This window comes from Cervus elaphus, chromosome 19, assembly GCF_910594005.1.
Source record: "Cervus elaphus chromosome 19, mCerEla1.1, whole genome shotgun sequence".
NCBI lineage: Eukaryota > Metazoa > Chordata > Mammalia > Artiodactyla > Cervidae > Cervus > Cervus elaphus.
Genome location: NC_057833.1, coordinates 39578710 through 39649967, shown reverse-complemented (window position 1 = coordinate 39649967; position 71258 = coordinate 39578710). Strand labels below are relative to the sequence as shown.

The 71258-nt window shown below is 44.5% G+C and overlaps 1 protein-coding gene and 2 long non-coding RNA genes across 7 annotated transcripts in view; 1 reads left to right on the top strand and 2 right to left on the bottom strand.

The window, feature by feature from the left end:
- The window catches only part of LOC122675967, a 20675-nt gene extending 5145 nt beyond the window's left edge, over nt 1–15530 (bottom strand). The window contains exons 1-2 of the long non-coding RNA XR_006335380.1: nt 15249–15530; nt 11577–11814 (exon numbers count right to left, since the gene is read on the bottom strand). This is a non-coding gene — a long non-coding RNA (uncharacterized LOC122675967). The remainder of the gene's footprint in view (nt 1–11576; nt 11815–15248) is intronic.
- A 20789-nt stretch (nt 15531–36319) lies between these two features.
- LOC122675354 lies at nt 36320–42314 on the bottom strand. The gene is made up of 3 exons (XR_006335236.1): nt 42054–42314; nt 37669–37842; nt 36320–36381 (listed from the first exon to the last, which is right to left on the bottom strand). It is a non-coding gene; the product is annotated as an uncharacterized LOC122675354 (long non-coding RNA).
- A 279-nt stretch (nt 42315–42593) lies between these two features.
- BCL6 (BCL6 transcription repressor) lies at nt 42594–67071 on the top strand. 5 transcript variants are annotated; one of them, XM_043873947.1, is made up of 10 exons: nt 42594–42721; nt 53041–53079; nt 53899–54070; nt 55707–55928; nt 57515–58486; nt 59034–59218; nt 60504–60671; nt 61757–61887; nt 62007–62144; nt 65851–67071. In XM_043873947.1, the coding sequence occupies exons 3-10, from the start codon at nt 53910–53912 to the stop codon at nt 65992–65994; spliced, it is 2121 nt and encodes a 706-aa protein (XP_043729882.1). In that variant the 5' UTR covers nt 42594–42721; nt 53041–53079; nt 53899–53909; the 3' UTR covers nt 65995–67071. The 5 variants fall into 5 exon arrangements, with proteins under 5 accessions (XP_043729882.1, XP_043729884.1, XP_043729886.1 ...); XM_043873949.1 differs by lacking the exon at nt 42594–42721 and adding an exon at nt 44438–50493; XM_043873951.1 differs by lacking the exon at nt 42594–42721 and adding an exon at nt 50500–50819.
- The last annotated feature ends 4187 nt before the right edge of the window (nt 67072–71258 follow it).

The window sequence follows — 71258 nt, the reverse complement described above, 5'->3', positions numbered from 1 at the left end:
GCCATGCACTTTGCTCTGTGTAGCAAATACTATGTAAATAAAACAACTCGGTGGCTTGCACTCTGGGTGAGAAGATTGACATCAACTGAGTGAGTACAGTAATAATTACAACTGTGGTAAGTGGGACAAAGGAAAGTACTGGAAGACCTCAGAATCTGAGGGGTCAAGAAGAGTATCTGAAGCAGGAACAGAGACTTGGAGATGGTGAGGGGTGGGGGAACTCCAGTCGCAATGAAATGTCCTGTATGGAAACCCTGTGATGATCATCCAGTTCCTGCCTGGACACTGGCAGTGATGGAAACCAGAGCTGCATTTTTGGACAGTACCAATAGTCAAAGATGAGTAGAATATGGTTCATGTCACCTCTGCCCAGAGACTTATACCTTGAGCTCACACAAATAAGCTTAAATATTTTTCTAGCATGCTCTCTCACAGCTGAAAAGTGGCAGCAGAAACGCACATGTGGATATATTTACAGATAGGTTTGTACTCTCAGTTAAAAACAGGTTTTCCAATTTTCCTTTTCTTTATTTCCAGATGATGACTTGTTAAAAAAGATTTCTAACTGTTTACAAATATTCATCCTTAACTTCTTCTATAGAGATACAACTCCTTGCTCCTTTATATAGAATTGTAGCTAAATACATGCTGCCCAACTAATAATTCCAAATATGGGACCAAAGAGTTGTAATAAAAGACTACATTTCCAAGCTTCTCTTGCAGCTAGGTGCACCATATTACAAGTAAATTTTAAGCAGTCAGCTCTCTTAGAAGGAAAAAAAGCCTTGCTTCATAGCGTTTGCCAATTTTCCAGGTGTTGATTCTCCTGAGACTGATTTAAAGCTGTCAGCATGACTCACTGAATGTGGAGTTGGGAGGAAATGCACACAATGGGCTTTCACTTGCCCTGGGACTGACTCCAGCACGCCACTGACTAAATGGACCAGAAGATGAAGTTACCAACAGTATGCGAGGGAAGCAATGTGTGCAACTGCCCAGACGTGCATTAAATGGAAGTGGGGTACCTCCATCTCCCCCTTTCCTCCTTCCAATGGTCTGGAATACAGACATGGTAGAGGCTCTGTTCTATACCACAGAGAAAAGGGCAGCATTCTAGAGATAGCAGAGGAACAAGATAGGAGGAAACTGGTTTCCAAATATTTTAGAGCTACCTTACTAGCCCTAATTTCCTTGTGGATAGTTTTTTTATTTGTTTGTTTGTTTGTTTTATATTATACAACAGTCTATTTTTTTTTTTTTGGACCTTTATTTTTCCCCAATTTATTAGTTGGAGGCTAATTACTTTACAATATTGTAGTGGTTTTTGCCATACATTGACATGAATCAGCCATGGATTTACATGTGTTCCCCATCCCAACCCCCCATTCCCCTCCCGCCTCCCTCTCCATCCCATCCCTCTGGGTCTTCCCAGTGCACCAGCCCTTAGCACTTGTCTCATGCATCCAACCTGGGCTGGTGATCTGTTTCACCCTTGATAGTATACTTGTTTCAATGCTGTTCTCTCAGAACATCCCACCCTCACCTTCTCCCACAGAGTCTAAAAGTCTGTTCTGTACATCTGTGTCTCTTTTTCTGTTTTGCATATACGGTTATCGTTACCATCTTTCTAAATTCCATATATATGTGTTAGTATACTGTATTGGTCTTTATCTTTCTGGCTTACTTCGCTCTGTATAATGGGCTCCAGTTTCATCCATCTCTTTAGAACTGATTCAAATGAATTATTTTTAATGGCTGAGTAATATTCCATGGTGTATATGTACCACGGCTTCCTTATCCATTCATCTGCTGATGGGCATCTAGGTTGCTTCCATGCCCTGGCTATCATAAACAGTGCTGCAATGAACAGTGGGGTACACGTGTCTCTTTCAGATCTGGTTTCCTCGGTGTGTTTGCCCAGGAGTGGGATTGCTGGGGTGGATAGTTTTTTAATTTAAAAAGAAATTTCTAACTTGTTTCTAACTTGGATCCCTCATTTGTTGTTCAGTCGCTCAGTCATGTCCAACTCTTTGCAACCCCATGGACTGCAGCATGCCAGGCTTCTCTGTCCTTCACCATCTCCTGGAGCTTGCTCAAACTTATGTCCATTGAGTCAGTGATGCCATCCAACCATTTTATCTTCTGCCACCCCCTTCTCCTCCTGCCTTCAATCTTTCTGAGCATCAGAGTCTTTTCTAATGAGTCAGCTCTTCACATCAGGTGACCAAAGTATTGAAGCTTCAGCTTCAGCATCAATCCTTCCAGTGAATATTCAGGATTGATTTCTTTTAGGATGGACTGGTTTGATCTCCCTGAAGTCCAAGGGACTTTCAAGAGCTTTCTCCAATACCACAGCTCAAAAGTATCTTTTTTTAAGCCTTCAGACCTTTATGATCCAGCTCTCACATCCAAACACGACTACTGGAAAAATCATAGCTTTGACTATATGCACATTTGTCAGCAAAGTAATGTCTCTGCTTTTTAATATGCTGTCTAGGTTTGTTATAGCTTTTCTTCCAAGGAGCAAGTGTCTTTTTATTTTGTGGCAGTCACCTTCTGCAGTGATTTTGAAGCCCAAGAAAACAAAACTTGTCACTGTTTCCTATGTTTCCCCATCTATTTGCCATAAAGTGATGGGATCAGATGCCATGATCTTTGTTTTTTGAATGTTGAGCTCATAGAACAGGTGAAATTGTTTCCCAAATGACAGAGTCATCTATTACAGAATGGCAATGAGACCACTGCTATAACATCATGTAGAATCCTACTACTTACAAGGTACAGTGAGAGCAGATGAATTAGACATGCTCCCTGCTCCAGGGAGCCCATCCCAGGATGAAAAATATCATGTTCTCAAATTGCTATGAGGCAAGGTAGAGGTCATGAGTGCTCTAAGGTAATGCAACCAGTCAACCATGAAGATTTAAAGGAGAGGATGATGGTGATGATGATGATGGTCATGGTGCTGATGAGGCAGTATGTGATTCCCACTTTCAAAGGTGGTTATAATTTTGACAAGTAGAATGGGGCAACAAAGCATTTCAGGCAGAGGGATTGTACTTTTCATTCAGATTTTAGATTCCAATCATTCTGAAAATGTGATCCTTCAGAAAATCTCTAGACTGTTTTTCCTTCCAAAATAGAACAAATTAATATTGCAAAACTATGACAAAAATGTTTCAGATATTTAAGAGAATCAATTGTTTTCTGAGTCTCTTATCCCACCATTTACAAAGAGCCCTTGATTTGTTCATTTTGAAGCATTTTGATGGATTAATTCAAGCATTCCTCTGAGTGCTTTCCTAAGCAGATCTTTCTGGCTTACTTTTAACTGTGCAAGGTGTATAAAGACACTAAAATTTCATTCCTTAAAAACATCTAGAGTGCAAACTTTTCCCTAATGCAAAAGGCCTCTCTTTCTCTTAATTTTCCTTAAGGGAAGAAATGATGCCTTATGTTCCTTTTTCATTGCTTCACAGTGCCCAGCATAGCACTGAGCACAAGAGAAGCTCTCAGTAAATACGTATTCATCTAAGTGTGAGTCACAGATTTGAGATTATGAAGGAGGATATTGGGATTGTGGGGTGAGGAAGGGACCACATAAATGGCCTGGGGATGTAAAGAAAAGCCTGGCACATATGTGGTAAAGTCTTAGGAATGAGTCTTTGAGGTCCCCCAGCAGATGCTAACAGTAAAGCCCCAATCTCCTTTTCTCTTCATTACATAGATCAGATGGTAGAGGCCCTGAAGAAAAATGGCCTTGATAAAGGTGACAAAGCCACTAAGTTCTAGAACTGGGTTTAGCTTTCTGGGGCTTTTCTAGGCTAGCCTATCTTTGTTTTCAAGATTTTTTGTTTTTGTTTTTTTCCAGATTCATATCACCATAAACATAACAAAAGGAATCCTATGCATTTTTTGACATCCAAATTCACACTGTGTTCCTTCCTCAGAAAATGAATGCATGAGTACATATAAAATAGTGGGAACAAAGCCATATATTGAAATTTCAAGGCTTGAAAATGTGACTCCTTTTGGCAAAGGAACAAAAACATTAAAATTGGGGAGTTCTCCCAACCCATCAGGTCATTCAGGTGTTATCTGCTCAGCCTCTCCCTCTCAGTGGAGTGAGAGTATACAGGTCAGGCAGGCAGATTCCTTAAAGAAAATCGAGCAGAAAACATCTAATCTCCACGGGGTTATGTGAGGATGGAGAGTGAGGCAGGGAGGGAGATGAAGGAACCAAGCTGGTGTGGTCAGGACGGCGTGGATGGAGCCAGTTCTTGTCAAGTGTCTAAGAAATGGAGAAGACTACAGTTCTTAGTAAGAGCAGCTGTAAATGATACACTTCAACCCTTCTTACATATTAGCAACAGGATATATTTATAAGGAAAACTTTTTATGGAGGAGGCATCATGCTGGAGTGAGAACTAAGTTCTGGTCCAAACTTAGTAAGTTCTCTGTAACTTGGACAGTTTATCTCCCTCCTGAGTCTCGTTTTCTTCATGGACAAACTGGGATCTCTTCCACATCTAGTGACTTGTGTCTCTTTCACATGTTAAGATACTAATACTTACATTTCTGAGAGAACTTCATCTTTTATGATTGCAATATACTCTACCATGAACTTCTGTAGAGCTCTGAGAATTATTTTCTTTTTCGTCATCACTTAACAACTGGCTAAGATATTCAGCTCATAGCCCATTTAGTGACTCAAGTCATAGAAAAACCAAGAGAAGTGATATGGAATGTTACTTTATTTTCCAAAGTTGGAAGGGGAAATTGCCTATATACTTACCAAAGATAATACTTATTTGTATTACCCTAGAGAAGTAGAATTAGTCATGTAACTTTAAATGGAGTTTAAAGTTTCCTGTACTCTCTCCCATGGTTCAAGTATTTTAAGATAATTATCCTTAAGTTTGGCCGAGATTTCTCTTTATTGGGGGCCAACAGGAAAGCCTACTGTGGTCCAAGGCACAATCATTTTAGGCTTAATCTCTTGGAATAGCCTACATATCCATCTCCCTTCTCCCCACCATACCCACCTCTCAATTCCTTTTCTATGTAGCAGCCAGGATGATCTGTTTGAAAGCCAAGTCAAATGGTGTGACACCTCTGCTTAAAGTGCTCCGGTGACTTCCAGCCTCACTCAGAGTAAGAGCCATACTTCCATTCAGACCCTGCCAGACACAACTGCCCATCAGATCTCCACTCCTACCCATTCCCCCTCACAAACTTTGCTGCAGCTACAGTGGCCTCCTTGCCATTCCTGGGACACCCAAGCAACCTCTCACCATAAGATCCTTTCTGGTGATGTCTCCTTTGAGAACACTTTTCCCCAGATAGTAACAGGATGCAATCCTTCCTTCAGACCTCGACTCAGAACTCACCTTCACATTCATGCCCTTTATCTTCCAATCCCTAATGTATTCTGCATAGCACCCCCTGTTATATTTGCTGTCTGTGTCTTTCCTATCTGTTCCTTCTCATTAGATTATAAGCTCTGTGAGTTCAGATATCTTGTCTGTTGTGTTCATTCACTCTTATATCTTTAGGGCTTAGAAGTGCGTGTGGCATATAGTCAGCATTCAATAAATACTTATTCAACGAATACTCAGAATGAGTACTTTTAAAATATATTTTATGTGTATTTTGTACATTGATTTATTTTGTTTTATTGGGAAATGTGTACAGAATAATTTGAATTAGGAAAATTTTACTTTTTTCTCAGATATATAAAAACATTGACCACAAAGAATGTCGAAAGTCCCTCTGAGATCATTGCCAAGCATGGCAAATTTCAGGGCACTATAGAAGGGCTGAGCTGGTGATCAACCAGATAAAGTTGAGGAAACTTGAAAAATGCAGAAGTTTGACTCCAACAGCCATGGTAGGGCCATTTCTACCAAGTTGTAGAGTATATGCAAATAGACAGTGCTTTCCTTTCCTCCTGGGGAACCTAATTTTACAGCAGGGGTTCTATGTAGCTATGTCACCTGATAGTAACTGTACTGATGTGGAGATCTTCCTTTAGATTGTCAGGACATCATATTATCTTGATTCTACAAGTGTTAACGTTATTGAATGGCTTGGGCTTGGGCAGGCGTGTTCCTGTCCAATTGACTAAGGCATTAAGATGTGGGAGAGGTACACACGGGGAAAGGGTGTTGAGAACAGGGCCCAGAGCCTCTGTAGGTGATTTCAAACCTGGTTTCAGCTACTCCACACTCGGTGAGCTCAAGTAAGCTATTTAAGTAACCCAGAGCGCAGTCTTCTCTTCTACAAAACATTCAGTTCAGTTCAGTTCAGTCGCTCAGTCGTGTCTGACTCTTTGCAAAACATTAGTCACAAACAATTCCTACCTTACCACCTCATGGCATGAAAGAGCCAGTGTGAGAATTTCTCAAAGTAAATAGGACTCCATGCAAACCACTCAGTAAATGACTAAATGCCATTGCTGGGGTTCTTTAGGCTGATTTCTGAAAAGATGAGTAGGTATGTCTAAGTAAACAGTCTTATCTGAGTCCTGCTTTTCACCAAGAGAATGCAACCAGGATTTTATGTCAGTTTTCTGGAACCTGAATTTAGGAGTTGTATTTGGGGATCTGTTCATTCATCTAACAACACATCTTGAGAGCATAGCCCTGATCAGGGTTTTAAGTTCATACTAAGGGCTCGTAGCTCTTCTACTGGGGAAGGTGGGTCTGTGTTACTAAATTCTTGAACACTTCTGAATCCCTTAACCAGATACTAAACAGTGAGGACTAGAGCAAGTCACTTTACTCCCCCTCAGATCAGTTAGGTAATAATGCCTCCGTTTTAAGGGTTGTGAAAATTAAGGATTAGAACAGACAATGTTTGAAAAAGCATTAGGAAGTCAATAAAGGACTATATAACTATTCTGCTTCAATAAATGACTCATGATTTTCCTAATCCAAATGTTAATGATGATACTGTTTACACTATTTTACTCTAAGCCTTCTCAAATATGTTGATTAAGTGGGTAGTCAATAGCTAATAAATGCATGAATAATTAAAATCTTTTATTAGATTTTTTTTATCTGACATTTACCAAAAAAGAGGAAACTGGCTTATAGCTTATAAATGCATATATATATATAATTGTGCCAAGATGGTCATATAGACAAAAAATATCACTGTTGTCATACTAACAAACATTTATTGAGCACATGCTATGTGACAAAGACTGAGCTAAGTACTCTATTCTCCATCATCTCATTTAATTATCAAGGAAGTGAAAGTGTTAGTCACTCAGTCATGTCCAACTCCTTGCAACCCCATGGACTGTAGCCCCCCAGGCTCCTCTCTCCATGGAATTCTCCAGGCAAGAATACTGGATTTGGTAGCCATTCCATTCTTCAGGGAATCTTCCCAACCTAGGGACTGAACCTGGGTCTCCTGCATTGCAGGTATATTTTTTACCATATGAACCATCAAGGAAGCCCCAATTACCAAAGGGACTCCTTTGGTATAGGTAATTACCTATACCAAATTACCAATAGCCCCAAATACCAAAGGTACTATTTTTATTCCCATTTTACAGAGGAAACTGAAGCCCAAAGCATCTAAGTAACTTGACTAAGGTCATACAACTATTAAATTTAAAAAGAAAACTTTTTAGATGTATACACAGTGTATTTGATATTACTTTATACTGCTGTTGTTGTTTAGTTGTTAAATTATGTCTGACTCTTCTGCAACCCCACAGACTGTTCAGTTCAGTTCAGTCGCTCAGTAGTGTCCGACTCTTTGCAACCCCATGAATCGCAGCACGCCAGGCCTCCCTGTCCATCACCAACTCCTGGAGTTTGCTCAACCTCATGTCCATCGAGTCGGTGATGCCATCCAGCCATCTCATCCTCTGTCCCGTTTTCTTCTGACCGTGGTATTTCCCAGGAAAGAATGCTAAAGTGGTTTGCCATTTCCTTCTCCAGGGGATCTTCCCAACCCAGGGATTAAACCCATATCTCCTGCACTGACAGGTGGTTTCTTTACGAGTGAGCCACCCTACTTTATACTGAATCTGTCAAAATAAAACTTTTGAAATGTCTTGAGTGACATGAAGTCAAGGTCACCAGCACAAAAGAACATGGGCAAAATGTTAATATGCAAGTAGTGAATTTGTGTGAGTATGTATGCATGTTTGTCAGAAGGGATGGGAAAAAAGCAAAGAAGCATATGAAAATTCTAGTTAAAGAAAATCACTGGAGTTGCCTACAAGTTGTTGCTCTGCACTTCTTTACATGGAGAGACACTTGCCAGCTTACTAACTGATTTGCTAATCAACAAATATACTGAGCACTTACTATGTGCAAGGACAAGTGTTCAAGTCTAGGGAACAGAGAATACTTAGTCACAGAACCTCCTCACAGGACCACACAGACTCCTGGATAAATTGTGAGATAAATGCACTGTGATTATTTCTTATGTATATGTGTACTACCTAAGTAAATTTCCTCTGGGGTAATGTTCTTAAGTTCAGAGAAGGCAATGGCACCCCACTCCAGTACTCTTGCCTGGAAAATCCCATGGATGGAGGAGCCTGGTAGGCTGCAGTCCATGGGGTCGCTAAGAGTCAGACGGGACTGAGCGACTTCACTTTCACTTTTCACTTTCACACATTGGAGAAGGAAATGGCAACCCACTCCAGTGTTCTTGCCTGGAGAATCCCAGGGACAGGGGAGCCTGGTGGGCTGCCGTCTATGGTATCACACAGAGTCGGACACAACTGAAGTGACTTAGCAGCAGCAGCAGCAATGCTCTTAAGTTAGTTCTTACCCAAACTGTCCTTTTACACAACTGCTCAAGAAAAGAAATAAGGGAGAATGTCCAACTTTGTAGAATATGAGGATAGGATTTGGAGAAGAAGGTGAGTTATTTAAATTGGTCAAGATGTTGGGACATAGGATACTTTTATATTCAGTGGTACTTCAAGCTTTTGGGGGAAAAAAAAAATCCAATGTCCTGAAAGCTAAATAAAGGAAACTGGGCCTCTGATTCCCCAAGGTTCAGATTAAGGGCCCAACTCTTCTGTGGGGTTCGGGAGGGATGAGAGACTAGATTTCCATTATAAGTAACCCTGGAGTTCAATCGATGTGTATTTCTTCTGAAGCTCTTTAAGAAACCTGGGATAAGGCCAGAGGGGATGTAGGTCGAGTCTGGAGAGCAGGGACTACCTATAGCTGATTTTGCTTTGCACAGCATTTACTGCTTCAAATCACAGCTAAAGAAAGCAGCCGGTGGTGGCAGAGGTAACCCCCTGCTGGAGGCCTGGTCATCAGACTGTCTCTTTTCCCCCATGCAGGCAACATGGGCTTGGTTTGCATGTGCAGTATATGTGTACTTCCCCACCTCAGAAAACAGAAGGTCTTGTAATTAGAGGCCATGACATTCATAGCCCAGCCCATCTAAGTACCAGTTCTTGCTACAGGCAGGTTATCTTACTCATGAGGCTGACTACACAGAGCTACCGCGTCACTCAGGTGACATGAAGGACATTCATGTACAGTCTGTCATACAAATGGAAGTAAGTCAGAAAGAGAAAAACAAATATCATATATTAACACATATATATGGAATTTAGAAAAATGACACTGGTGAGCCTATTTGCAGGCCAGGAATAGAGACGCAGACATTGAGAGCAGATTTGTGGGCACAGCAGGGGAGGGAGAGGGTGGGATGAATTGAGAGAGTAGCATTGTGTATACACTACCAACTGCAAAAACAGATAGCTAGTGAGAAGCTGCTATATTGCGCAGGGAGCTGTTTTGTGCTTTGAGATGACCTAGAGGAGTGGGATGGGGGAGGCAGGAGGGAAGCGCAAGAGTGAGGGATGTATGTACACATACAGCCGATTCACGCTGTTTTACAGCAGAAACCAACATAACTTTATAAAGCAATTATACTCCAATTTAGTAAATAAATAAGCACACTGGGAGCTGATCAAATTTCTCAAACATGAAAGTGTAAATAATTTAAAATCTAAAAAGCTTTGAATACAGATGACCATACCCATCCACCGTCAAAAACAAAAATGAAACTAATGCATGATGCACATAAAGCCATGGCCACACACCCTGTTGACATTGAACAGAACTCAAACTCACTCACTGATTTTCAAGATCCTCCCCAAGATATTTCCTTTTTGCTATCATTGCCTCTTTCCCTAGCTCCCTTTTGTCTCTTGCAGTCTTGTCAAATTAACTGCTCAGTGACTCGGAAGCCCAGAATACCGGCTTGTTATACCTCCATTTATTTGTTGGGCCATTTCCACCCCCTGGAATGCTTTCCCCTACACATCTGCATATCCAAACCTGTTTAAACACAGTCTTCTCGAGGAAGGGTACCATCTCTGATTTTTCCCTGTTTGCAAATCATCTCTACATAATCTGAGCATCCTTAGCATTTTTATTTGTACCTCATACACTAAAAACTTATATACCCATGAATATGCTGGTTCCTTGAGAAGGATTATGTCTCACTCCTCTTTGTTTCACTTACCAGGGAAATGATAATAGCTAATGGCTAAGATTTACTGAGCACTTAACATGTGTGATCTCTTTTAATCCTCACAGCTAACTGAGAATGCTAATACTGTATTTTCCTCTTTGCAAATAAGGAAACGGGTACACAGTGGTTACAAAAGTTGCCCAGGTACACAGTTATTAAGGGGTGAAATCAAGTTGAAAACCAGGAATTTCCAGTATAAATCTACGGTTTTTAACACCCATACTTCTACTTACTGCAAATTCTTAGCATAGGAAGTACTCAGTAAATGCTGTTGAGTGAATGAACACATGGATGAATGAAGAAATGTGAGTCTTTAAGCATGAATACTTCCATTCTATGTATAGGATTTCAAGTTCTATTTCAGGTCATGGACACTCAAGGAATATTTGCAGAGTTAATAATTGAAAGAATCAGTACTAAAGCAGATGTAAGGGGCTGCTTAGTCTAGAAGGTTCTCAAAGGGGAGTCATTTGTTCCTTCTTTTAACATTTACTCACCACTATTTATTCTTTCAGCATTTATCAAATAGCTGCCAAATACTAGGAAGATGACATGGTCTGCTGCCTGCTAAGTCGCCTCATTTGTGTCTGATTCTCTGCTACCCCATGGTCTGTATCACACCAGGCTCTTCTGTCCATGGGATTCTCCAGGCGAGAATATTGGAGTGGGTTGCCAGGCCCTCCCCAGGGGACCCTCCTATTCCAAGATGACACTGAATAAAGAATAAATCAGACATGAGTCCTGGTCTGTGGATGCTTATGTTTTGGTAAGTGAGAATCGACTGGTGTTTTTCAAGTCTGAAAAAGAGCAGACGTTGGCAGAGTAAAGGTAACTCAAGCCCAGGGAATGACCAACGAAACATTCAGAGGAGACCAGTAAGGTAAGCCTGGTGCTGAAGGGGCAGGGGCTTCCCCTTAAAGAGGAAATGCAGCTGAAGATCATGAAGCACCTGATGACTCACCCATCAAAATAGGAAACTCTGTCTGATAAGGAAGGTGGTGGCATCCAGGCGGCTGAAACCACGAAGATCCTACACAAGTACTCACCACAGGCGACTTCATCCTTGCTGCTTGGGCTAGTGTCTGAGGAGTGGAGGACCCATTCGCTGGCCAGGGCTGGAGGCAGGGCAGCACTGTGGTGAGAGACCCCAGGCTCTTGGAGTCACTGTCTGACTCTGAACAAAGACTCCCTCATGCAGCAGCTCTGCAGATTCGGGCATTCAGGAAAGCCGATAATCACAACACCTTTTCCACTAAGTTGTTGGGAAGATTGAAGAGCTAATACCTGAAAAGAACATAGAACGAGCCTGGCTTACAAGAAGGTTAGCTCTTTTTATTACACTTTTATCATTGATTCTAATTGTTTTTATTGAACAAACAATTCAAACAATACATTTGAATCGAAGAACCCCTAGTGAATTTTCAAAGGAAGAGAGGATGTTTATATTTTACTTGGGTATGAATCAGGAGTATAAATCACACATCCAATACCTTATAACTACTTCATTCCTAAGATGACAGTACTCTCATTGCCCCAGGGGCTGGCTTCTCTAAGCTGCCATGCAGTTTCTTATGTGACAGAACTCCAAGTAGATGTTCCATGTTTGTGAACTTTAACCCAAGACTTTAAGAGGAGCATAGGATAATTCTGCCAAAGTTACACAATTATATTTTTTTTTACTTTACCAGAACACTGCATCTATCAGAATCCACGTTCTATTTTTTGCTATTTAAATGTTACCCTAACCTAAAAAGTAGATATTTCTTTATTAAGGCAAGTGCTGATATAATCCCTATATTTGTTTTCCATTTAAAATATCAAATATATATCTTAAGACATATATATTATGGAAAATTTTTTTATTTATGTAAGGAATTTACAAACAGATGCTGGACCTAACTCTACAGAAAAAAGAATTCTGATTTTATATTTCACAGTCTTTTCATATAAATATGTTTTAGTACAAACAACAGTTTTTAAATTTATGACCAGTGAATAAATTTTTTCAGGATGTTATTGTTTCTATTTATTTATGTTTACATATCGAACATTGCAACTTACCACCAGATGCTAAGGTCTTAGTTTGCCCTGTTTTCTACAAGATTCCTTAAATAAAAGAACACACCAGTAAAAGGGGAAGAGGCTTCCCAAATTGACTGAAGGGATAACTTAGTTGAATAGTCAAGGAATTAAAAAAAAATCTCAACTTCATTCCATACTAGCACCAGTCATAGAAAATATTCAGGGCTAATTTAGTGGGTGAGGCACAGGGGAAGGTTTGAGATAATCTATAGAAGGTAGTGGCTATGGTGAAAATAGCAGACTTTGGTGCCAAGAGGACTAGGTCCCAGATCTTGACTATGCCACACTGGCTATGTGGCTTCTGAGCCTCAGTTTATTCGCATGAAAAACAATCATAATAACATCAACCTCACAAAGTTGTTGGGAGGCTTAGAGCTAATAAGTTATTTAAAGTGCTTGAAACAGAGTGTGTGTGCATGCTCAGTCTCTAAGCTGTGTCGGACTCTTTGCAACTCCATGAACTGTAGCCCATGAGGCTTCTCTGACCATGGATTTTCCAGGCAAGAATACTGGCATATGTTGCCATTTCCTCCTCCAGGGTATCTTCTATACCCAGGGATTGAACCCACATCTCCTGCCTTGGCAGGTGGATTCTTTACCACTGGGCCACCTGGGAACATAGTAGATGCACAAATAGCTAGCAGGTCTTATGATGAGGATTATTTTGATATATTTGCATGCAGATACAAGTAGATGGTGTTCACAGTGTATTTTGTTGTTGCAGTGTACTGATAATTTTCAAAGGTATGTTAGCCACTTCCATGAGATTGCCACAGTGGGATCTGAGAGAAGTTGGCTCATTCTTGTACTCCATAAAACTTTCTATAGAGCCTGACCCAAAGCACACTGGAGACAGCATCACTATTTGTACATGCTCAGCACATCACCACTGATAATGAAGATCAGAGCACTCTACTAGGAGTAGGGAGACCAGTGATTTAGTCCTGACTCCATCTCAAAAGGACTCTGTGATCTTGGGTCAAATGCCTCCTCTTTCTGGGCCTTTGCTTCTTAGTTTTAAGATGGAGAACTCAGATAAGATTTCTTCTGGGAATTTCCCAGTCCTAAAACTGGATTAGGCACCCAAATCTATAATTTTTCTTACCTAGGTATAGGTCCAAGAGGAAGAAAACCTGTGGAAATGACTAATCTGATGGGAGAGATTAAATGTCCATTGGTGTCTGAAAAATTATGATATTGACCTGAATTTCATATGTTCTCTTGAAAGTCAAAGGTGATTAGATCAAGTTCTTCTCTGTGACCAATGAAGAATTTTCACACAAGCTTTATCACAAATACCTAAGACTGTCATTTGAAAGTATATCACTATCCCTGGCACAGTGTACAACAGCCAATATTTTTCTGTTCACTCTGCTGACTGAAGGCTTACATATGGGTTGGGATGTGGGGTATAGTCTGTGATCATGGATCCTATTTGTATCCGTTATGGTCACCAACCTACACACAGCCCCAAATATCTTTGGTGAGTGCTATCTTGCTGTGATAAATCACTTCCTATAATTGACTCAATAAATAAGTCCAAATTTAACACACCTAACTTCTAAATCTGATCAACCATAGAATGGGCCACCTTGGGAGACAGAAAGTTCCCAGCCTGGAGATATCTAAGAAGGAGCATGATGGACACTTTGTTAGGGGTATCATGTAGAAGATTCAGGTATGGAGTGATCTCTGAAGTCCTTCTGAACCCAACAATTTTATGATTTTTGGGTTCTACCTAATATTATCAGGCTAATCCTGGAAGGTGGGTAATGGGTTTTATCTTTATATTTAAGAACAGAGCTGTTTAACCCTACTGAAGAAGAGAGGCCAATGCTGTACATGGGATAACTGAGTCTTTTAACACTAAAGACATCAATATTCCAGGTTTCTGAGCCATGAATTATAAAATTTGATTAAATATGAAAGGCAGCATTGTGCAAAAAAAGTTCAGTAGAGGAAACTGACATGCCCAAACCTGGACTTGGCGCACAAGAGTGGGCATGATCACCTAGCTGGTATTTGCTGTGATGCTCAACTATTACTTGCCAGCCCACTTCTCCTTGGATCTTCTGAGAATCCCAGGAGCCGGCTTGGTTTGTGCCCAGCTCAATGTCCATGCTTCAAAAAATTGCTCTCCTGTTTAATTCAGTCCTCCTTCCCTTGGCATGCTGCCTACTCCAACTAAGAAGTTAAAAGGTTGCACTTCCTTAAAATGTAGCATTTCCCAACTGAATCTGCATCAATCAACCGATTAGTATAACTACACATGCATTGCTCAAGGCACAACACTGGCTAGTGATCATTGGCTTTGCTTTCTACCAGGCTGTTCTTTCCTTGATCCAGCGGAGAACTGACCACTGGAGAAAAACGAGGCATGTGAAGATCTAAAAGGCAACTAGGAGAAGACCGTGTCGAATTGTCATAGCCATTGGAGGCAGTGTTTGCAGCATCCACCCTGAACTGGTAAGGCGGTTGAGTCTTGGTTTGCACTGCGGGGTGTGGAGAGTGACTCAGGAGTTAAAGAATGGCTTGGAAAAGGAGTCACTGAAGAGGTTTCCTGCTCTAACTCTTTTCTTGGGCTCTCTACACGGCCTGTGCACCCCCTGTAAATTTTTCTGATTCGCATGCCTTACCTTGGGTTTGCATTGATTTACTCGCTGGATGAAGGCGGTCTGCGGTCCAACACTGGCAGGCCTGGCTGCTTGGTCTGTGTGGATCAAGAGGGTTCTGAATCTTTACAGGACTCACCCTGGCCTCAGGCAGGATCCAAGACGAAGGGGAGCGGCCCATCCCTGGATGGACTGTACCTGACAGGCCAGGTCCATGCTTGTTAATGCAAGGCAGGTGTTAAGGCTTGGCTTGCTCCTCTGTTCTGTCTTAGGAATCACAAATGGGTGGTAACATCACTAGCTGGAGAGCAGTCAGGGCTCATGTTCCTGCTCCTGCCTACTCCTGTCTGGAGTTGTTCTAGCCTTCTGTGTTGGGGGGGAAAAAAAAACTGTTTGGCTCAAAATGAAAATATAGGTCTCATTAGCTACCCTCCTTCCAAAGAATACAACCCAACCTTTCTCTTTCTCCTCTCTCCTATTCCTTGTCCTCTGTCTTCCTTTCAGTTGTTTAGGTTATTATAATCATTCAAGGGGATTTAAACGTTTAACATGGTCACCAGAGAAGCCCAAACATAAAGGTTTTGAATCTGTTGGGGAGAAAGGGGAAGTGAGACTGGCTATGGGGTGAGGGTGACATCAGAGAAGCCGAGCTCTATTCCCTACAGTGTGGTTGGGATTTTTTATTCCAAGAAGAAAATTAAACAACAGAGCTTTCTAGGAAAAAAAGAAAAAGAAAAAATTGCTCCTTCTACATTCTTTTCTCAATCCCTTCAGAAGCACGCATGTACATTTGATACCTGGAGACCCATTTCGTTTTCTGCAGAGGCCTGATGCTGTTGAAAACTAGAACTAAAACTATAATTAATGAAACAATAGTCTTCAAGTAGTTTTAAACCTACTGTGTTGGTCCTCTGAACAACACACCAGAGTTTGAAGGCAGAAGTACAAATATTACCCCAGGTTTCTGGGAAAAGCAGGGCCCCAAAGTGAAATGACTTACCCGGGGTCATACACCTGACAGATAGAAACATCAAAACAGCATCACTTTGGGACTTCCCTGGTGGTCCAGTGGTTAAGACTGTGTGCTTCCAGTGTAGGGTGTGTGGGTTTGATCTCTGAATGAGGAACTAAGGTCCCACATGCTGCATCGCATAGCCAAAAAAAAAAAAAAAGAAATTACTTTTTGGACTTTAGGTTCAGTATGATTTTTTTACTATATCTCTCTGCCTCTCCCTACACAATAATCTTTTAAAATTAAGTCTTTAAACTCTAGAGCTGATTCCATGGAGTTACTAAAAAGGACTCAGAAAAAAAAAGGAGCTTTCTGAAGGTTATATTGTCATCCTTCTTTCTCTGCTCAGTGTCTGGGAATCAAGGGAAGGGATTATTTTTTAAGACTGCTTTGAAAATTTGCTGGCCCACGATTACTTGACTAATGCCAATAACAAAATCCTGTATATCAAAACCATACTCTTTTCAGTTTTTCTTGGCTCATTACTTGTCTTAGCTGAGTGGCCAGCTATGTGCAAGTTTACGGGTAGGGAGGTTTTCTGGGAGCAATGACTGGTTATGTGGTTTCTGTTGAGATTCAGGAGCAAATTTAGGCAGATCCACTTGTGTTATCAGGGAGAGGGACCTGATATGGAGCACACTTTCAGCTGGTTGACCCAGGAGCTTTGTCGAGCAGAGTCTAGACTGATCACACCTGGACCACACCTGGATCACGCCTCTCACTGGGGAGAGGAGTGCAGTTATTAATCAGAAGCTCTGATGCTGCTGTATCTGCCAGATGTGTGACCCTGGGTAAGGCATTTCACTGGAGCCCAGTGTCTGCTACTGTGGGCAGTCTGAGATCTTGAAGAAAACTAACCAATTTAGGGTGGCTAACCAAGGGAAAAAATTTCCAGTTCCTACCAAGTAAGGCTAAGATTAAACGGCTCTTGCTGTCTTCTCTCTCAGTCACGATCAGCATCATTAAATCAATCATGAGTGGGACCTTGGAAAAGTCAAGGTATGGTGGCCAGTGTACTCAGCTAGGAGCCTGTTTCTCTCCAGGCTCTGTATGGTCTTAGACAAAGTGATCTGCCTTTATGGGTTTCAGTGTCCTTGTCTTAAAGATAGGGATTGAACTACATAGCCTTTGACATTTCCAATCCTGACATTCTTCGGCTCTATCTAGAATATCAGATTCTGGCCCAGACCTGCTTCACAGAGAATGTTAAAAGATCCTCAAGCTTCTTGCCTTTGGTTTGCCTCTCTCTTCTCGGGGTTGCCAGGGTGACAGAGGACAGAAGCAGCACATTACCCCCCACAGTATTCAGAGGCCTTACTGTGATCACCCAACACTCACCTCCCAACTTCCCTAGTCCTTCCATCTGCCAGTGACCTTGTGGGTACCTGTGTATGTGCTTCATACACATGCTTCAGTCTGGTCTGACTCTTTGCAACCCCATGGACTGTAGCCTATCAGGCTCCTCTGTCCATGGGATTTGTCCAGAAAGAATACTGGAGTGGCTTGCTATGCCCTCCTCCAGGGGATCTTCCCAACCCAGGGATCAAACCTGCGTCTCCTTTGTCTCCTGAATTGCAGGTGGATTCTTTACTGCTGAGCCACTGGGGAAGCCTTCCCAGTGACCTTAGGCTTGGGCAAATAAAACACACAGACATGACAGGAATCCCTTTATGCCGAGGGCTCTCACTTTAGAGAGGAGAAAGGGAGTCACAGGGAGGGTGAGACAGTCAGTTGCTTAGGGGGACTAGGATCCAGCCCAGACACACTGACATCCCAGTTGAGAGCTTATTTCATGGCACCATCATGCTGGGTATTTTCCTCTTTAAAGCTCTCACTTGGATATGATAGTATCTTCTGTTCAAGACTTTTAGAATCCTGAGGAAATACTTCTTAACTTAAATCAAGTTCAAGTAACTATCCGCCCTGCCTTTCTATTCTATGTCCATTCTAACTCCTTCTTCTTGTCTCTTCCCCATCATTAGCGTTATAATCATATGTGATTCCAATAATTTATCTTGTGGTTTTTTTAAAGAAAAAAAAAAGTTAGGTAAGAAAGAAGTGAACAATAAATAATTAACAATTAAATAATTTCTTATCTGAATACCTGTTCGGTGTACAAAATTAGAAAGCAAGTAAATGAAAGTAAGTTAAAACCTCTCACTCTCCCATTACTCAGAAATATTCACTATGAACGGTTCGATGAGTTTCCTTCCAGTGTTTCTTCTATACATACACATGCATACTCTCTATTTTTATCTTTTCATTGGTATTTCAAAGAGGTTTTCTTTGGTTTCCTATTAGTTGTGTAAGAGCTAATTCCTATAATTCCATATTACTTTTCTTTCCTAGTTGAATCCGGATTGATACAGAGCATGGTGTTGAAACTCCTAAAACCTGTCAGGTTTGGATTTTAGTATTGACTTCCCCACCTGGACATATTTCAGAAATAAATTTTGAAGCTTCAGACAGTATGATTCAAAACAGCTCCAGGGTTTTTGTTTTTTTTTCCTAAAAGATCAGTTATTGACTAATACAGTTAACATTTATTGAACATCTGCTATACATATCGGACACTGTGCTAAATGACTTACATGTATTTTGTTGCTTAATCTTAACTCCCTGCAGGTAAATATACTATTGTTCCCATTTCACAGATGAGGAAACTGGGGCTTAGGGAAGTGCTATGGCCTAACATTGCATAGCTAGTAAGTAGCAGAGTCATGATTCAAGTCCAGGCAGTTCGGTTGCAGAATTCATACTCTGGACTCAAAGTTAAGTCCCTCTCCAACACACCAAGCTGGAGGGGAGTCACCTATAGATAGGAAGGCAGGGTCTGGAGCAGTCAGTCATACTGTCAGAATATATAACCTGTGAGACTGACTTGCCAGGAAAGGCAGCAGGTGTGCTGGGTGAGCACTGGACACCGAGTCAAACAAGCATGGCCTCCAGCCCTGCTCTTCCAACTCTCCAGTCATGTGACCCCGGACACGTCACTTTCCAGTCTGAGCATCAACTCTCACCTGTAAGAGTGGGTAACAGGATCCGTCTTAGAGGTGGCAGTAAGGATGAAGAATAATAACTTGTAAAAGCTCCTGGCATGTTTCCAGGCATATAGTAAATGCTCTTAGAGCTTAGTTGAATCTGATTCTGATCAAAAAGTTTCAAGTTGAGACCTGATTTTTAATCTTGGATCCAACACACTTGGTATGTGATTTTGAACAAGATGCTGGGAACTTTCTAGGCCCAAGGACCTCATCTTTCAAGGAGATGGTTAGACTAGATGATCTCTATGATCTTGTCTAGAATCCTGGGCCTACAACTGGTTTTAAGAGGAAGGAATATGGCAGATGGTGTCTCTCTTTCTCAAATCAATATGAAACGAGGCCAGAGTCTAACAGTATGTTTCTTCTTAGCCCCTCTAACCAGTGGATGTTCTTGACTAGATCCAAGCTTTCGGAGCTTTCTGAAGTGTCTGATGGAAATCTCAAATATTTCTTAGAAGAAAAGGGTGAGGCCTTTGGTTGCCAGAATGCTGTTTCTTTTATTAGCCCTTCTAGGAAAAGAGAGGCCACAGCTTTATAGGTTTCCCAATGATGAAAGAAAAGAACTCTCTGACTTGCTCCAAAGAATACAGTTGGGAAATCATAGAACCAGATGATTTCCTGGGTCCCTTATGCTCAGTCATTCTGTGATTCAGCTGTAAGCCAGCCAGCCAGCTGCGTTCTAACTGAAGGGCTCCTAGGGGCTGAGCACCATGGACTATGGAGAAGTGATGTGGCTTTCACTCTAAAGATGCCCTGAATCTGCCTCCACCCAGGAGCATAAAGCAAGAGTTAAAGAGGATAGACAAGTTTTTTCAGGATTCCACAGATAGGATATCAAGGTTTTCACCTATCGCCCTGGCCATTCCACATTCATCTTGGCTGGTGAACTTCTTCCAAACCTCTGACCGGAAAATGTCCTAAGGCACCTTTTCTTGTTTGTGCTCGCTTCCCTGAGGATCTTATTCAGTTTCGCAGTTTTCATAAATCTGAACAGCAACAACTCCTAAATTTCTATTTTCCACTTTGATTTCTTTCTGGGACTCCAGACTCCAAAATCCAGCTGCCTAGTCAGTCATTAACCTTTGCCTGTATATTTGGCTTCCCTGGCTGAACACCTCCAAGTTGGGGTTCCCTGTGTGCCCCTAGCTGTTTCAGATCTACTCCACCTTCAGCCCTTCTTTATTTTTTTGGTAAATAACGATTCCACTTGTTACAGTGGCTCAGGTCAAAATACCTAGAGCTGTGTTTGACTCCTATTTCTTCATGAGCTACAGACAAACTATCAGTAATACTGTTGGCTCTGCGTTAAAAAAAAAAAAATAGAATTTGAACACTTCTCACCATTTCCTTCTCCAAGCCACCATCATCTTTCTCCAGAATTATTATAATGCTTCCTAAATAGTGTCTATACTTCCACCTTGCCCATCTCAACAGAGCCTCCAGAGGGATTCTTCAATGGGTTTCCATCTCATCCAGAGTCACAGAAAGTCCTTCCAGTGCCCAGTGAGATGTGCACAAATGTACTTTACTTTCCTCTCTGTCCTCCTCTCCCACTGCTCCAGCCTCTGCTCTGCTCCTATGACACCAGCCTCCACTCTGTTCCTCCAACACCACACACACGCTGGTTCAGGGCCGAGGTCTTGCACCCTCTGCCTGCTGCTCTTACCCCATAACCAAATGGTCTGTTCCCTCATCTTTCAGCCTCTAGTAACCTGCTCAGAACATCTACTAGCAGCCTCTCTCACTTTGCATCTTTCTCCTTCACACATGCCCTATCCCTCTTCCCTGCTTTTTTCCCTTTTTAACTTTTATTATCATCCAAGCTAGTGTGCATATTCTGAAGAAGGAAATGGCAACCCTCTCCAGTGTTTTTGCCTGGAGAATCCCATGGACTGGAGAGTCTGGCGGGCTGTAGTCCCAAGGGTCACAAAGAGTCAGACACGACTGAGCGACAAAACACACAACACAGTGTACGTGTTTACCTTGAATTTATTGTCTGTTTCACCCTACTAGAAGACAGCAGAGCACAGTGTCCAGCGTTCAGTATATTTTAGATAATAGAGTGGGTGGCTGGCCAAAGACTTCGTGGAGGAGCATGGGATTAAGTGACGCTCTGAACCACAGGGAGGACCTGAGTGACCAGAGACAGAGAAAGGAGTGACTGGGAGAGAGGAACACTGGGCAAGGGCCAGATTCGGGGAGCACCAGCCTAAGGAAATTATTCTCTGTCAGTCTATTCTTTCCTGGTTTTATTTCTCCCAGAAGATCTATTGTCTGTCCTTTCATCTTTTTAATTAAAAAAAATTTTTTTGTCTGCGCTGGGTCTCCTTGTGGTACACAGGCTTTCTCTAATTGCCCCCAAAGCATGTACAATCTTAGTTTCCCAACCAGGGATCAAACCTGAGTCCCCTGCATTGGAAGGCAGGTTCTTAAACACTGGACCACCAACGAAGCCCCTACTGTCTGTCTTTTAGTATGCAGCAAAAATTCTATAACTGTTTGGTATAATAGAAAACTCACGGATGGAATTCAGAGCCATAGTAGACCTGTATCTAGAAGTGTGACCCTGGACTAGCCACTTAACCTCTTTAAGCCTTGGCTTGCTCATCTGTCAAAAAAGTATCATACCACTGGCTTGGGTTCTGATATGGCCGCTGTGAAGATCACATGAGGTGACGGATGGGAAAGTGCTTTACACTCTGAAAGCAGGATGATTGCAGGGGATTAGTGGAATGCATGAGAGCATCACTGAAATAATCACTCAGACTCACATGTAGATTAGCTACCTCAGTGGCTAGGAAAGTGGGGAAGAGCTCCACACTGGTGATGAATTCAGAAGTCCTTTATCAAGGCTTTAAGATATGGGAGGGACACAGAAAAGGGGATTGGAAGATGTACCTTCCTAAAGACAAGGACAGTGCCCAAATGAGGTGCTATTTATCCCCTGTGCTACTTGTTACCCTTGCTCAGGCCAAAAGACTTGGAATCATGCTTGGCTCCTATTAGCCCTTATATACCAGGTTCTGGAAATTACTTTTCTATTTATCTTTACATACATTTGTGAGTAGGGTACTACTCCTTCTTTTTTTAGAGCTAAGAAAACCGAGACTCAGAGAAGTTAACTTGTTCAGGGTCACACAGGTATTTGGTGTCAGAGCCAAAAGAAACTAGCTTTGTTTAAAGAGCCTGTGCTCTTTCCACGGGCTGCCTTTTCAGAGATCTAGATGCAGCTAATTCAGCAACCAGCAGCGCTGCCTTAGTCTCCTGAATTTGGTCAAGTGAATAATATATGAGTTTAACATCAGAGGTCCAGGCAGATAATAGACTAAGCTGTTAAACATAATTCAGAAAGTGAAAAAGAAGGTCCCTGAGCCACCTGTGAATCTAAACCCTTCTCTAGGCCACTTCCTTGTGCTATGAACGTGCTATGTGTGGCAGCAGTACATGGTAACAATTAAGAAGAGACCAGGATTTTGAGCTAATTTTTCAGTAGAGCATAAGAATAATATAGCCCATAGCAATGTCTTCTGGTCTAAGTATCAGAATTTTTATTTTCCATTTATTTTTGTTAGTTGGAGGCTAATTACTTTACAATATTGTAGTGGTTTTTGTCATACATTGACATGAATCAGCCATGGATTTACATGTATTCCCCATCCTAATCCCCCCCCCACCTCCCTCTCCACCCGATTCCTCTGGGTCTTCCCAGTGCACCAGGCCCGAGCACTTGTCTCATGCATCCAACCTGGGCTGGTGATCTGTTTCACCCTAGATAATATACATGTTTCGATGCTGTTCTCTCGAAACATCCCAGAATTTTTTTTTAAGTGACAGTATAAGAAAAGACTTTTGAGATAGTTAACAAGCCAGTCTAGATTTAACCCACGACACTTCAAGCTAGGTAACATATGGGATTTAATCAATGCCCACTGAATATATGCAGGCATCTCCATGCACATTTATGCCATGTATATAGTAGGTGTGATTTTGGTAATTACCTATGTAAATTCATGTGGATGGATAATGGACATACAGATGGATGGATACTGGGGCCTCAGGTCAGAGAAACACAAAGAAATGAAAAGAAAAAAAAATCTGTTATGGTATATAGGATGCTGTTAGAATTAATGTTTGCTTTACCAATGTATGCATCCGAAAGTATATTAAGCACCTACTGGGTGCTGGTGGAAGGAAGTAAGAGGCATGTCTCCTTGCTGGCCTCAGGTAACAAAGATGAACATATGGAGATGATTTTAAAGAAGTTATTTTTATAGATAAGAACTACTTGAATTTGGAGGCTAAGGAGGACCATTTTCTGATTGGTGTGAAGCACCAATTAAAGTGTTAGGGGTGAAAGAGGCCTGGGGCAGCCAGTGCACTTGGACAATTTAGACCATAAAACTGAGCTGCATAAAGTAGAGTTACACAGTGATTCATAGACAGACTTCTAAAAAAATAAGAACAACCCCCTCTCTAGCCACCAGTGCTTTCTGAAGGTGCTATGGAAACCTTCCTTCAGTGCAAGGAAACAGAAAACCTGGTGAGATGGTGTAAGGTCAAGACCATGGGCTTTGGTTTGAACTCAACCAGGCTTTGAACCACCCCCTCATCTGCTTATTAGCTCTTTGATCTCAGGGAGGCTATTTCCACTTGGAACCTCTGGGTCTGACTTATGAAATGAAGACCCCTGCCTATGTCTCCTGTCACTATAAAATTAGATTATGTCACAGGGGCTCACTCCTCCCCACACCCCCTCCCCCAGCCTCTAACTTCCTCAGGCAAGTGCCCAACCCTCAAGCAAGGCACTTACTGCCTTCTCCCTCCTCATCTACTGCATTCAGGTATTGGAGCAGATGATTTCTAAGTCTCTCTTAAATGAGACTAAACTGTCTAGTGCTTTTTACCAGATGGGATAGCCGGACAGGATATCAGTCTATTTTCTACACATTTATGTTAATGAGCCATTTACTGTGCTTTACCATATTTAATCCTCAAAAGAATACCTGTGAAGTAGCAGTTGCTTTCCTCTTTTATAAATCAGCAAACCAAGGCCAGAGGCACCAGGAGAGACATCTTAGACCTCTGGTCTGGCATCCGGCTTACTGGAAAGACTCTTTTGAAAGGCATGACAACAGCTTTAAAAAACGAACCCCTTCATTATATTGTTGGCCTTGAAAATCAAGTGAAAACTTGCAAGTTTCACTCTATCTATTACCCCCTATACCCCCCCACACCCCCCTACACATCCCCCTGCATTAAAAGCTCTAGCCATTTTATCTCTCCTTTTTTTCTGGTCTTTTTTCAATGTTGCCCTTCGAGGTTGAGATCATGACTCTCTTAGAGCCTTCATCAAATCTGGAAGGCAACAGGACTGAACACAGAGTCTTTCCTCTTCCCTACCTGATTCTCCAACTGAACATGCACAAACAAAGTTGGTGCTCAGGAATCCAGCCCTTGCTGCCTCAGGCCATGGGGCTAGCTGTAAAGTTTTACCAGCTCTTGCTTGATCGGCTTTCTTTGGCATTTGACATACTTGTCACCGGCTCCATGGTACAGCCAGTCTTTTTCTCTAGCCACTAATTTATACTTCCCCAGAGGGCCTAGAACTATGCCTACACAAAGGGTACTGGAGCTGGAATGGCACCACTAACCAGTGCAGACCCAGATTACGTCAAGAATTTCAACGATTGCACCAAATTGCTGGCCAGCCTTGAGGGTTTGGTCAGCCTCATTCCTAGTCTTTCCCCTCAGAGATTCACAAGGCCCAGGTGTAACTAATTCTTAATAATGCAATTAAAGTTTTGGAAACTGAGCCGGATTTCATATTTAAATGTTGACTTTCACCACACAGGAAAGGTTGGCCAAATGCAAGGAGTGACTGGAAGATTTTGGCAAAGAGATGAATTGGATTTTTCCATTTTTAGAGACACTGCTTGGGCTCACACACCGGTAATACTCCAGCCTCAGGGGTTCCCAGGGACCAAAGAGTAGACAAAACATGAACTCAAAACTCAACATGCTTGTAGGAAATCATTAGTATTCTCAAAAAAAAAAAAAAAAAAAGATGTAGAGGCAGAGTTGAAATATTTCCTCTTTGAAAATGCAATAACACCTACCTCTCAGGGGCATTGTGGAGATGAAATTAGAATATATACAGAAAGAGAATGAACTTACAGTTGCCAGGAGGGAAGAATGGGGGGTAGAGACAGTTAAGGAGTTTGGGATCTACATGTGCATGTGTGCATGCTCAGTCATGTCCAAGTCTTTGCAATCTTAAGGACTGTAGCCTGCCAGGGTCCTCTGTCCATGGAATTTTCCAAGCAAGAATACTGGAGTAGGTTGCCATTTCCTCCTCCAAGGGATCTTCCCGACCCAAGAATTGGACCCATATTTCCCTTGGCAGGTGGGTTCTTTATCACAGAGCCCCCTGGGAAACCCCCTGCGATCTACATGTACACACTGCTATATTTTAAACGGATAACCAACAAGGTTCTGCGGTATAGCACAGGGAACTCTGCTCAATGTTATGTGGCAGCCTGGATGGGAAAGGAGTTTGGGGAAGAATGGATACATGTATATGTATGGCTGAGTCCCTTTGCTGTTCACCTGAAACCATCACAGCCTTGTTAACCAGCTATGCGTGCGTGCTCAGTTGCTAAGTAATGTCCAACTCTTTGTGACCCCAGGTACTGCAGCTTGCCAGGCTCACCTGAACTCCAATATAAAATTAAAAAAAAAAAAAAACAACTTTTTTTAAAAAAGAAAAGCCTAGCATGGGGCCTGCTTAGAAATGGGAACACTGAATATATTTAGTTGCTTACACTACAACATGGGAAAGGGCACTGGTCTGAGGAGAAAAGACTGGGTTTTGCCTCTCACGGTACATCTCACCAGCCCAGCTGGTGCCTTCCCGTCCTGGCTCCCAATTTCCTCATCTTTCTAATTGGAATAATAATCACATCATACTTTACAGGGTCACAAGGACAAGCATATGAAAGACTGACTGAGAAAGTTCTTTACAAACTAGACAGCTTTCTAGGCAAAATAACGCATTATTAAGTTATACCTAATCTCTGTGCTTTTGTTTCAGTTCTCCTCTGTCTGAAATGCCCCCCTTCCCCACACCCCTTCTTCTGAACCTGGCTGTTGAAGTCCTTTCATTCATAAGGCAGGAGAGCATGAGACTTCCATCACTAGGGTTCAAATCCCTATCTCTGCTGTGTGTTAGCTATTTAACCATAGGGAAGTTACTGTCTGTGCTTCAGTTTCCTGTCTCTAAAGTGACGATAATAGCACCACCCAATTATGGAAGATCGTTGTGAGGACTGAAGGCTTCCCTGGCAATCTAGTGTTAAGATTTCACCTTCCAATGCAGGAGGTGTGGGTTTGATCCCTGGTCGAGGAGCCAAGATCTCATATGACTCGTGGCCAAAAAATCAGAACATAAACAACAGAAGTATTATAAAAAAAAATCCAATAAAGACTTTTTAAAAATGGTAAACAGTAAAAAAATCTTAAAAAAAAAAAGATTGCTGTGAGGATTAAACACACTCACAAATGTAAAGTACTTACATGAGTATGTACTAAGTCCCACATATGTGTTAACTCTTACTATTTCAGAGATTTATTATTTCAATATTTATTTCAAGGATATGTTCATGATTTTACATTACTTTATTATTATGTTCAAACTCCATCCCTCCAAGAAACGTTTTTAGATCTCTCAGTTTGAAGCAATCATGCTCCCGTATATTTAACCAAGGACACTGGTTGTAACTCAGAGATGGCCCTCTGCATTGCTAGTGTCCAGTGCGTCTCTCTCCTGCACTGGCCTAATAGCCCTGAGTGACAGAGGCTTTTCAACTCTATACACATAGTTGATGCACAATATTCATCTAATCGGATGGAAGGTATACAAATGCATACAGATGAATAAGCCTAAATATACTGGACAAAAGCTAATCACAACTATAACATGATACCTATATTTAAAGACTGAACACAGTTGTAACCTTTAGCACCATACCTGACGTATAGCATGTGCTCTGTAAATGTATTTCCTTGAAAGAATGGAAAGATAACTAAAGGTGCATTAAATCTGATGGAAGGTTTCCATTTTTCGGGTTCCTTTGATTCAAAACATGTATTAGATGAGTAAGTTACTTATTGCAGGTGTGAGAGTGAGATTAAGATACATAACAAGAAAAGTAAAAGTAGCTCCTGACCTTCAGGGACTCACATTCGAGAGGAGGGATGGTCCAGTTCCTAAATAATTGCAGGGACCACAGGTGCAAAGCTGAGTAGGACGGAGCTACACAGGAATGTGGCTTTAGCAGCTTGGTACCCACTCTAAGACATGGACCCTCTCGATAGCAAATTGCCAGGCATGTTTGTTTGGGATGACTGTCTTTTCAGTAAGTAGGAAACCAGCAGAGACAGAGATATGACACCATGAGCCAGACCTATAGAATTATGTCTCACACAGACAGTTTCTCAGTCTGATCATTTTGATGTCAGATGTTGACAGAACATTGTAAAATAAAAAACGTGATGCTATAAAAAGGAGACCCAGTCTCTTATTAACTCCATTTCCATCAATGGCTTCACTTTAGTTCCCAATTTTGCTTCCAATTGAGAAATGAGTTTAGACTGGAGTATTTCTAAGACATGTTCCACCTTTGCTATTTTTTATTCTATTTTTCAACACCTGGTCTGATATGAAAACCTATTTTTTCTCCTAGCTTCAAATACTAGCTCTATTTTGATGGATCCCAAATTGATATCTCCAAACCAGACATCTCTTTTGAGATCAGATCTTAAATATCCACCTGCTTACTTTGACATCTACTCCAGAGACATCTGAAATATACTACATTCAAAACAGAGTTCTTGATTTCCAGGAATTATCTCCCAGCAAGCTCCCCCTTCACAGTATTTTTAACTCGGTAAATAGAAACATAGCCACCCAATTACTTAAACCAGACCCTTGGGATTCACTCTTGATACCTTTCTCTCCTTTAGCACCCACTCCTACTCAACCCAATCTTTCTTTCAATCTTGTCAATTCTACCATCAAAGTATGTGTCAAACCTTCCCATACCTCGCCACCTACACTGCTACTTCTACAGTCCCAGCTGCCTTCATCTCTCACTGGGACTCTGACCATAGCCTCTTCAAGAATCTCCTTGTGCTTCTTCCTAATTCACCTTCCACACAAGAGCTGGGGTGCTTTTCTTAAAATATAAGCCATATCATGGCATCACCCTGCCTGAAAATATTAAATAACTTCTCACCACACTTAATCTCTAAATTTCTGACCATCATCGACAAAGACCTACATAGTGTAGCTCCTGATTCTCCCTCCAAATCCGTCTTTACTACTCTCTCTGTGCCATGCTGGCCTCTTTCAGATCTCTGAATGTGCCATGGTTCTACTCCCTTTAGGACTGTTGACCTCTGTTCCCTCTTCCCAGTATACTTTCCTCCTCATTCTTGACCTGGCTAACCTATCCTCTTTTTTCAGATCTCAGCTTAAAGTTGACCTTAATAGAAAGGCTTGTACATTAGGTAAGTTCCCTCCTTCTCCCATGCCAGAGCACCTTACCTATGCCTGTATTTCAGCTATCATAATTTATAATGTATACTCATCTGTGGATTTGCTTGTATAATGATTGTCTCCTTGACTAGACTACAAGCTTCTCTTAGGGCAGGTCTGCAGTTGTTCTTTGTGTGTGCGAAGTGTAGCCTAGTACTTAGCATAGGTGCTCAATTCACTACTTTTGTAGCTGTAAATTGATAAGACCCGAAAATATCAACACATATTTATTCCATGTTGAAAAATGTCTAACCAAATGAATAATAAAATAAAGGAATACAGTTGAATATTTTCTGTTTCTCCATCTTCTCAGTTTCTAGTTCCTAGAATCTTACAGCACTCCTTCATTTTCTTCTGAACCTTCCCAGCTTTCAATGTTGAAAAGGGAAGTATCTTTATGTTACTTTGCTTTCTCCCAGGGCCATCCCCCTCCCCCACCTCCTACCCACCACAACACACACACATTTAGCTTTGTGCAGGAATGCAACTTCACAGGTATGCTTGGGTTAGAGGTGTTGGGAATAGGAAGGGTAGAAAGGGAAAAAAAGGAACCATATGGGGGAGGTGGCTGCCCTTGAACAGCTTGGACATCATCCCAGCCCTCCCACGTTGGAGGTTTTTTTTTTTTAATGCCATATACATCCAGTATTCTCTTCTTCCCACCTCTAGGAATCCAAAAATAAGTTAGCTGTTCCTCATGGGTTTGGTGCTGGCAAAACTGGCAAATATGGGCAGATGAGGTCCTAGTTCTAGGAACTTTCTCTTGCCACACATCCTGGCCCTTTTGAAGATTGTCATTTTATTTCCCCTGAGTCCACCCGGTATTTCATTCCTTTTAGGTACCTATTGTCATAGATTATAAGAAGTAGGGTCTAGACTTTTGAGTAGGTTTTTTTTTTTTTCTTTTTTAATTCTAACAAAGGTCTGTTGCTCATCTTACACGTTGCCTTGATTTGTTACTGGAGCGAAGCCCTCACCTTCTCTCTGGCACCCATGTTCATGTTTTGTTTCCTCCTCCTTATCAAGACCAACTTGTTCCTAAATCTTTTTTATATTCACTGTCACATCCATGAACTCTGCTCTACGTTTGTTGTGGAGGCAGAAGGGATAGACAGATGCATGGATTGGATTCTCTTACAGGACAGAGGTGGTCCAAGGTTCTCTCTGTCATTGCTACCCTTTCTACCAAAGGGTAGAAAGTTATCCTACCTCCCTGTTTCAGTAACTCACTCATCAACGCAAGAACTTAAAAACCGTTATAGAAATCCAACTTGTTGCTCCTAGAAAACAGCCCTGATGGATTTGTGCTTTGTTAATACCTTCCTCTAAGACTGAAGTTAGCTCAAAACAAAAGACTTTTTCCATTTGGGTGCAGGGGAGGGGTAGGGAGGGGCCAAGGTAGAAAGAGGAGGAAGAGGAAGAAGGTATTGAAAAGGAGGATCTAATACTGGATTTCAGTTCCCATTACTGGGAAATGGGTCATTTCCAATTCTGCATTTCAAGAACATAAAGACTTTCTGATGATCTTTTTTATTCTCTATGGATGAGTATGAATCCTCTGCAGTAATTTATGTCTTCCTGTACTGAAAGAGTTAAATTATTTCGGGAAGTGAAATAACCATATTTAAGGATGGTTAAAAGTCAAGGCAGGACATTGCACACACATTGTTCCCCAGATATAATCTGAATCACAAAATCGGTTATGGAATAACCTGACGGCTTCACTTCACTGTGATGATTCACTCATTAGCTTGTCCATTCACTCAACAGTCAACAACTACTTTGAATTATGCATTATAATTTCCAAAGTACTTTCCCCTCCATGGTACTTGACTCTCATGGGAATCCTGTGATGTTGTCCCTGAACAGAAATTACCATTTTAGAGAACAAGAAACTGAGACTCACAGAAGTTAGTCAGTTGTGGAACTTTAACTGGAACCCAGATCGTCAGATTTCACATCAAATTCTCTTTCAGTTCTACCTACTTGAATTCAATCAACATTTCCTAAGTGAGTACCATGTGTTGGACCTAAGTTCAATACAACAAAAATGAGGTATTCTTGTCTTTGAGGAGCTTCTAGCCTATCAAAGGCAGTGATCAAGCCCTGGGTGTGGAGTGGAGGTAAGTGTCTGGGTCCTTGGAGAATGCTAAGAGTCTGGGATAGAAAACTGTTATAGGAGACAAGACTGGGAAGAAGTTTGAGGGCCTAAAGTGCTTGGTTATTGATTTACCATCACCGTCGTCAAGTCTTCTCAATATAGATTTCCAAATTATGACCTTTATTAATGTCATTATTAATCTTTTTCTGTCCTATTTTCTTTTGAGCATTCTGCCAGCATTTCAGTGCCAGTGCCACCAAAGGGTGAGCTGCAAGCTGCCGCTTAATGCGCCTTCCAACTAATTGAAGATTGTTGAAATTGTATCAGGAATTCTTATGCCATCTTTATAACCAACTCATCCTTGCCTGGCCATAGAAAGGAAATGGTTACGACTCCTGGACATGGGTCCAACCGTCAGGCAGGCTGAGCCTTGGCAACTAGCGTACTATGCAAAGTGGTCTGGGTGCAGGACTGGTACCTGGTTTTATAACTTGTTAGTGTATTGCCCAAAGGTCCAGGATGCCCAGTGGGTTGGGGTAAATTTAGACTTAGTTGAGAAGGCATCAGGATCTATTAGTTGTTTAAATCCTGTTAGATATGGTATTGGGTTCTGGATTCCAGGCTGTGGACATTACTTAAGGCTGTGTGCTTTGGAATAGCCTGAGGCTGTGTTCATCGTAGAACTGGTCAGGCATGCAAATATGTAAAAATCACAGCCCAGGCAAAGCTCTGACCTGTAGGCTGAACTGACCTGGTGTTGGGGGTGGTGAAGCTGCATGTGCTTCAGGCTCTTGTGGATTTCTCTGCATTGGGTACTGGGTGCATTGCATAGTGCATCCACCCTTGCCGGATGGTACACTGAGGCAGCTGAGTTATATTCTGTCCTCATCAATACTGAATGAAAAACTCAGAGGCTGAAGCTGCCCAAGGAGGCAGTCAGTGCCTGGCACTGGTTTGGAGTGGGAGGTAGACACAGCATCTGAGAAGAAGCCAGAGAGTTTTATTTGGCTCAGAATCAGGAGACTGGGGCCCAACCTGGCATGGGGACTATCTTTTGCATGACCTAGAGTAGCTTTTGCACCATTCTTGGCCTTTGCTTTCTCAGTAGACTATGTGTCCCCCTAGACCCAAAGTCCTCTATTGTATTCATATTTATTTTCCAGTATACAGTGAAAATAGTGTCTATTCCACAAAAGGCTCCCAATAAACTGTGTGTTGTGTGAATGAGTGAATGAATGCGCTTGAGTATGAGGAATTAGATCAGTGGTCTAAGGGAAGAGGGCTTAACAGAACCGTGGTCCTTACCTCACCTCCTAGATCCTGCCATCTCCCCCCATGCCCTTTTCTGAGAACCAGAGATTCAAACGATGGTAACCATCCACCCCCCAGAAGTTCCTAACAACCCTGTGATTCTCTGAAGAAAAAAAAAAATTGATAGAGTTTGTTTTTAAATTGTTTTCCTTAGAATTCACTAGTCAAACAGGTTATAAGAATTAAAAACAGATCTCCCATAGTCCCAGGAGGATCTCAAAGAAGGTCTCTTTACCAGGAGATCTCCTGGGTGACCTCATAGAGACAGTGAAGCAACCGGGAAACCCTTTGACATTTGCAAATGCTGTGAAACACCAACAAACCAGATATGCACACCAAGACCCAGGGGGCGGAGATAGATCAAAGATTTACAGGATCCATTCAACCTCTTTATGGTCAATGTGCTCAGAAAGGGTGATGTTTTGTTGGTGTGGAGACAAGTGTCTCCCAGAGTGAAAGGTCTTCTCCAGGACTGAGTGGGCAGTTCTCACTTTTGCTCTAGGCCCCAAAGATGTGGGAGGCTTCCACTTTAGGTCAAACATTCAAAACTGAATTGCAGGACTAATTTCTTGCATTTAAAAGACTTCACTCAGGGCTTTTCATGGTTTTGAGTATGTGCTTATGAGATAGATAGCTATCAAACTGACATATAAACATTATACAATTTGGAAGACAAAAAATAAAGGAGAAAAAAGTATCCATGATCCTACTACCTTGAGAGCCAATGTAAATAGTTTTTTTGTTTTTGGGTTTTTTTTTTTTTTTTGTAATTGTGTACTTTTATTTATATCTAGTTTATTTTTTATGTATAGTATTTTTAAACAGAGTTATAAATACACTGAGCTTCCCAGGTGGTACAAGTGGCAAAGAAACTGCCTGCCACTGTAGGATACCTAAGAGACAGAGATTCTACCTCAGGGTCAGAAAGATCCCCTGGAGGAGGGCATGGCAATTCACTCTTGCCTGGAGAATCCCATGGACAGAGGAGCCTGGAGAGCTACAGTCCATAGAGTCACAAAGAGTCCGACACGACCGAAGTGACTTAGCATGTACCCAGGCATAAATACACTACATATACATTCTACCTCTTTTCACTATATCTGTTACCACAAGTATTTTCCAATCCTGTTTTTTTTTTTAATTAGCTGCATTTATATTTAACCATTCTGTGTTCAGTCCCTTTCCTCCAACCCATCATAATGGGACATACAGATTGTTCAACCTTTTTGTTGCTAGATATAATGCTTGGATGCATATATTCATTCAAAGATTTCTTTTCCCCCTATATGTTGAATTGTACCTTGAAGGTAGATTCCTAGAAGTAGAATTACTGGGTCAAAGGGCATGACTACATTTATGATTCTTGAGACATGAAATAGATTGCTGAGAGTCATACTACCCAAATTGGACTGTGAGAGCATTTAGTCTCACCCCATTTCACCAAGAAGTATTTAAATATCAGCCTCCATAGTGAGTATAGGTGTTGGTCCAAGGATCTTATAATCACGTGGCAGAGAGGCTGATGCAAGTGGGAGAAGGTAAGAAAACAGGGAAAGAAGGAAGAGACACTTAAAATGCAGTGCAGTATCAGAATTGGACACCACTGATAACTGACAGTTAGAAATAAATGTGGCTAATTAGCCTCCAACTAATAAAAATAAATGAAAAAAGAAAAAAAAAGAAATAAATGTGGCATTTCTGAAATAATGTATTAATATACTAATGCAATAGTAGTCCTCAGTTTACTAAAGAGAATACTGCAGCAAAACACTTTATTCAGGGTAGGTTGGTTGATGGGAATCAACTCTACCACTAATTTGTGGGGTGGTCTTGGCAAACCATTTCTCTCTCTGGCTTTTTCTAGTTTAGGTAAGGGGGTCATAGTCAGATAATGAAGACAAACTCCAGAGTTATGGGGTCCAGCCAGCATTCTTCTCTAGACCCAGAGTTAAACTATGATGAGATTCACAGATCTTTTGGAGTTGTACAATGAGATGGCAGACATTCTGGAAGGTCCTGGAGCTCACCCAACCTCAGTGGTGAATCCCTAAGTATTGTGTGTCCTGTATGGACTGAAGGCTAGATCTTTCAGGACCTTGTTTCCATGGAGGGTTTTCAGAAAGAAATGTAGAATAAGTAGATTAATGAGGTGGCTTGAGTCATCCACCACCACGACAACACTTGGTCTTTGGTGCTTTCTCTAGTGTTCTGACAGTTCTGTGTCCAGATGGTGACATACAGAAATTAGCTAAATTGCTTTTAATTTAGTAAACTGAAGAATACATGCAGGTTCCCTCATTTTCCTGACTGTATTTTGGGGGCATGACTGAGTGAGAAGAAAATCTCCTAGATTTCAAGAGACCTAGCTCATTTTTGGAAGTTTCTCATCTTGAAGGAAAAAAACAAAATAGATATATCTCCTAAATATTTTTTAAACAGAAATATTGAGAAGATAGAACAACCCTGTAACCATTTTCTCGTAATCATTAACATTTTATATTACAATGGAACATTTGTAACAACTAATGAAACAACACTGATAAAATATTATTAACTAAAGTCTGTCAATTATTCATATTTGTCTGGGTTTACCTTATCTTTTTCTGTTCTATGACCCCACCAAGGACTCTACATTATATTGTCATATTGTGTGAGGTTACTCTTGGCTGTAGCAATTTCTCAGACTTCCTTCGATAGTTTTGAGGAATACTGGTGATGTCTTTTGTAGGGTGCCCTTCTGTGAAATCTGTCTGATACCTTTCTCAAAAGTAGTCTGGGGTGTGGGAGACAGACCACAGAGTTAAAGAGCCATGTTCAGATTCCTCATATCAAAGGTACACACAGTCAACATGGCTTATAATTGATGTTGATCTTGATGAGGTGGCTGGCGTAGTTTGCGCCAGATTTCTTCATGTAAAATTATTCCCTCCCCCGTCCCTTCCTAAACTGTACTCTTTGGAAGGAAGTTGTTACCCATAGCTCACATTTGAGGAGTGAGCAGTTACATACCCGCCTATTCCCATCCTTGACAGCAGTGTATCTACACAAATTCTTCGGAATTCTTCTGCAAAAGACATTTGTCTCTTTTCTCCCATTTGTTAATTTATTTAGTAATTAATTTAGATCAGTGTGGATTAATGGATATTTCTTTTATACTTTGGGTTGTGATCCAATATTATTTGATTTCTTTTTCTTGCTCCAAATTTTCCAGCTTTGGCCACTGGAAGTTCTTCAGGTGACTCTGGTCTCTTTGAAGTACCCCCATGGATGCAGTTTTTGTTTGTTTTTCAGCAATTCCTTATTTACAGTGCTATATCATGTTCCATTCTAATGTCGTATATACTTCGTGCCCCAGCCCTAGCCTGGAACCAGCCATTTCTCCGAGGAGCCTTGCTTTCTGTTGCTTCAGAAAGGGATTGGAAATCAAGAAGGGGCACCAGGTGGGCCCTTGGCTATTGCAGCTTCATTGTTTCTAGGCCAAAAATATATTAAATTTTACATTTTTAACACCAACGTACACACAATTACAATGCAATCGCACTACTCATAAGATAATTACAGGTTTATTAACAGTGATAAGTCACAGTACCATAGGAAACTGTGGGGACTCCTATAGGGCGTCTTACACTGGGACCCACATGCAGACTGTCATGGTCCTGTTAAGACTGATGTAGAACCCCAGTGGAGATCATCTCAGGAGTCCAAAAGTGGGGACTTCTCTGAAGGTCACAGAAAATGGCTCTTTGGCAGGTCTGCCCACCCCATAGCCTCTTCTCATGATAAGCTGTGGAAAAACACAGTAGATTTAGAACCAGGACATCAGAGTTCTGGATCTGACTCAGCTTGATCCAGTGTGTGTGGAAAATACATTCTGTGTGGGCCTCAGTTTCCAATGATACAAAATCAGTTGTGTGGGATTGAACAATTGCTGAGGACAGAGGGCTTCCCTGGTAGCTCAGCTGGTAAAGAAGCTACCTGCAATGCAGGAGATGCCAGTTCAATTCCTGGGTCGGGAAGATCCGCTGGCGAAGGGATAGGCTATGCATTCCAGTATTCTTTGGCTTCCCTGGTGGCTCAGCTGGTGAAGAATCCACCTGCAATGCGGGAGACCTGGGTTCAATCCCTGGGTCAGGAAGATCCCCTGGAGAAGGGAAAGGCTACCCACTCCAGTACTCTGGCCTGGAAAATTCCACGGAATGTATAATCCATAGGGTCGCAAAGAGTCAAGACACCACTGTGTGACTCACTTTCACTTCCCAGTGCTAGCCTATTGGAACTTTCAATAGTTTTCCATTGAGAGAATGTAACTGGCTCCATCTCTCCTTGTAAACAGGCATCAATATTTCAAAAGGTTTAAATGGAGGCATGGTGGTGGTGGGGAGGTCACTGTTAATAAATAGAAGTTACTTTTAAAATTATTTCCTGAAGATACCAAGGTCCGTTAAAGGCCTTTTGCTTAAGACAATCAGGCCTGAGAAACTTTAGATCTTTCTTTTTAAAGAATGGAGATCATAGAAGTATAGGAAATATTGGTAGAAAGTATCTTTTTCATTGCCTTTAAGTTTGTTATGCTAAAGGAAGACTTTTTTTTTTTTTTGGTAAAGTCAAACTCCTCATCTGTTATTTCCTCTGACTTCAAATAATTGCTTTTAATGTAGTGATGGCTGAGCTACCTCTCAGTTTCTTACCAGGAATTTCTATCTAGGTTTGTTTTTTTTTTTTTTTTCTCTCTTCCTCCTGTATGAATATTATGATGTATTTTTTACATCCACATGGGACCCAGTGACTTAAAGTGTGCCTGGTTTACAAGTGTCAACTCCTTCCTGTCATTGACTAGGATGGATTCCAAAAACAAACAGAAGTAGTGGTGGGGCGGGACAGACTGGTGCAGAAAAGACACTTGGGAACTGTCACATCTGATTAGGAATGCAGATCAAAGGTACAAGGTCTTAGAACTGGCACTTCCAGCTCTTAACATTTGAAATCTTCAATTGGCTTTTGGACCTATTCAGCATAATCTCAGACTTTGGTCTACAATTGGTTAAAAATTGATAGAGGTGAGGATTCTGGGACTGCCTTCTTTACTTAGAAGTTTACATTTTAACTCTTTCTCCCACCCCAGGGACACATATATACTCAGCTCCTTTCCATTCCCCTCTCCATCTTAAAGTTACAGATATATATATTTAGATATAAAGGTATCAAAGTTAGAACTGATAGATATCCTGCAAACACTTGGGTTATACCTTCACACAGTTAAGGAAACTGAGTCCTGACAAGTGGTTCTGTTCCACATCAGATAAGGAGTTCCTGGCAGAACTGTAATTAGAAACCAAGGTCTTCTGGCAACAAATCCAGTTTTGTTTTGTTTCTTCCCCTACCTCACACTGTGCCCCCGCAGAGTTACACAGTTTTCTGCGTGTGTCTCTGTATGTACATGTGTTACATAGACGTTGACATGGACGAAACATGCACGGGGGCATCTGTGGTCTGACCTCAGGGAACAGTTTAATGACTCGGATTTCAGGCAGCTCAAAGGGTTCTGCGGGTGGAGGCTGAAATAAACAAGAAAAGCCACTGTGGAGATGTGAATGGAAAAGTACCGAGTACTCCCTCCCTCCCCCTCCGCACATTCTTCTGCTCTCCAGCTCTCCCTGCCATCAAGCCGGCTTCAAATAGGCTTTGGCATGGTCAGGTGTGCAGAGGGCGGTGTGGAGAAGGGGAAAAAAAAAACAAAACAAAACATGCAGGCACAACACGCAAATCAAGTTTCTCCACTTCTAGCCTTAGGTAGTAAAGACAGCTAAGTACTGCAGCCGGCAGCCGGTGGCAGGGTGGGCCAGCCACCCTGAGTTTACAAACACTCCAGTGCCTTCCTCCCTCCAACCCCCTCCTGGTCCAGCTGTTGCTTTCCCTCATGCTAAGGTTTCAAAGGAAGTGAAAACCCTGTTATTCAAAACAGTGATCGAATGCAATAAACAAATGATTATGCACCCCCAATCACTTCTCTATTTTAAGCTCCCGCTATTTATTTCCATTTTAAATTAGTGAGAAAAGTATGGAAAAAATCAGTGTTTTGGGGGTAAACTCTGAGCTAGGCTGAAAAGGTTTCTAAAGGAAAAAAAAGTGTCTCAGAATAATACAGGCTGAAAGCAGGCAGCATATGGATCAAAATAAACGTTGACACTTCTTTTTCTGAAGGTAGTGACTGGAAATCATCTTTTTTAAAAAAATGTCTCAAAACTTTCTGCTCAATTTCTCTAAATCATACCAAGAAAATGCTTTTTTCTCTCCAAGGATAATATAAGGTGCTTGTTTACAATAGCTCTAAATGAAGCATTTGAAATAAAATGAATGGGTACATAAAATCTCCCATACCCATCAAAAGTAGTTGTTGAGTACCACAGTACAGGTGACAAGCACCACCAAGTCCAAATGACCGTCAAAACTCAATATTCATCGTGACTTGGAGTTTGTTTTGAGAACCAGTTTACAATTCACACAGAGCCCAAAGCAGCCTTGCTTTCCTCAATTCTGTCGGAAAACAAGACACCCACCTCAAAGCCCAGGTAGTCAGATCTCCCTGATTCTCTAACACAGGACCATAGAACCACAAAGACCTGTTTTCAGTTGTGTCTCGGGGTCCCCCATGCCTCCAGTGATGGCCCTCCTGTCCTCTTGAAAGAAGGAAGCCTTGAGGAGTTGAGTGATTGATCCACAAAGTTCCTTCCAGTCCTAAAATCTATAATTCTCTTATGTGACAGTTTCAAGATCTACCAAGGTGCCAGAAGTTCCTGACAGGTGAAACCAATTTCCTCTTGGGAGTCCCCTTAGAAAGAGGACAAGACAGTGTTTACTCCAAGGATAGTTTTCTTTTCAGCTGTGACTGTATTGTGGGGAAGTTTGTGAGGGAACTGGATGCAAAATCTGTTCCTTTCCTTAAACAGATGTAATATTAAGACCAAGCTATTTTATTTTGCAACAAAGCTTATATTTATCCAGAACCTGTGATTAAGAACCTATTACCATGCCCAAACCACCAGGCAAACGGGCTGACTTGATCCCCTACTCTGAGTATTAATAGCCAGAAGCATTAAATCATAGGACTGGTTTGATACATAACCCTCCAAGTTCACAAGAATCACACATAAAGACCCCAGACATGAAATCTCTCTTCAGGGCTTCTTATGGATGATTTGAAAGAATTTGAATATATTCAAGTCAATCCTTTCTTTAATCCTATCACTGCTGGGGTGACGGAGGTTCACAGAGTGACGCCAACTGGTTACTAATGGGGAGAAATCAAGAAATGAGAGAAGGCAGGACATTATGGACGAAATTCGATGGGTATAAAAAGTTTGATAAAGTTACTTTCCTAGTCATTGAAAAGAGATTGAGAGGTGGGTGCACAGTTTTCCTCACCATTCATTTGGAAAAGAGAAGGGGACCTACAAAAATGTAAATCCTTACTTTTAAAATATTTTCAATAATTTTTTTTTTTTCTTTTAACATCTCCTGGTTAATTTCTTTCAATTTGGGGGGGGGGGGGAAGTATTAGAAATGTGGGACTCTGGCACTTGGCCCCAGAAAGGGTCTGAGGACCCTGGTGGTGGGATTAATTATCTATAAACCAGGCCTGGTGGGGTCTTCCTTCAAGGATTTCTCGCAGAGAATCAGAGGGCTGAGGCACTAGAAGGGTGAATTCATTCCCAGCCCCCACTCCGGTTGGGTCTACGCTAGAGAGAGCAGATCTCCCTCTGCTCTGCAGCGCCCCCACGAGGCCAAGATTGGAATGGCAACAGAACGCGAGAGGGACAAGCTGTGTTTAAAGTGGTGGTGGGGAGGACCCCATGAGGCTGGATGGCAACTTTGACAAGAAAAGGGACCCCACATCACAAAAGTTATCACATTGCAGAATCAGTAGCAGGGCAGAACCACACAATTCACATTCCAAACCACACAGATACACCTGAGAAACATACTCATAAAAAATACAAAAATTATCACCCATAGAAATACACAAAGACGATCGCTTCAGCAAAATCGGTGTCATTTAGAATCCGGTGGGATTCCTTTCAAACTCTTTGGAAATCAGGGGGAAGGGGACAATTTAAAAAACAGTCTGCCTTCTGGCAAAATGAATCTGCACTTAACGATAACGTGTGTCTTCGGGGGTAAAATGTTCATTTCGACAACAGTGACAGGATTAGGCCTATGTATATTTTTCAAAAATCCTTCACAAGACAGGCTTTTCTGCAGAAGCTGCAGTAATCCATCTGTCAATAAGTATTAAAATATTCAGATTTCAAAGGGACAGACACACTTAGGCATTTTTCCTAAGCTCCAGCCCTTGTGGAAAATAATAGACCCCTTTGGATCTCTCCTGGTTCTAAAATCTCCCACACGGCCTTTTCAAAAGGGGGGCTGCGCTGACATTTTCAGCAACAGATCTAAACTTCTTACAGACTTCTGGGAAAGAGATCCCCAAATATCCCAGGAAACAGCCAGTAATCTCTCTGCTCACTTCTCCACTATAAACCCAAATCTGGAGAGGTAGATTATTTGGGGAGATATCTTTATTGAAAATTAACATGTGCAGAAATTTTGTGGAACCTTTAAGAACTCGTCTGTAATTTAATGAGTCCGCCTGAAGGACTTTCATAGCCAAGGCTCAGAACAGCCTGACCTTTGAAAGCTGCTTCTGGTCCAAACATTTTGGGTTAATACTTGAGGAATCTGAAATATTATTTTCCCCTCACACCCTTCTTTTAAGAGAGAGACATAAAAGAAACAAGAGTCTCCCTCATTCAGGGATGAGTAGGAGGGGAAAAAACCCCAACCAACATTTAAATAGGGAAACTGGCAGTTCTGAATAAACAAACCAAGGCCCACAGTGAAATGATTCTGCACTGCATTTGCCTTTAAAAAGAAAGGAAGGAAGAAAGAAAGAAAGAAAGATTTCCCCCCTTTTCCTCCTCCTCCTAACTCAGCTCTAAAGCTAAGAGGGCTGTGCTGCGTGAAGCGCGTTGTAGTTGTAGCACAGTCTGTTTTAAATCCACGCAGTATCTGTGATACTGGCATCGCAGGCCTTTAGAATTCCCTCCGGCTGGTCTCTTTAAACACAGACAGCAGAGATTTTTAACAACGACCTTGAAACGAGCTGGGAGGGAGCGGGGGGGAACCAAGACCTAAAGAAAAAGCAAAACACAAACATGATTCGGCTCACAGAATTTTGTAGAACACACGCGTACGCGTACACATACACACACGTTTCTTGCAGCAAGAATTTTCCTAGGAGTCAACAATAACAGAAAGAGTAAACCCACCATTTGCTGTCCTGGAAAGAAACAAACCCAAACAAATCCTTTGAACATTTCTCTCAAGTGCAGGAGAGCGTTCTCTCAGTAAAAGTCCAAGGGGAAAAGGAAAATTGAAAACCCTCCCCCGCCCCCCTGAAAAAAGTGGGGGTTGGAATTGTTACATACGACCAAAAATTCAAGCTTCTTTCAACACTATCAGTATTAAAATAACACGTCTTCCTTAATTCGCTTGAGAGATTTCATAGGGGTAAAACAAAACAAAATCCAACCGATGCGGGATCCTACGATTTACGTAACATCACAAAGTTGCAAAAGGCAAAAATCAGAAGCAAAAATACGAAAACCATCATAATACAACCACCCCAAATCCCAAACCACCACACCAACAAAGAAAAAAAAAAAAAATCCCAAACTGTCCCAAATAAAAATAAAGCAAATGAACCCACCGAAAACTGCTTGGCAAATATTTTTCTCGTGGTGCCTAATATTCTAGCTGGAAAGAGCTGTGGTGTTTATTGTTTTTTTGCTCTTACTCGCCCCGAAACCTACTATATATAACAGACTTTTCCCAAAGGTTCGAACCTCTCGCTTCCTTTTGTGTTTTGAGCTCGGAGGAGCTGAGTTTATGGGGAAGAGAGGAGAAATGAGCCCCAGACCCCGGGAAAGCGAAGCGCACTCCCCCTCTTATGTCACCGAATAGCAAATTAGTTCTCAGAATTCCAGAGGCCGAGCTTTGCTACAGCGAAGACGCCGACGTCACAGAGGGGGCGCCCACGTGACGGTGGCGGAGCAGGCTGTACCACCGACCGGGGGCCGGGGAGGGAGGGCCACCGTCCGGCCCCTCGACCCTCGCGCCGAAACCTCCAAACCCGAGACGTCCAGCCTGTGAGGACCCCGAAATCTGCCTGACAGTGAGAAAATATTTTGGCTTGGAGGGCTTTTTATGGCCCGGAGGAGGCAAAAGTCGCAGAGAGCTGACACCGAGTCCTCCCCTGCCACGTAGCAGTGGTAAAGTCCCCAGCTCAAATTCCGAGAATTGAGCTCTGTTGATTCTTAGAACTGGGGTTCTTAGAAGTGGTGATGCAAGAAGTTTCTAGGAAAGGCCGGACACCAGGTGATTATTGCTGTTGCTGCCGCCGCTGCTGCTGCCGCCGCCGCTGTTGCCGCTGGTGCCGCTGCCGCCGCCGCTGCTCATGATCATTATTTTACCTTTTAATTCTTTTTTTCTGCTCTTGCCAAATGCTTTGGCTCCAAGTTTCCTATGTGTATCTATTGATGTAAATGTATATATTTATTTATTGTAGCTGTCAGGTGTTAAAATAAATGCCGAAGATTAGTCCCACGTCTCTCCCACTCTAGGATGTAGATTTTTATATTTTTATTATTTTATTCTTGTTGTCTTTGAGTGAATTGGCCGGTTTGGGGAGGCTTTTGCCACCCTCCCTTGTGTTGTTTTGGTTTTTGAAGAGGAGGTGGAGGAGAGGAAGGAGGGGAATTAGGGGGCGGCCGGAGCAGAAAGGACGAGACAGTGCTTGGGGGGTGATTCGGGCAAGTCTGGGGGCTGTCTGGCCCCAGACGGCGGAGAGGACGCGCGCTCGCGCTCTCGCTCTTTATGCTGCTGCTTGCGTACGGCTTGTGATCTCGCTGGATTCGTGCGGCTGTGTTTTTTTCCCTCTTTTCTCGCTTGCAAACTGCCTTCCTTGCTCCCTCGCTCCAGCCTCGCCTTCCCTCCCTCCCTCTTCTTTCCCTCGCCTCTCCTTCCTTCCCCTCTCCCGTCCTTCTTGGTCACGCCGGGAGGCGAGGAGGGAGGTTGCCCTTTCGCTCGCCCCGCTGGCTCCCTTCCACCGGCCTCGGTCCTCTAGATTCCCCACGTCCAAGCCGAGATTTTGGAGGAGAAATGCAAGCGAACTCCTCGTGGTTATTTATTTTTTTCCCTTCATAAACCCAGATGAAGTATGGGTTCTACTGTTTCCTTTCTGAGCCGCGATCTTCCTAACGAGATCCGAGCGTTTTGGTGTCCCCTTCCCCTGCGTTTTGGGGGAGGTTTAGCTTGCCTGGGGGCGGGGATGTTGAATAGTTTGGAAATTATTCTTTCTTGGTTGCAGTCTAGGGAGTCGGGAACCCCCGCGCGCTCCCTCTCCCGGTCCTGGGGAGAGAGGCTTGTGGCGGGATGGGGATTTGGGGGTGGGGGTGGGAAAGGGGTGCGCGTTTGCACCTGCGGTGCTGTTCAGAATGCGGGGACTCCGGGAACCTTCGCAGGACGGCCCAGCCAAGCGGGAAGGTGGCGGGATTTCTGGCGGTCGCGGTGTTTGTATTTTGGGCGCTGCGTGACTCGGTGTTAGCTCCCAATGGCTGTTTCCCCGCTTTCCTAAATTTTAATTTTTCCCGTGGTGCAAGCTTTGTGAAAACAAACAAAACCAAAACTGCGGGTCGGAGAGTAGCGGCGTCAGGCTTCAGATTCCCGAGGTCCTTGCACAGGGCGAGGGAAAAAGCAAACAGCCCCAGCCCGCGTTCCTACGTGCAAGACCCGGGAGGAGAGAAGGGCACTTTGTGGCCCAGGCTGGGGGACCTGGCGCGGGAGGAGGGGGCGCGGGCGCGAAGGGGAGATCTTTGTGAGTGATTTTGCAGAAATGGATTGCGAGGTTGGTTGGATTTGCAACCTGTAGCTCTCCTCGAGGGAGTAGGAATGGGGGAAGGCGGCGGCGGCGGCGGCCGGGGGCGGGAGCCGGTAGGGAGTCGGAGCCTCGGAAATCGGCTGCGCTGGGGAGCCGCGGGAGCGAGGGGGCCACTCCGCTGCCGGATGTAGTGACCGTGGTAAATGTCTTGAGAACTGTAGATTGCGTTGCCGTTATGATGCCGTGTTATTGGAACTCTGGCCAAAAATGGAACTCGTGTTGCAATAATTGAGTTTTAAAAGCTATCCCATGGAAAAGAAGTACACAATCCTACAAATTAAAAAAAAAAAAAAAAGAGGAAAAAAAGCTTGAAAAAGATCCTGTTTATGTTGTGCCCTTTCTCGAAACGTTTGTCTTGGTGGTGGGGGTCCTGACAGCTGAGCCGAAGGAATGGCCCCAAACTGGGCGCTCAAAGTCGAGAACTGTTACTGGGTCCCTGACCTCTTCTCTGAGCTCGCCATCCCCTCCAGGAAACTGATTTAATCCTTTCGGGTTTTTTGTTCAATCAGTTTATAGTTTCCAGGAGAAAATCTTGTAATGCTTTACCCCCTCCCCTTTTAAAGTAAAGTGAATGTCAGCAGATGCATTTTTTTACTGTCAAAAAGAAGAAAAAAAAATGGGGCAGGAGAGAAGGAACCAGGGAAAGGGCTGTTTAGAAATACAGTTTGTGGCTCAGAGCGATGCCACTGGCTTCCTCTACAGAGACTGCCAGTTTCCCTTTTTCTTTGCAAGGTGTGTGTGGTTTTGATAAATAACTTAAGAAAAAAATTAAGAGGGGGGCCGGCAAGATCCGTCAGGAGACAGGTATCTATTTTGCTCACTATTTACTACCAAGAGCCTTTGGCACTTGAACAGAACCTCGTAAATCTGCAGCCCAAGTTGAAGTTCATCTGGCCCTAGTCCACACGCTATTCCTGGAGGTAGCAAACATGAGCTCGAAAGGAACGAGGTGAAATCACATTCTCGCTTTAAAATATATGCTTTTTTTTTTTTTAAAGGAGAAAAGATAATGTGTCTCTGGAGGAGGAGGAAATGGAAAGGGAGTACCAGGAGATGGGCATTCCCTTCCTAAAATGACTGTAGTCGAGTTTTCAGGCCAAAATAGAAGCCTTTGGATGGGAAATAGTCCCCTCTCTCCCCATTTATAAATAGAAGTTTCCAGTATCCTACTTGGAAGACTTTCCAATACTGCAGGCCCAAGCATTGACTGATTTTAAGGGTCTGTTGATAGTGACGATAAGGCTATCTGTAAAAACCGAGCAACTTGAAGGAGAAAGCAGACAGAAGTGGGAATTCTCCAACTGGTTATTTCCTCTATGCTCAGTTTCTAAGGGTTCTACCCCTTGCTTTCTTGAAAAACAAATGTCCCATTTTTATTCTGGGTTTGGGACAGGAATGGGACTCTAAACTCTTCAGCTGTCGTTAGCTGAGCCTTAAAGAGTTCCAGTTATTGGTTGAGTAAATGGTAGCCATGACTAGATGTCAAAATTCTTCCTTCCCTCTCTCCTTTGCTGGGTAGCCACACTCACAACCCACTTTGTTGTGAAAAATTCAGAGATTCAGAGGAGGTGGTGCGGCAGCGCCACCCCTCGGTGGATGAAACTATCTATTTGCAAAAGTCAAATATTTGAAAAATATTGTGAAATGACCTTATGAAGATTTTTTTTTTCCTTTAGGAAGGAGAGATAAAGCTAGCTTAAAAAAAAAAAAAAGTTGATTTCTCAAAAGGAGGGAGAAAAACGGTTTCCAGCTAGGATGGTGTCAAAATAGGCGAAGTAGTTCGAGTGTGTGTGTGTATTTGTGTGTGTGGTGGGGGGAGGGTTGCCTGGTTGGCTTTAAATAGGCGAGTTTTCCAGGCGGAAGTAGCCCCCCCCCCCCCCCCCCGCCGCCTTAGACTTGACTTCTCTGGGCAACCGAATTCTGCTGCCTGTCTGATATTGAGATAAGAAGGAATGTTTTGGTGTTAAAAAAAAAAAATACTGACTGGAAGTCCTGTAGTTTTTGCTGGCGGTGGAGATGGTGTCTGTGGGGGGTTGGTTGGGGAGGGAGGGTTGTGGATTGCCAGGGGCAGCGGCAGGTTGATCTGTAGCCGGTTTGGAGACCTCTGGGAGTTAAAGTAGTGTGGCGCGTGCCAGCTTCCTGCACTGCGCAACAAGTGGGAAAGCTGCCGCAGTGATCGGAGCGAGAGTGCTGGGTTGTGGGAAAGCTGGCCGGTTTCTCCTCGCCCCACTGGAAGCCAGGACGGCTCCTCCCTACCCTGCCCGCCTCCCACTCCGAGACCACAGCCCCACCAGAAGACCAACTCGTCCCCACTCTCCCATCCCCGATTTAGCCAAGCGCTATAAGACTGGGTGGGACCCTTCTTCTGCCCTTGGCCTCCAGGGTCCTTTTTCTCCGTGGGAATCAGTTTATTCCCGACTTTTTTGGTGGTCGACAGGAACCTCTGCCAATACTGCCGAGTGCCATCCTGCTCTTTGAAGACAAGTGCATTCTTTCTTTCTGTTCCCAATACATTTAGGGCTGGAAAAATCTACGTATAATACACGCACGCAGCTTCAGATATTGCATTGTGGTTGCTAGAGGTGTGAGCATGGGGAAAAACGAATTACCTTCTGTAAATTAAAATGTTTTCCTGCTTTGCCCTATGGAGGCAATCCCCTCCCCCTAATACATCACAACAGCAGAAAGGTGGGGGGCAGTCAGGGGTGGAAGGCTGTGGTCGCGCGGCGGTTTTCGGACGGACTGAGTCCGCCACCTAGTGGTAGGTCTTGGCCGAGTTCCCCGCTTTGGGCATTAGACCGCGTCACCTTCGGGTCCCCAAGTATCTCAACCAGGTGCTAGGACTGATGGAGGGCACCCTCCAATGAGGAGGACACCCGATCTCCAAAGTTTTGGTAAGGCGGATGAAAATTAGAAGGCCTGAGGATGCTTACCCCATCCACTGTCGCTCAGCGACGGGCAGATATCTGCATCTGCTTAGAGAACCAAAAAGCACCCCCTTTTGAAAACACTGCCTCCCAGTCGCTGTGGCCTTTCCCGGGGCAAAGTCTACAGTGGAGGGATAGCACAAGGGCTCTAGGACATACAGCTCTTTACAGTGAGGAAACAGGCTTGATGTGAGGGTTAATGGTGAGTTAGTAACCTAACCGGAACCAGATTTTAAGCTTCTGAATTCCAGGTCAGTGACTTAAAGTCAAAGACGAGTTTGTCTCCGCCCCTTCGAGGTAGCTGAGAAAAAGGAGCAGAAGTCAGAGGGAGCCATAATTTTAACCTCTTAGGTAACCGTAAAGGGAAAGGGCTCCTTACCCAGATTTCTCCGAGGAACTTGTTTAGAAAGTATGGCCCAAGATTTTCAGTAACAGACTTTGAAAAGCCCACTGAAGCGCTGAGGGGTTGGAGCCTCAGATCTTGGGGAGGGGGTGGTGCGTGTGTTAGGGCGTGATTAAAGCCCCGTCCCTAAACTTGCAGAGATTGCACCTCACTGTGTCGGAGGCTCACATTTGGATCCTGAAATAGCTCTGACCACTCCCCCCCGCCCCCACTTACAAACTTTGATTAGTGGATTGGCGAGAAATCAGTTGTGTGCGTGGGTCCTATGGACAGGCAGAGTGTAATCCGCAACAGCTTCTCAGTAAAGTTTTCTCGCTTGGAGTTCAAAACTTAAGATGGCAAACGCGCATCCGCGTCCTGGCGGCCCCTAGCGACCACTGGCGCGCACACCCGCGGGAGAAGCCGTAGATTCCACCGCCCTGGTCAGCAGGAATCAAGTTCTGCCTCTCCCACTGCGGGAGCTGTTGCAGGCCGCGTTGGAGAAACGCGCTTCTGTTCGGGTTGGAAACGAATCTGGGGACGTGTTTGAAGAGCGGTCAAGTTTGACTCATCGTTTTCCAAGGACAGTTAGTGCCTTCCATCTTCATTAACGTGAATAAAGACCTTGGCTGACTTCTGTCCAGATCGGATTTTTAAAGGCATTGTTTGCTCTGGGAGATCATGCTTCTGCCCTCCCCCGCCAGCCTTTTTGCAAAGGCCGAGCCCGCTCCAGCCAGGATGGCCAAAATATCTTTGCTCGTGGTCTGTTGGCATTGACTGCTGGCCCTTTCTGGAAGGCAGTCGCGAGCTGGGAGCCCGGGGAGTGTCCCTTCTGCAGCTCCTCTTCAGATCTTGTTGATAAAACACATCCCTCTATTTTATTGCATTTCCTAGAAGCTTGCAGGCTTGCAAGAGCGCTGTTGGCAGGAAGTATGATAGAAATGAAAGTCAGGACATCATGTCCCTGAACACCTCCTTGGTCACCCAAAGCGACTGCAGAGGCCACCGCGTTATCAAATTCACTTTCATCTACGGTGTCCGAACCCTCTCGCCCCCCAGACAAAAGCGCGAGGGGGTGTTTCTCCCTCAGAACAAAAACAACTCGGCGGTTTGACCCTACCCCCACCCCCGCCCCAACCGCCAGACCCCCGAGACGCGACCCGGGCGGCTCCTTAGCTGAGACGCTGCGGAGAAAGGGAGCGAGGCGGCCAGAGCCCTGATGCGGGTTCCACTGCGGCGGCTCCGGCCTTATTAAAATGCCTCGTCCCTGCCTCTAAAGAGTGCTTGGCACTTCCAGATTCTCCTCTGGATTTCTCAACGAGTTATTGGAGTTATTAGATTACCAATAATCCAAAACCCGACCGGGATAGAGAAGGGGGGAGGGGGAAAGGCTTTTTCCAAATCCGGAGACTCAATCTAAACTAGGTCAATGGGAAGGAGGGGCGGGGCGACAAGGAGTCGGTTTTAAGCCTTGATGGAGGGCTCTCTCTAGTGTCAGGCAGCGGTAAAACAGGATTAGGTTTGAGCTCCCGGAACCACGGGGACTCCTAATTTCCAACAAATGCATTTACTGAATTTTAGCTTCCCTTCCTAGATTCTCACCCCATCCCGCATTAAATTGCAGCCTTCGCTTTCACCTTTATTCCACCGGGCGAAGGGATGAGAAAGTGGGATTTTATGAGGCTAAAGAGGCCCAGTCTTTACTGACCCCGCCCCCGCTGCTGAGGCGCTGCGCGGCGCAGTGTGACGCTACCCGCCAGTTTTAGGACTGGGCTGCGGCCTAAGAGGCTGCATCTTTCGCGTCCCCTACTCCCTACCCCGGGTCCCGCAGGTGCCTCTCGGAGTCCGATGAGGAGACCGATTAGGAGATGGCGCCCGAGAGTTCTAAATCCGAGGAAGGGGGCGCCCCGGGAGGGCAAGGCAACCTTGGAGCGCGCCCATGAACACGCTAGAGTTTGAGTCCAGGCTTGTGCCGAATCCTGACCTTTTTAATCTATGGTTTCAGAGAAATCGGATTCGGAAATTTCGAAATCTAGCCAGGTTCGGCCTGGCAGCTTCTATTCTGGGCGGAAATCGAGCCGAGCTGGGTTCTCCTTCTTGCCAACGTAGGCGGAAGGGGCTTTCGGTTTAGTTTTCCTCCAGCTCGGCTGGGGCGCGCTGGATGGAGACCCTCAGCTCTAGGGACTCCATCTTTTTGACCTTGAGGCCTCAACCGGCCACTCCCTTTCAAACGAGGGGACGGGGGCGGAGGGGCAAGCAAAGAGAAAGAGAAAAAGACGCACCAGGCAAACGCCGTAATGGGACAACTTGAAGTCAAGCCTGGGATAGAACGCGAAATCCTGGCTTTTAGAGCCGGCTGTGCTGCTAACTTGCCTGACTTTCCCTGTTTATAAAATTGTTGTGGGGGCAGGGTTGGACTAGGTGAACCCTAACAGACTCCTGGACCTGGCACGGACGAGGGATTTAGGGGAAAGTGCGCCGTATTCCCCGCGAGCCTCCCCGGGCGGCCCCCCCTCGCCGGGTGAATCCCCGGCGGCCCGAGCGGCGCAGGCAGCGATCCTGGCTGCCGTCGGGGCCGGCAGCTTCCTGGAAAGTTACTTCTCGTTGGAGCCGGCGATAGGCAGAGAGTGTTCTGTGAAATCCGCTGAGTTGAGATCGACTGTGTTCCGGGAATGAGAGGGCTGTGCCATTCCCCTCACTGCCCCCTGCCTTGACGGCGTAACAGGAAAAAAAAAAAAAAGGCACACATAATGTTAGCTACCGAGGTGCACGAAAAGTTTTATTTGAATGTAACCAAATTCACGGCTATCGCCGGGGCTCCGCCGCGCCTGCGGGGGGCTTCGAGGTGGACGCGCCGCGGTGCAGGCAACACGCCCGGGGGTGGGCGGTCCCTAGCAGACAGGTACGGTGTGATGGGGGTGGGCCAATCTGCCGATCTGCGCCGGCTTGCCCGGCAGCAGGGCTCGAGTTTGTGCCCTTGTGTGTGAGCAAGAGAAGAGGGCCACCTCTGGAGGTGGGAGGAAAAGGATGGGATCTTTCATATAGGCTGGCTTCGCCCTTCCCACCCCTTGTCTCTCCCTGTCTTTCTGTTGTCTTCTTTACCTTTGCCCCCCACCCCCTTTTTAAAGGGAAATTCCCTCGTTTTTCATCAAACCCTTTAAAGGGTCTGCCTTCTCAAGGTGCCTCATTTACACAGGGAAAACGCCAAAGGAGACAAAGTGTATGGAGGTGAAAAAGACCAGTCTAACTTTCACTTGGCGGTCACTGCGGCTGGCGCTGGGATGGCGTCGGGAAAGGTCTGGGCTCTTGCAGATGTCAGCTTCTTGACACCTCTGCTCTCTTGGTTGTTTCTGTGGAAGGAGTCTTGTGCTGACATTGGTGGGATGGCTGAAGCTAGTAGGCAGGGTTTCTTCTGGGTTTTGCTTGGAAGTAGTTCTGAGATCCTGGGCAAGACTTATCCCCTGGAGCCTCACTGGCCTCCCAGTAAATGGGGCCTGTTAATAAGGATCAGACACAATAATGGATGAGAAACAGCTGAGTGGTCTGTGAAAAGCAAATCAAATGCTAGTGGTGCTCCCACACCTGCAGCATCTAGTGGGTGCCCACACCCACCATGACCTATATACTCACTGTTTTGGGGTGTTCCTAAGATAAAGCTAGCTTGGAAAGGAGTGGACTTAATAAAGACAGGGGCCTTAGTGTATGTGCATTATTTGGTCAAGTCAGGCTGAGAGGTTTACAGTGGAAAGTGCCCAGCCTACAGCCTGACTGACAGTGCACCCAGGATTGTTTTGTTTGTTTGTTTCATTCCCCATCAGGAGTGAGTCATTGCCACTTATCAAGGTGAAATGGCAAATCTGCACTTCCTGTGGTTCCTAGAGTCTGTGTGACTGGAAATCCACAAGCGAGAGGGTGGTTTAAGCTGGTTAAAGGACAGCCTTAAGTATTCCAGAGTTGTTGAGGGATCTCTTCCATAGGGCAAGAGGAGAAGGTTTATAAATAAACCTCACATGTGTCTGCAGCATTCCTTTTCCAAGGAGACAATCATTGAACTTTGGTTAGGACCCATTCCATGTATCTCTCTTTGCCAATCCAAGTTCAGATGGGGAGAGGAGGAAATAGGTTCTTTTGTCTTTTTCTATCATCTCCCTTCCCCCATTTCCTTCCCTGCCTCCACTCACTCACATGCACACATTAACCCTGAAGCTGATGAGATTGAGTGACTGGCACTTGGGACCACAGAGAAATGTCAGAGTATTTGGTTACAGACTCAAGGAAACCTCTCATTTTAGAGTGCTCATTTGGTAAGACTCAGCAGCCTGGAATGGGGGCAAAGTGTCTGTGTGGGGGAAGGAACTTAAAAATGAGATTCACCCACATCAGGGTGCTGTCTTGCATGTTCTACAGCACGTAGGCTGATTTGGAAAGGGGACAAGAATTTGAGCCAGAAGACCTAGGGCTGGGTCACTCACCATTTATGTGGCCCAATATGACCTCCTTGGCCTCGGGCCCCTTTACTTGGAAAATAGCTCTGAAAAGCTGCATTTTAAAAAGAGACGAGTTGGGGGAGGGTTCAGATATTGTTTTGTTTCTGCAGCCCACTTGTGATCATAAAAGAGTCTTTCACCTAGACTTTAAATGATTTTGTTTTAGAGAAACCAGTTTGGAGAGGGTCTGTATTTCTTGAGTGCTCCCTAGCCAGTTCTCAGCTAAACCACACAGTTAAATCTCTCACCAGCAGGGGGAAGCACAAACTTGGTAGTTTGTGGCACTATATCTGATCTTAGACCCAGGAGAGATGGGATTGGAATCTTTGAAAAAGAACAAAAGAGTAGATAAACCATCTCAGGTTGGATTCTGCAGATTCTTTATTTAGCCTTAAGTGCTTCAGACAGTCAGGAGATACTGCCTGGCTGTTTGTCCTGGGCAAGCCACTTGAACCCAAGTCTCAATTTTGTCCTTGTGAACTAAGGATAAAGATATTGATCTTGTTGGTCTTATGGAATTATTCTAAGTTTTAAAGATAGTATTTTGGCAGGTTTTGAAAAGCATCCAGAGTTTTTAGGCCCCTGAAGGATCATTTCATTAATATTGAAAGAATCACTTTTCTTATTTTTTTTCTTTCCCATAAACTCAAGGACCTTTGGATGGCATACATTTTTTTACTTTGAAAAAGGAAGTAAATGTGTATATGTGTATGTAATTAATGTATGAAATCGTATTCTGAGTACTCAAGGTAAAAACATTTTTATCGCATAGCTTCGGGTGCCTGTTGTTTCCATCAGAGCCGAGCTGGATAAAGTGTTTGCTCACTTGTGGTAAAACCGCACCAGCTGGCAGGCTGCAGCTATCAGAGTAAAACTAAATATGTGTGTCCTAAAATAAGACTATAGTGGACAATCTTACATTCATTAAATCAATTTCTGCTTGTTTTTTCTCTTCCCTGCAGGTTTTAAGCAAAATTTTGGACTGTGAATCAAGGCACTGGGTAAGTAAATTGAATTATACGCTTTACAGTTTTGTGGACAAACTGTTTCTTCTGAATTTGCCAGTGCATGTGTCTCTGTGAACGGTGCCACTTTTCTTTAGATGAGATAAAGGACAGCTGATTGCCTCTCCATCACACCCCCCCCCCCCCCACTCCTTTGCCCCTGCATTTGACTATCTTAACACTATCATGTGACCAGGGCTTCCCTTACCTGTTGCTTGGTTCACATCAATTTTGCTGCCTACTATGCACCAGCAGTTCTGACAGTTGCATTCTGACAATTCTGAAGTTTAGCAGGGGAGAGACAGATGGTGGCTAGGATGATGAGATGAGATACTGATGAGAATAGCTATGATTTTTGAGAATCTAGTGTGGACCAGGCACATATCTCTAAGTTTTACCACCACAGAGGAATTAGTACTCCCCATTTGGGAAAACTGAAGCCCAGAAATCATAAAACAACCTGTTCCAAGTTACACAGCCTGCGAAAGGTATGGCCCACGTGCTAACCTTCAAAGCATGCTTTCTCTCCCCTGTCACTCACTCACTGCCTCTCAATGCTGGCGGCGTGTTTGGTATGTGGAAAAAACGTTCAACAAATACTCATTCCCTTCCTCTTTCCCCTATAGGGTTTTCTATTAACAAGTCAGGCAAAGATGATAATCTCCTAGTACAGACATGAAGAGAAATGCCTAGAGGTGGGCCATGAATTGTTCAAAAGCAAACACAAGGGAGCAGGCTGAGTCATCTGCTCTCACACTCCTGGTGAGAAGGAAACAGGTTCTAGAGGACTAACAGGATTTTGACCTTTTCTTTCAGGTGAAGAAAAAATGGCCTCGCCGGCTGACAGCTGTATCCAGTTCACCCGCCATGCCAGTGACGTTCTTCTCAACCTTAATCGCCTCCGTAGCCGTGACATCTTGACTGATGTGGTTATAGTGGTGAGCCGGGAGCAGTTCAGAGCCCATAAGACAGTCCTCATGGCCTGCAGGTAAGGGGTCTGGAAGTGGAAGGCAGATGATGGATATAAGGGGAGCGATGGTTCTGGCTGCCAGGATGGAGGGTGGGGGCCTCTTGCAGTGTTTGGGACCACATCTCATTTGTCTCTAGGTCCCTAGCACATGGCCTGGCAGAGTGGGTTCCCAGGTAGCAAGTGAATGAATACACTTTTAGAAAAGAAAGCGTTTCCATTCTGTGGGAATACAGGGAGAAGAAATCAGAGGCTGTCTCCAGAAGAGATGTGTCTGGGGCAAACAGAATGACTTTAGTGAACCAGTGGAAAAAAATGAAAAGTGAAAGCGAGTTTTTAAATATTTCTAGCAAGTTAATTTGAGATCTTTTGCTCTTTTTTTCTGTGATTGTGTTTATTTATACTATGATTATATTTCCGTGGGTGTTTCAGAGAATATGTGAGTTGGTGAAAGTGAGCTGGCTAATTCATCATATTTGTCAAGTATTTCAAATGTTCAGAGCAGTTTTACATTCCATCACCTCCCTGGATTTTCAAAGTGGCCTGTATTATGGATGGCACAATTAACTCTATTTTATAGATGATAAGATGAAGACGTTTATAGGTGAGCTGATGTAGAGTCATGAATCTTGATTGCAAGTAGAGGACATATAGAACATCTACAACAAGCACCTTTAAAAAAAATAGTGGAAAGGTTTATAGAGAGTTAAAATAATAGATGACACTAACCAAATGCTTACTGTGTTCAGGCATCAATTTGTCCCCTTTACATTTTCATTCTTGCCACAACTGTGTAAGGGAAACACTGTCATTCCTGATTTGCAGATAAGGAAACCAAGGTGCAGAGAAGTGAAGTCCCTTACCCAAGGTTTCATAGCTACTTACTAAAGTCTAGTAAGTCTAGCTCACTTCTGGCAACACGCTCAGGAAGAGTAGAATCCAGATGACAGTCCAGAATTCTGGTCTCTCCCTGCATGCTCCTTCTTGAACCTGGCATCATGGTACCAGGAGGTATAGCTTGACACTGACTTGGCTCTCCTGGGAGTATTGACCTTGTGATGGACTTTTATAAAATAATCTATGGACTTTTAGAAAACAATCTATGGACTTTTAGAAAATCAGTAAACTGTAGAAATAGGTATCATTTTATTTGTTTGTCATCAATACCCAATTTGCTTCTAAAAAATACAGTAAGATTTTTAGAATAAGGATAATGTGGTGGAGCAAGAAAGGAAATGCTTATCCCAAAGATGTAAACTAAAAATAGTTACTGCGAATGAGTGCTAAATTTAACTCTGGTAATCTGTGCAGTGAAGACCAAAAGTAATACAGGTTCTGTGACTTTGAGAAAGTTACTTGACCTCTTTGATCTTAGTTCCCCCATTTGTAATGGGAGAGAAGGATAGAATCTATCTTATAAGGTTGTGAGAAACACAGGAGAGTAGATGTAAAGTGCTTAATGACTCTCTGACATTGAGTAAACTCTCCATAAATAGCAGCTGTTGTTAACTGGCATGGAAGGTCCAGAGCTAGGTCCAGGATAAAGGGGCTGAGCGCCCCTGCTACCCATAATTGATGGCTGTAATTGATTGTTTGAAACAATTGATAGTTTCTGTAATTGATGTCTGCTATAGTGAGACATTCCTTTGTTTTACAGTGGCCTGTTCTACAGCATCTTCACAGACCAGTTGAAATGCAACCTCAGTGTGATCAATCTGGATCCTGAGATCAACCCGGAGGGGTTCTGCATCCTCCTGGACTTCATGTACACATCTCGGCTCAATCTGCGGGAGGGCAACATCATGGCCGTGATGGCCACAGCTATGTACCTTCAGATGGAGCATGTTGTGGACACTTGCCGGAAGTTCATCAAGGCCAGGTGAGCTGCCACCCGGATGGAGGCCTTGGAGATGGAAGGGATCACAAAAGATCAGTAACCCTTGATAATGCATGCACGTAGAAAAAATAATCCTCTGTGATACATCACAGGCTACTTTCCATTGCTTCTGCACACTCCTGCTATTCAGATATGCCACGTGCATCCCCACTTCTTGCTTCCTTCCATTCATTTGATTGACCCTTTCCTCCCACCCATCCTGTTGACCACGCCTGGATGCCAGCTTCTTCATTGATGTTTGTGCAGTTAGCACTTTGCTCTTTCCGCAGCTCTTCAGTTGTGTCCCAAAGCCCTTTGTGTTCCCGTTAGACTTTGCTTCTATTTTACTATTTGCATGCATGTTTTAGTTCTCCTTTAGGCTTCCATTGTAACTATTTACATACTTAGTTCCCCCACCAGACTGTGGGCTGCTGTACTCATCTCTTATGTCACCCTGCTCCTAAACGAGAGAACATTTATTGAATTACATTTGGTTCACCGGGTCTAACCCCCTACCTGGGGTCTGGTGAGATAGGACCATCATTGAAAGATGAGAAACCTGAGAGCCAAAAAAGTGAAGAGTTTTGCTAAGTAGAACAGACACTTAGGCCTTGACTTCTGTAGAATCATTTGATTCAGCTTCTCTAGGGTGATCGCAGCCCTTCTCCAACAGAAAGGTTTCCAGCCTCTGTTTGAACATCTCCAGGAGCAAGGAACTCATTGTTCCCAGAACCACGCAGTTCTACCTTGGACAGTTTGAAAGTTGAAATCTGGTTTCTTTCACCTTCATTCCTTGGTTCTAGCTCTGTTAACTGCAATCAGACAGAGCTGGCCCATTCTTCGCCCATGTAATGTCCCTTCAAGTATAGGCAGCTTGAGCTCTTTGTCTCCTGTGGGTGATAATGGTGGCAAGATCATTTACAAGTGCTTTCCCTGGGTCCAGCCTGGTGCTGGGAGCGTTCAGTAACTAGCTGCAGGTCACAGAGCTGCTGAGTGGCACCACAGAGACTAGAAACCAGGTCCTATTGCTGCAGAGCCAGGGCTTCCCACCCTGGCACGTGCTGCCTCTTCTCCAAAAGGAAACTTCCCTAAGACTCCAGGCATCGTACAGGGTGAGTTCCTTCTTCACAAGCACCAGTTTGATAATGACCCTCCAAACATGTGACACCAGCATCAAATAAATACTTGCCTCCCTGAAGCTCAGGTTTCACATGTGTAAAATGGAAACAGTAATGCCTTCTCAACCTTCCTTGTAGGATTCTGTAGGGATGAAATGAAATAAGGGCTCCAAAAGCTTTCCATTGTATAATAGGGGAATAATTAGAGATTCACAGGTATACGTACATATGGGACTTACACAAAATCACGTCTGAACAGGCACTGATTGTGTGGCTAACTCACTTGGCTTCTCTGGGCTAGATTGCTAGACTTTTAGCAGAACTGCCTTGTAACTGCAAGTGTTTCCCTAGTCCAGGGCCACGTTGCCTATGGCTAGCGGACTCCCGTGCCTGTGTGGGTTTCATAGGCCAGTGTCACTTGGAAGGTTCTGATTAGGAGGCCGGGGTCTTCTCTCTCTTTCCCTCCTGCAGTGAAGCAGAGATGGTTCCTGCCATCAAGCCTCCCCGTGAAGACTTCCTCAACAGCCGCATGCTGATGCCCCAGGACATCATGGCCTATCGGGGCCGGGAGGTGGTGGAGAACAGCCTGCCGCTGAGGAACGCCCCCGGGTGTGAGAGCAGAGCCTTTGCCCCCAGCTTGTACAACGGCCTGTCCACACCGCCAGCCTCATACCCTGTGTACGGCCACCTTCCAGTCAGCAGCTTCCTCTTCTCTGATGAGGAGCTCCGGGATGCCCGGATGCCTATAGCCAACCCCTTCCCCAAGGCTCGGGCCCTCCCCTGCGACAGTGCCAGGCCAGTGCCCAGTGAGTACAGTCGGCCGGCCATGGAGATCTCCCCTGGTGTGTGCCACAGCACCATCTACTCGCCCAAGGAGGCGGCTCCTCAGGAGGCGCGGAGTGACATGCACTACAGTGTGGCCGAGGGCCCCAAGCCTGCTGCGCCCTCAGCCCGGAGCGCCCCATACTTCCCCTGTGACAAGGCCAGCAAGGAGGAAGAGCGGCCCTCCTCGGAGGATGAGATTGCCCTGCATTTCGAGCCCCCCAATGCACCCCTGAACAGGAAAGGTCTGGTTAGCCCACAAAGTCCCCAGAAGTCTGACTGCCAGCCCAACTCACCCACGGAGTCCTGTAGCAGCAAGAACGCCTGCATCCTCCAGACCTCTGGGTCCCCACCGGCCAAAAGCCCCACCGACCCCAAAGCCTGCAACTGGAAGAAGTACAAGTTCATCGTGCTCAACAGTCTCAACCAGAACGCCAAACCGGAGGGGCCTGAGCAGGCAGAGCTGGGCCGCCTTTCCCCTCGAGCCTATGCTGCCCCACCAGCCTGCCAGCCACCCATGGAGCCTGATACCCTTGACCTCCAGTCCCCAACTAAGCTCAGCACCAGTGGGGAGGACTCCACCATACCCCAGGCCAGCCGGCTTAACAACATCGTCAACAGGTGATTTCAGAGGCAGTCGGGACTTGGGGCCGGGGCTTATCTGAGCAGGGTTCTGGAGTCACTTCTGAAGGATGCAGAGACTGTGTTCTCTTGTCTGAAATGCTGAGTGTACTGGAGGTGTGAGCTAAAGCCTATTGACTGAATTTGCCTAAGTAAGGAAGGTCCTTAAGCTTCAGTATATTTTCATAGTGAGAGAATTTCCCCTCCATGGTAGATGAGCATTCCAAGAATCCCAAGCTCCTGCGGTCTTGGTCTCAGTATGGCACGGGGCATCCTCCTGCTGTCTTGGACGGAGGGTGGCCATGGACTGCAGCACTGGGGGCGGGGAGAGACTGAGCCTGGGAGTGAGGTTTGGGCTCCGTGTGACCCACATCAGTGATCTCGGTGTGTCTGCTGTTTGCAGGGAGGCTTGGGGATAAGTAACTCTGTGGTTCCTGATCTTAAGTGGCCTCTGGGCTGCCCTGAGCACAGGGAAGAGGGATGCATGGAGGCCAAGTAGAGGCTCTGCCCTGCTCCATCTGCTGAGGCCCTTTCCTCCTGCCCACAGGTCCCTGACTGGCTCCCCCCGAAGCAGCAGCGAGAGCCACTCGCCGCTCTACCTGCACCCCCCCAAGTGCACGTCCTGTGGCTCGCAGTCCCCGCAGCACGCGGAGATGTGCCTGCATGCCGCTGGCCCCACGTTCCCCGAGGAGCTGGGAGAGACCCAGTCTGAGTACTCAGATTCCAGCTGCGGTGAGTCCCTTCCCTGCCCTGGCGTCTGCTCCAGAGGTTTGTGTGTCCATTCACTGATTGGAAGGAGCCCCTCATTGGAATTCCATTGGCATTTAAATCACCAGCCCAGATTCCCACTCTTGGAGACCTCATGTAGGGAATGAGACTGACCAAAGCAAGGGATGAAGAATCTGAGTTATTCTTGGGGAATAGAGAAGGACCACACAGCTCACTCAGCTTCCTTCCAGCAAAACTAGTGATGGGGCTGGCTACCACTAGCTTCCAGAGCCTTCTCAGGCCCTCTGGACCCAAACTGATGGTATGCATGTTAGCTTACCTTGCTTAGACTGTACATTCTCGAAGGAGAAGCATCTGGCCTTATTCATGCTTGTGTTTTCCACAGGGCCTAATGAGTCTAGCACAGAGTAGGCACTCAGTTAATATTAGCTGAACTTGATTCATTGAGCAGATGGTTAATTGACATTTTTGGATAGCTTGTGATTGGCACCCCCAGTTTTCCCCTCTTCCTCCAGCTCTGGCTCCAGTAGGGTAGCCCAGTAATACTTCTTTTAGGGGTAAGTCACCATGATATGTCATTTCCAAATTCTTAAGACAAAAGAAAAAGATGAGTTCCTTACACTGAGAGGCTTGGCATAGGGCCATGGGCCAATAGTTGGGAGAGCAGGGACTGTCCCATTCTGGCTCCCTGGCTGTTTGCTCTGCACTCCAGTTCCTTTTCTCTGGGCCTCTGTTTCTACTTCCACCATCATCTTTTGTCTCCCTATCTCAGAAGTGCTTGGGAGACATGAAGTCTAGATGGGTGCAAGGTTGACCACAGTCATCATTAATTCCTCCTTCGATGACCTCAAAGTATTTTTGACTCTGATTCGTATCTTACATTCCTGTGATGCTTGATGTTATACAACGTGCTCCTTTGAGGTAGGCAGGACAGGGGTTTGTTATCCTGATTTTGGAGATAGAGACACAGACAGAGGCTGTCTCACCCGAGGGCTTCTGTGCATGAATGTAAGCTGGTGCAGGCCACATGGGTACCTTGGGTGTGAGTTTCCTTTTCTACCTTAATATTTGAATCCATCTCCTTTCTCGGTTCCATGACCAAGACCCTAAACACTAAGAAAGAGAGAATTCTCACAGGCCCTTTGCTCTGGGCTCCCAAGAACAATGGGCAGATGGGGTACTGGGGGCTCAGTTTGGTCCTGGGAGTGGCTCCAGAGGAGAGAGGCCATGGAGCCCCACCTCCCTTTCTTGAGGTGCTGACCCTGGTGTTCCCCTCATCCTCCAACAGAGAATGGGGCCTTCTTCTGCAATGAGTGTGACTGCCGCTTTTCTGAGGAGGCTTCCCTCAAGAGGCACACGCTGCAGACACACAGTGACAAACCCTACAAGTGTGACCGCTGCCAGGCCTCCTTCCGCTACAAGGGCAACCTCGCCAGCCACAAGACCGTCCACACGGGTATGGCTCTGTAACCCATCCCCAAGCTCGCTAGGGTTCCCCGGGGCAGGATGGGGCAAGGATTCTAGGGAAAGCAGTGTGGGGCTTTGGAGCCTGGTGGGGTGAGTTAGGGAACAGGGATTGTCCTGGCCTGAGTGTAGGCCTGGCCCTGTCCCATCTCGGCTTAGTGACCCAGCCACTTTGTATTCCCTTTGTCTTTCCTTTGAGATGCTCTGTGTTGCTTCTCCACCTTCCCTGGGGTCAGAAGTGTTCGTCCCACTGTACAGGGGATGAACCTTGGCTGAGAGAGGCAGAGCTAGGTTGGTTTTTATAAACCAGAAAAACGCTAAAGCCTCTCAGGTCTCTCCAAGGGTTTGTTCCTTATCAGCTCACATTCCTTCACCAGGTAGCATCCCATAACCTGATTGTTGTCCAAAGTTGCCTCTCTCCTGGCATTTTAAATGGGCCCATTATCCCAGAAACTTTCCATGAAGGAAGATGTGGCCCTTCTATTGGTTTCCTCTGTCTGAGCATCTACTCCAACTCAGGTCCCAGCTCTCTTGCAAATAGAATCCAGCTGTAGTTGCAGCAAGCAGAAAGGAAAAGCATGTTTTTTTCTCAATGACAGAAACTAGAGCAGCCTGAGTGTTATTTCTCTGAGGAATGGGTTGACTGAATCAGCTTTACCCAAGGGAGGAGCTAGCAGAGCTTTCTTGGGTCATCTCAACTCACCCCTCGGGTGCCAGAGAGGGAAACTGAGGCCCAGAAAAGGCGAGTAACATGTCGCATCCCGAAGTAAGATCATCCTGATGACAAAGCTGGTTCCTGGGACCTCAGGCCCTCCCTGACCCATGCCTGACATTGTCTCTCCTCCTCCATGTCACCGCCTGCTTCTTGACCCTGGTCATGGGTGAGGTGTGCTGGTGTGTGTGTGAGAGAGGGGTGGCAGGTAGGGATGGCAGGCCCCTGACGCCTCTTTCTGACCCCTTCCAAGGGAAGGAAAGCCGAAGTGGCACAAGGAAAGGCCAATTGCTTTGCAATCCAGGGCTCAGGGACCGTGGAGACTTCCTCTGATTATGGCTTTCCTGTTCTTCTCTCTGCAACAGGTGAGAAACCCTATCGTTGTAACATTTGTGGGGCCCAGTTCAACCGACCGGCCAACCTGAAAACCCACACCCGAATTCACTCTGGAGAGAAGCCCTACAAATGCGAAACATGCGGAGCCAGATTTGTCCAGGTGAGCAGGGGGCGTGGGCCAAGGACCCCCACCCCGTGTGCTGATAAGAGGCTTCCGGGGGTCTGCAGCCCACCTCGACCAAGCCTCTCAGTTTGTTTGCTCTTCGCTCTTCCGTGCAGGTGGCCCACCTCCGTGCCCATGTGCTCATCCACACTGGCGAGAAGCCCTATCCCTGTGAAATCTGTGGCACCCGATTCCGGCACCTTCAGACTCTGAAGAGCCACCTTCGAATCCACACAGGAGAGAAACCTTACCATGTATGTGAGCCTCTTGGGGCCACTGGCTGGCCTGGGAGGGGCGGGGAGGTGGAGGGCTGGGGCCACAGGACTGTTCGCTTCAATCTCAGGCGAGCAGTGGAATAACCACTGAACTCTCATGGTCCTAAGACCAGATTTAAGTCTGATTTTCAAAGACAACCAGCTTGAGGTTGGCCTGAGTCTTAGTTTGTTGTTGTTATTGTGCAGTTGCTGAGTCATGTCCAACTCTTTGTGACCCCATAGACTGAAGCGTGCCAGGCTTCCCTGTTCTTCACTACATCCCAGAGTTTGCTCAAATTCATGTTTATTGAGTCAGTGACACTATCTAACCAGATCATCCTCTGACGCCCCCTTCTCCTTTTACTTTCAGTCTTTCCCAGCATCAGGGTCTTTTGCAGTGAGTAAGCTCTTCACACCAAGTGGCCAAGGTATCAGAGCTTCAGCTTCAGCATCTGTCTTAGTTTGCTCATCTATAAAGTGAGGGTATTGGGCTAGGTAATCCAGGCCTTAAGAAAGAGGTCTGGACTGTGATTACATAGACATCAGAGTCATTCATTCCTTCTACAAACACTTACTGAGTGCTTCCAGCTGGCCCTAAGCTGGGCTAAATGTCTACTTCAGAGGAGCTAAAGTGTTTGAAAAGGAGCAGTCACAGACTAGGAGGGGAACCAGAGAAATGTGGTGATATAAGGGAAAAAAAAATAGAGAAAAGACAGTTGCAGATGACCAGAAGCAAGAGGCCATGATCGGGCCACTGGAATCACAATGTTCTAGAGTGGAGTCTTGACTAACTATGGCTTATGGGTTAGTTGTTGAAATTCCATGAGCTAATAATGGTTTTTATATTTTCACATGGCTAAAAATATCAATGATATTTTATGACATGCAAATTATATAAAATTTAAATTTCAGCATCCATAAATAAGGTTTTGTTGGCACACAGCCAGGCTCACTTGTTGACGTATGTCTCTGGCTGCGTTCACGCTACAATGCAGAGCTGAGTAGTTATGTCAGAGAATGTCAGGCCCACCAAGTGTGAAATATTTACTGTCTGGCTCTCTACAGAAACAGCTTGCTGATCTCTGCCGTTAAGTGGAAAGATACTGGCCAGGGAGCTGAGATATCTGGGTTCTTATTTGGACTTCGGCAATCACCATTTTTAAGACTGTGGGCAAACCCTGACCCTCTCACTGGGCCATAGTCTTCTTTCTCTATGAAATGGTGAGAATGAGGTAGATGAGCAGGTTTCCAACTATGCTCTTGCAATCACTGAGGTTCTCAAACCCTGCAGGGCAGGACTGGAATGATATAGCAGCCTCTTTCCCTTTCCAATTTCCATTTAATTTGAAAAAAAGAGTCCCATGTCCTACAAGCGTAGAAACTACTGTTATAGATGAGGCTGGCTTTGCTGAATTTATGACATCTCTGTAGGTAGTGATGGACACAAAGATGAATGAAGGAAGAATGGTTAACCCATATCAAAATGTTAACCTGAAAAGGTGGTTATTTTCATTCACTTTTTTATCACTCCTTGAATGAATATCTTCTCACTTGCTTTTGTTCTTGGGCAAATTAATTATCTTCTCAGTACCTTAATTTCCTCATCTGAGCCTGATAATAGTGCTTACTTCTCACAGTTATGTTAAATTAATGGATTCCCTGAAGTGTTCAGAACAGTGTTTGCTGCATAGTAAGAGTCCAGTACATACTTGCTGTTATAATTATTTGCTGGACATTTAGATACACAGGATATCAGAGTTGAGTGACCCTCAGAGTATATTGACTCAGTCCCTTACAGAAAGGAAAGCCAAGGCTCAGAGAGAAATGCCATGCTCAGGGCATATGGCAGTGGGTGGCACAGATATGAGGGGCCCTTGTCTCCCAAGATTGGGGCTCTTTCTACTCACTGCACACTTGTTTTACTTTTTTCTAAGTTTATTTCCATTTTTACTTTAAGACATATTTTCTATATGAACATATTTTATTACATTTTTATTAGAGAATAGTTTTAGATTTGTAGAAAAGTTGCAAAGATAGCACTGAGAATTACCATATGTACGCAATTTCCCCTTATTACTGCTGCTGCTAAGTCGCTTCAGTCGTGTCCGACTCTGTGCGACCCCATAGACGGCAGCCCACCAGGCTCCCCCATCCCTGGGATTCTCCAGGCAAGAACACTCGAGTGGGTTGCCATTTCTTTCTTTCTCCAATGCACGAAAGGGAAAAGGGAAAGTGAAGTCGCTCAGTCGTGTCTGACTCTTAGCGACCCCATGAACTGCAGCCTACTAGGCTCCTCCGTCCATGGGAGTTTCCAGGCAAGAGTACTGGAGGGGGGTGCCATTGCCTTCTCCCCCCTTATTACTAGGGTACATTAACCACGACTAAAGAATCCACACTGGTATGTTATTATTAACTAGAATCCGTACTTTCTTTTTACTTCCTTAGTTTTTACCTAGGCTCGCTAGGTGGTGCTAGTGGTAAAGAATCCTCCGGCCAATGCAGGAAAGGCATGTTCAATCCCTGGGTCAGGAAGATCCCCTGGAGGAGGGAATGACAACCCACTCCAGTATTCTTGCCTGGAGAATGCCAGGGACAGAGGAGCCTGGTGGGCTATAGTCCATGGGGTCACAAAGAGTCAGACACGACAGAAACAACTTAGCAGCGTCAGTTTTTGCCTAAAATATTTTTCTGTTTCAGGATTACATCCGGGTACCACATTACATTTAGTTACCCACTTTATTTTTAAAGAACTTTTCCACTAAAATTATTATCACCCATTCTTGGAATCAAAACAAGAAACAGCTTTACTTGCTAATGCCTTGTTAGCTGATCTGAGGTCTATGTGTGCATATGTGCTCAGTCACTTCGGTTGTGTCCGACTCCTTGTGACCCTATGGACTGTAGCCTGCTAGGCCTCTCTGTCCTTGGGATTTTCCAGACAAGAAAACTGGAGTGGGTTGCCATGCCCACGTCCAGGGGATCTTCCTGACCCAGGGATTGAACCCAAGTCTCTTGCATTGGCAGGTGGGTTCTTTACCACTAGTGCCACCTGGGAAGCCCTCTAATATGCATACAGTAAGTTAAAGGAATATAACTGCCTCTTAAAAGCATATCTGAGATTTCCAGAATTTTCATTTGCAGAATTCAGACTGTTCTAATCCATTTGTCCAAATATATTCAGATATATTGCATTATTGCCTAAGAGGTATATTCACAGGTACTGGGAAGATTACAAAGTTTAGTGAGAAGTAGTCACCACTGTCAAAGCATCCGAGAAGGATGGTAATGTTTGGGATGCCAAGGCTTTTTTGGCATTAAGTGGCAAGGCTGGAAATCTTACAGAGGCCAAAGGGAAGAGGAATTATTTTCACCCCAGAGAGATTCAGGAAAACTTTAAAAATTAGAAGAGTTTGCATCTGAACTGCATTTTTGGCTTAGACTTGAATTTGTTGACTTAGAGCAGGGAAATGAATCTCAAGCAGGGGAAGAGCATGACCAAGACTTTGGAAAGCAGGGAAGAGACATTTGCACAAAGTGTACTTGTCCTTAGCAGAAGCCAGCATTCCTGCGGGCTCTCACCTGCCCACAGGAGGGAAGGGAAGAACTGCCCCATCCCTGGAAGGGAGAATCTCCTTCGCAAGGTCTTCGCGTAATGACACGTTTCCTGAGTGGATGACTTAACAGTTTGCCTCTGGTTCTCCCCCAGTGTGAGAAGTGTAACCTGCATTTCCGCCACAAAAGTCAGCTGCGTCTTCACTTGCGCCAGAAGCACGGCGCCATCACCAACACCAAGGTGCAATACCGCGTGTCAGCCACTGACCTGCCCCCGGAGCTCCCCAAAGCCTGCTGAAGCATGGAGTGTTGATGCTTTCCATTCGAGCCCCTTTTCGGAATCTACCCAAAGGATACTGTAACACTTTACAATGTTCATCCCATGATGTAGTGCCTCTTTCATCCACTAGTGCAAATCATAGCTGGCGGGGGCGGGGTGGGGGGAGGGGCGGGGGACGGGGCGCCAAGGCAGCTCCCCTTCCCCCACTGCCGTAAAACTTTAAGAAAATAATATTGCTTCTTCTCCTATGTGTACGGCAAACCATGTCAGCAAAAAGCAAAATCATTTTATATATCAAAGCGGGGGGAGTACGCAAACGTTCTGACTTGACTTAGTCTGCAAAATGAGGAATGTATATGTTTTGTGGGATCAGATGTTTCTTTTGTATGTAAATGTGCATTCTTTTAAAAGAAGAGACTTCGGTATGTTATCAAAGAGAGGGCTTTAATTTTTTTAACCAAAGGTGAAGGAATATATGGCAGAGTTGTAAATATATAAATATATATATATATAAAATAAATATATATAAACCTAAAAAAGATATATTAAAAATATAAAACTGCGTTAAAGGCTCGATTTTGTATCTGCAGGCAGACACGGATCTGAGAATCTTTATTGAGAAAGAGCACTTAAGAGACTATTTTAAGTATTGCATCTGTATAAGTAAGAAAATATTTTGTCTAAAATGCCTCAGTGTATTTGTATTTTTTTGCAAGTGAAGGTTTACAATTTACAAAGTGTGTATTAAAACAAACAAACAAAAAGAACAAAAAAAAAAGCTTCAGAAGGAAAAAACGTGTAGTTTTGTTCTAGTTTTCGGTTTGTATATACCTGTACAATGTGTCCTACGGTGCCTTTTTTCATGGAAGTTTTCAACAGGGGACGACTGCGCCATCCCTTTTGGAAGTGTAGGCAGACACAGGGACTTGGAGTTGTCACTAACTAAGCTCTCTTTGGGAATGTTTGTCTCATCACATTCTGCGTCATGCTTGTGTTATAACTACTCCGGAGACAGGGTTTGGCTGTGTCTAAACTGCATTACCGCGTTGTAAAATATAGCTGTACAAATACAAGAATAAAATGTTGAAAAGTCAAGTCGGTTTATTCTGGATTTTTTTCCTTGTGCTGGAGTCAGGACTTGAATGGGCCTGTTTCCCCAGCCCTTCACCTGGGTGGGCGGTGCTCATGGAGGGAAAGACTGAGGCTGGGGTTTGCGGCTGGTTGCTGGGCACGGCCCACCTTCAGCTCTTGGCAGGAGGATGGGCCACAGATGCCAGATTTTGCTCCTGTGGCGCCCAGGTCGGGGATTTTGAATGGGCTTCTTGCCTCTTATCTCTGGCTGATTCCCTCCTCTTTCTGTGTTTTTTTTTTTTTTTTTTTTTAAACTGTCTTCAAAAAAATAAATAAAACTGTCTTCATTCACTTTATTTTTCACTCAGAGCTCTAGGCTGAACTTTAAATGAACGATCTCAGTTCTGGCCCTTCTGACACCAATGTGTGGGTCCTTTCCCCCTCTGGGTCTTGGAGAGTTTGCTCATTCTATGAAGCAAGAAGGCTCATCTTGCCTCCTGGCTTCATAAACAAGTTCTCTCTCCTGGGGGTCCAAGGACAGTATGGGAAGCCTCAGCTTCAACTCTTGCCTTCCTCACCCTTGGTGCCTTTGGAGGATTTTCGCTGTCTGTTAGGTGATGGACAGACATCTATAGACTCAGAAGCTTTATGAATCCCTGTGAGCCAAGCCAAACCCCATCCCTGCAGAAGCATACTTTGCACCAAGAACTCTGTGGTGGAAGTCGGGCTGCCTCTTCCTGAGTGACAACCATTACCCCTCTGAGTCCCATTCCCACCCACCCCTGAGGGAATCGGATTAACTAGATTGTTTACCATTCCATGATTCACCCTGGCTTACTTTGGCACCCGGTTTTATTTTACCTCAAACCCCCTCAGAAACCAAGTTTGACTGACAGGAGCTAAGAATGGTGAAGACAAGTGTGGTCATGGCTGCCTGCCCAGAGGAGAAAGTCCTCACAGCTCCCTCCCGTTCCTGGGTGGTGGTGGCGGTGGGGGGGCGGGGACGAGAGGCAGAGCCTTCCCTGGGCCCTCAGGCCACTTTCTGGACAGTGCCGTCCCTTGGCAGTGCCTCTGCAGCAGGCTCCAAGCACGTGCGGGGAAGCCTGCGGGAGCTGACCACCCAAAGCCCAGGAGGGAACCTCAGAAAGTCACATTGCCCCTCTGCCAGCCACATGGCCGGCCTTGCAGCTCAGGTTTCCTTTGAAGATGACTTTAAAGGACTCGCCAGCTCAAGGCCTCAGCTCACCCTGCTCTTTGAAAGGGGGGAAAATGATCCCTCTGCTCCCACGACACTTGGCAGAAGAACTTACAAAACAGACAGCTTCAGGAATGACAATTCACAGGCCCGAGGGAGGCTGGCCCCAGGGCTGCTCGGCTCCCCAGGGGCCTCCGCGTTTGTTTACATATCATTACTGTTTAATAGAGAGAGGAGGAGGCTGGGGCAGACAGTGTGGGTGGCATTCAAGTTCAAACAAAAGAGAAGATCAAAGAGTAACTGCAGCCAATTGACAATCAATAACAGGTAAAAGGCAAACATCTCTAAGCAGTTATGCTGGGGCAGAGGGAATACAGAATTTTTATTACCAAAGCGTGACTGTGGCACAACTTTTCACAAATGCATAACTTTTAAATCCGGGTGTCTGATGCTTTTCTCTCAGCTGTGGGGTTTTGAGAGGAAAAGTTGCTAAGGACCAGAGTAGTGGTCGGAGGGTGGACCTGGAGAGATTGGTTAGAATCTACTTCGGAGCTGGAGAGGATGAAGGATGGTAAGGATCACCTCGCTGACATCTGTCCTCGACCCAGGAAGGGACTGGGGCAGAGAATGGAGGGCAGGCTCCCGCCTCTGACCCCACCCGGAGGGAAAGAAGATCGGTCACAAATGTTCCCATTGCAGAAATGAGAAAGCTGATGCAGGGACTTGTCCAGGGTCACGCAGCTAAGATGGGGCCAGCTAATCTGAGTTCATACAATTGCTTGTTGGTGGAAGTTCAATCACCTCTTTTTTGGAGGAAAAATGGGCTGTTTCCTTTGGAATATAGGTTCATTTGCCTCTCTGTGTCACTCAGAGTAATATATCTATTAAACATGGTAATAACATCTGGCATTTGTGAGGCGTTTAGGATTTTCAAAGCACGTTGGTATCAGCAATCACATTCTATCTCATAACTACTCCTCAGAGTAGAGGTATCGGGGGTGGGGAGTGGGGGGATACACACACCCGCCTCAGAAACTCCAGAATAGCAGCAGTTCGAGAAGTTACAATGGAAAACCAGGGGCCATAATAACACATCAAACTGCACTGGCACACAGAATTAAAAAAAAAAAAAACTGCTTTGTCCCAGCCCTGATGGAGGAGTCAGACCTTGGGTAGCCACATCTCATACCACATGACCTGCCTCCCTGATTTGTCTAAGGATGGACACGGGACCCCAGGGCAAAGTGCTGCCTGAGAGAGGCAATGATGAGTTGGGCTACTAGAATCTTGTGTCCTGGGGATTTACAGTGACATTTGGAGACAACCAGCCAGTCCAGTGTTTCTCCAGTTTTGGTGATATGTAATCCACCTTCATGATTTTGCTATCTCATCATACCTTGAACATTTATGTACTAGTTTTCTTCAAATCAACTCACTTTCAAGAGAGAGTTCTTCCAACATAAATGAAAATAAAGAGTCATCATTCATAATAAAAATGTTCACTCTGTGCCTTCTAGAAACTATACGTTCTATCAGAGATATGTTTGGAAAACACTAAGAGAATTGGGATAAGGAAAGAAAAGGAAAGCGATGCAGAGAGAAGCTGATCCCCTGGGGAGAAGGTGAGTGTCATTAATGGCACCACAATGAGATCCCTGGGCAAGGATTTTAACTAGAATGCCCTGCCAAGACGAGGTTGATTTCTAGAAGATTCCATCTCTTTTATAACCACTTCATAATAAGGTCTCTGCCTCTACTCCTATATCACCCATCACACTGGGCCTGGTTTGAGTGAGTCCCTGTTTCCTGGAACCAAAAGGGCACAGTTTACACATGTACCAAGGTTTGAGGTGTGTGCCATCAGGGAGACCATTCAGTGCTCTCAGATCAGGTTCAGGGTTCTCAATAAGAGGCTAAGGAATGCTGTAATCCCTCCCATGTAAGATACAAAGCATTGTCTACCCAGTGTACTGTAACCACATGGAAAGACCACGTTCCTCTAATCCCTCAAAGCAGTGGCAGGAAGCTTCTCAAAGGCATGCAGCTGCCGAGCCCTGGTAGGCACCAGCAGCACAGTCTCCAGGGTCAGGCACCTTCACTAAAGGAGGAAAGGCTTCAGCATCACTAAGGAAATGGCCTTCCAGAAAGGCAGGCGCTGAAGCAGGAGGGTCTTGGAGTCTAGGAAGAATACTCAATGGGGTTTGGAACCCACAGAGAACTATCTTAACCCTAAGTCCCTGGACAGTGGAAACAGTGACAGACTTTATGGACTCCAAAATCACTGCAGAAGGTGACTGCAGCCATGAAGTTAAAAGACACTTGCTCCTTGGAAGAAAAGTTATGACCAACCTAGACAGCATATTAAAAAGGAGAGACATTACTTTGCCAACAAAGGTCCGTCTAGTCAAGGCTATGGGTTTTCCAGTAGTCATGTATGGATGTGAGAGTTGGACCATAAAGAAAGCTGAGCGCAGAAGAATTGATGCTTTTGAACTGTGGTGTTGGAGAAGACTCTTAAAGGTCCCTTGGACTGCAAGGAGATCCAACCAGTCCATCCTAAAGGAAATCAGTCCTGAATATTCATTGGAAGGATTGATGCTGAAGCTGAAACTCCAATACTTTGGCCACCTGATATAAAGAACTGACTCCTTGGAAAAGACCCTGCTGCTGGGAAAGATTGAAGGCAGGAGGAGAAGGGGACGGCAGAGGATGAGATGGCTGGATGGCATCACTGACTCAATGGACACATGAGTTTGAGTAAACTCCAGGAGCTGGTGACGAACAGGGAGGCCTGGTGTGCTGCAGTCCATGGGGTCACAAAGAGTCGGACATGATTGAGAGACTGAACTGAACTGAAGCCCCTGGAGTCTTGCCCCTTTATTAAATGATTCTGACTCATGTAATCACAAGAGACTAACTTCTCTGTTAACACCTCTAAGAGATGAGTTTCCTGGGTCCCTCCTTCTTTAGTACTTGCAACAGGCAGGTTGATTAAATAACAAGCTTGCTTAGAATC

Coding starts and splice junctions, on each gene's coding strand:
- BCL6 (XM_043873947.1), top strand. CDS start 53,910: ATGGCCTCGCCGGCTGACAGCTGTATCCAGTTCACCCGCCATGCCAGT. Junction 55,929..57,514: donor CGGAAGTTCATCAAGGCCAG/GTGAGCTGCCAC, acceptor TCCCTCCTGCAG/TGAAGCAGAGATGGTTCCTG. Junction 61,888..62,006: donor GCGGAGCCAGATTTGTCCAG/GTGAGCAGGGGG, acceptor TCTTCCGTGCAG/GTGGCCCACCTCCGTGCCCA.